The following is a 72089-nucleotide window of genomic DNA, read 5'->3' on the forward strand; positions in this document are numbered from 1 at the left end:
ACCATGCTTCAAAATAATAACTATTTCTCTTCTTCTTTTGTTTGTTACATAAGATACATATTGAAATGAGTACAATAACAATTATGAAGAACAAAACTAGTTACATTTCCAACAAGCTTTTCCAGGTATATCTAAAATAATAATGGTAAAATCGTACAACAACAAAAACCACCTAGTGATTCTACCATTAGTTATAATCTAGTTCATCTTATGGAAAAATGGTTCATATGAATGAAAATTATCATACCGAATGATTCAATGGCTAAATTAATTGATTGCATGCACGATTGCAAAGAATTATTTTTTTGTGACTATATAGTTCATTTTAGTAGGTATAAAATTTTTTCCAATGAAATAAATGGCATAAGGCAACTGATTTTCTTTTTATCCTAAAACTGCTCCAAGTGTTGATCAGGTGATCAAATTTTAGCTAAAAAATGAAAGTGCCCAAAAAGTCTTGAAACCAGTGTCAAGTCTAAGTGCTCATCATTCTTAATTCAACGATGTTCGTTTCAGCTCAATCTGACACCATATGCTCAAGTTATTGCGTTCTGATCATTTGGTCCAACAACTAAAAAATGAGCAGGTCTACTGACTAGGCTATCGTACTGCTAACATCATCAGGCCATTATGTAGGTGCGTACCAATGAGGTTCTGCCAAGTGGTAGCCTCTTATTGGTCGATTTGGGTCAGTTTTTTATTGGGTCGTGTTTTTTGTGGTAGACCAATTAGAGTGTGCCACGTGGCCCAACGAGAGGCTATATATATAAGCAATTTTGACCTAAGAGATATACCCTTTCCATAGTGGTCTAAGAGATATTGTGATCAATGGGGTGAAAACATAAAGTCCCTTCATGATAGGCTATGATCTTAGAAATTCATTAAAAAAGGCATTCAACAACCCTAAAGAGTTGCAACGTGTTATCTCTACCCTTAAGTGGTTAATCTCGCTTCTGTAGTTGAAATCAATTGTAAATAATTACGAAAAAAAATAGAGCATTAATGTATCCCACAAAATTAGATTGGAAACCTAATCATAAATTAAATAGTGAGCTCACATTATGATCATACAAATTTATTTGTTGATCCAATCTAGTCACACTAGAGAGAATTCAAAACATAGGCGCTAAAGGAAAATCATGTAGCCTACTCATAAAAAGCAAGGCGCTCTAGTTACAAAGATCAACATTCAATCTGGTCATGGTATATACATCAAAAGAATTAACCACATAACTTGGTCATAAAACAAATTGTGTAATATTCTAGTTACAATGATCATTGTGTAATCGAATCACACAACAAGGATTGATATATTGATATACAAATCTAGATGTTAAAGAATGATCACACATCTTGTTCATGAAAAGGAGTTGATACACAAACTAATTGCAATGATTTATCATTCAGTCTAGTCACACTATAAATTATTAATGCATGATTTGTTTGTGAAAGAATAATCATTCAACCTACTCATGAAAAAGGACAAACACATAATCTAGTTATGTTCTAGAGAATTAACCACATGTGCCCTTTGTGAATGATAACATAAATAACTATGCTACAAACTAATGAAGGCAGACGAAAGTGTGGTTGAGTTGGTGGGCCCTTCCCAACTAGCTCACGTTGTCTAAAAGGAAAACTAAATTACATGTATAATTGAATCATAATCAAAACATAAAGAAAACCAACAAATAAGTTTGTATTACTATTAGACATCTAATTTGCTAAGGGTTGGTGTGGACGAATATGAAATGTCACATAAGTCTAAGAGACCTCTTGGAATATAAAACCAAGGGTCAAGGAAATTGTATTAATATGTACATTTTGTGAATAATATGAGTATCTAATGAGTTATCATATCCTCACTATTATTTTGTGAGAGTTTAACATGGTATTAAAGCAGGCGTATACTTGCCCTATTTAATAATTTGAGCCACTAGTTTTGTGGCCTTTCTTTGTGTGTTAGTTATGCCATAAAACTTGCAAATTGGAATCTATTCTAAGCTAAATTTGAGTTGAATTCTTAGCCTATCTGCTAGTTTTTTTTTTTTTTTTTTTTTTTTTTAGCTTAGTGGTAACTCCCGTTTGCCATTCAGACTTTGCTCAGTCATTTCTCTGTGTTTGGCTAAACCAATAACTCAGTCGTGCTCAAGTCGCATGGACAACCTACATGTGATTGTTGTTTTTTAAGTTTGTGATATTTTCTGACACCTTTTTCAAATTTTCAACCCCACTAACCCTATATTTTGACCTTCTTATACTCTACACAAGCACCAAGAACCATAACCATTCTATTTGCACCCACAATGGTCCTAGAATAATGTGAACGTTTTCTATTTAGATGTCTTCCCTTGGCTATCTATTATTCCTCGTCTCTGGTATCAAAATTTCATTGGATCTTCTATTGGTCAAAATTCTCAAGTGGGAAACTCAAAGCCATAGTTCGCTCTCACTCCCGCTCCCGCTCTCAGTCTCCCTCTCGCTCTCAGTCTAGTCACGTTCACCTTTGAATAAGGCTAGGACACAAAGTCATAGTGAATGTCCAATATTCGAAGTGTTAGCTTGAGATCATAATATGATATATCTCTCAAGCAAAATTCTTCTTTATCCAATTGATCATTGAATATCACTAGTTTTGAAATGATATTTGCATCCACGAACATGAATTTGTTTAGATGACACCTAGGTTAATGGTTGAAGAGACTAGTTTCAGTTGGTTTCATTTCTAGATGTTTGGACAGATGAATAAATTTTTAGCCGAAAGTTGTGCGATCTATTATATGTTTTTTTAATTTATTTTTTGCCAGCAAACACCTTCATATGTTTGTTGTACTTTCTTAATATATCTATATATTTATAAAAGTTCCTAACGATTTGTAGTTTTTTAATGACATATGTGATTGATTATTGTGGAGAGAAAAAAAATCAGAGGGTTTTGTCTATATAACACTCGTTATGATTTGTTCGAAGTGTATCACAATTCCTTATTTATTGTGGTTGGTCTAGTACATATGGATATGCACTTTGAGTATTTAGTATGATGAATAGAAGGGAGACGTTGCACCTAGTTCTATTTCATGGAACAATTGGACAGAAAGTAAGTAACTCATATATGTATAGTTAGTACCGTGTCAACAATTTCAAGGTGATCTATTCAATTTTTAACCTCAATTCTTGCCTATGTGTGTTAAAATGGCTTTTTCTCTTGTGTTGCTCTTTGATGTGTTGATTGGAAAAATCTTAATAAAACGATTTTTCAGATAAATCACATTAATGTTTCTCATATCGATGTGTTTCGAACCACAAAATTTGGTTCATCATCAAGATCAAGATGGAAAAACTAATCGTAGAATGAAAATATATAACGCAGAGATGCAACAATTAAAGTCAAATGGATAAATTAATAAAATAATAAAAATTAAAGTCAATAATAATCAAATAAATGCCTAAGCTATTAAAAGGATAAAAGAAGGGTAAAATTAATAAAAATGAAAATGAAATAAAATAAAATAACCAAAACAAAGGAAAATAAAACAAAGGAAAACAAATAGTTAATAAATAAACTAGTGAATGAAAAGTTATCTTATTTATAATAAAGAAAAAAGATCAAAATAATAAAACAAAAATAATTAATTATTAGAATCAGAGAAAAATCTTGTTAGATATATTGTCTCCCACCTTAATATGTCAAACATTTAGCTTATCGAAAAGAATACCTGGCATGAAATAAAGGAAATGGGTCAAGGCATATCCTTTATGTGAGCCATAGTTAAGGCAACATTGATTTATAAGCATATCGACTACATTTTGTGCTTCATGATGAAATTTTTTGTGTCAAGAAAGTTTTGAAACTCACCTTCATGAATGCATTATCTAAAGAAAAAATGACTAGCATATTATTGTCATCATTTTCTTGAATACCGACCTCCAACATGGTTTTTAACTTGTTGGGTATGGGTGTACTGCATGTATTAGAAACTTAGAAGATTTTGATGAATCTATGAGCTCTAATATTGCTGAAAATGCTTTAGTTCTATCAATTGTGTTGCATGGCAACATGAATTTTCAAGGTCATGTTCATCCTTTGACTTAGGAAAACTACCTTGCTTTTCCTCCACTTGTAGTTACATATGCTCTTACTAGCCACATATTGTGAAAATGCTTGAAAAATTGACACCCTTCATTTCTTAAGATTGATCTATTTAGAAAATGGTTATAATTAATACAACATTAGAGTTATTGAATACTTTGATACTCTCCACTATTGATGGTATGGTAAAATTCAACAAAGTCTCTCTCTGACATTCAAACCTATTTGAAAAATGCATAAGACAAGATTTATATTTTGCAGCTCGAACCTTAGCTATATCAATATGAGTTACAATAGAGGAGTCATCATTCTGAATTGGTTCTTGTTCAGAACAACTCCCTCTTTGAGTATGAAGTTGATTCTTATTAGCAATCAGAAAATTTTCAGATCAACGAGCCCATCTTAGGAGTTGACTTGCATGAAGGTGTATAGGTTCAATCACTTCCAAGCCCATCATTAGACCTTGAGAAGAACTTATCAATAACCAAAACAAAATCGGTCTTGGGCATACCAAGGATGTATCCGCCTAAATTCCAGACTATTCCATGCCAATCTAGTTTCAAATTGTTGGGTTTTTTTTTTAGGATGGTACATATCACCTATTTTACATCCTGCTCCTCTTCCACAATTACATCAAAGTGTCAAATGCCAACATTGTGATCGGGTTGGCCATGTGAAAGATCAATGTTTATTCAAGGCATCAAAATGTTTGATGCCCAAATCTGCTAATTCCTTAAAGGATCTTGTTTCTCTAATTTATTGAACATGAAACTCCCAAATCATGTTTTCAGTAGTTCTATGATTATAAAAGTTGTGAAAATACTTGGTATTTTGATCCCCATATGCAATCTAATGGACCCAACTCTTTATTCACCAATTTTGTTCCTCTTCTAAGAGAAGTATTGACTTTTTTTTTTAAATCCTTTAGTTACAACATACTATCATAATATAATAAACATATTTCCTGACCTTGAAGAATCCTTCCAATATTGTCATCCGACTCTCTTAGCCTAGCCCCCCTTGACCTATGCTTGGATTGCGGCTAGTCCACCATCCATTCCTATATTTTAAGGAAGAAACAAACTAAGAGCAGGTTACAAGAGTCAAACAAGGGTCATATTACTTCCAACTTGAGATGACACTATATTTAAACTCTTTCTCTAGAATCTATGTTGGGTTAAACTTAAAAGGTGCACATGGCTTATCTCATGGCTTACCCAATTCTAAAAAAATCAGGGAGTGGTTTGAAAATCAAACCTAGCCAACTCAAGATCTAAACCTACTTATATACCTGCATCAATTCTCATGACATATAAATATATCTAGTCTTTTAAAGATCATTTTTTCACCTATAAAATTATTGATCCATGTTGGTCGAATTTCTACTAGGCTATGTCTACCAAACTCACTATTTTTAGGGAATCTAAAGAGCACAAATTTAAAGGATTAGTAGGAGTACCAGGTCCCTAAATTTCATCATGGTGCATGGTAAAATTTAAGTCCCCACATATGATTAGGTTGAACACCAAAATATTAGGTCGATTGTAAAATTTCTCCCAGTATGTGACCTTGTCCTTGTAAGGAGCATACATATTAACAATGTTGGGAACTTCCTCAAGGATGAGTACTCCCACTTCAATAAAAATACCTAAGGGCACAAAGATACCATTCATAAGATGAATCTGATTAGACCATCTAATGAGGACTCCACCATAGTTTCCCACTGAATACATTGTCACAAAATTCTACCACTTAAAAATTTCTTTAAGAGCTTCACAAACTATACCCCCCTTCCCCATCATTCTTGCACCAAAAAAATTGTTGGGAGAGTATTGATAAAATAGGTTATTTTAGGGGCACTCTTTTGGCTAGACTCCCTAGCCTTCTTGCATTCTCTGATAGTATCTTCAGTTTGGGAAAGATGAAGGTATTTTTCATGCTTTAAGTACCTCGATGATCAAAGATTGTTGATCCTATTATTCGTCCATTAATACTCATTCTTGATCATGTATAAGCTTTTATTTTATCCCCAATCCAATGTGGTATGATTCCCTCAAAGGCACTCTTCTAAACCTAAAGAGAAAGAGGATAACTTTCATTTTTTAGGTTTATGCACTCTAAAATCATAGTAATTTCTACCTCAAGTCTCTCAGATTGAGGATTTGAACTCACCCAAATTATTGGATGAGGAAAATATCTTTAATTAAATGTTGATTGAATCCCCCATTGATTTTTTTTAAACTTGAGGATGAGGACCAAGAGGGTAAGCAACACGACACATGGTCGAGGGCTCAAAATTAGCATGATTAGAGGATAACCTAGGACCTTCGATAATTTGTTCACAAATCCCATCTAAACATTTAAGACATAAAGATTCAATGCGATATGAGTTAAGAGGACTTAAAATACCTTTAATATCCATGAGTAGTTTGGGAACTTCTTCATGTGCATCTTGAAACTAGTGATGACACGACAATTACACCTCATTTTTTACATTATATACAATATTTAAACCAATGCATAAAGATTCATTTGCAAATTCCCTTGAGTAGTGAACAACGTGGAATATTTCCCCATACTCAATAGAGATTTCATATCCTCTATCATGGGCAATTTTGAAGTGAAAGTTCCTCTAAGAAACAAGATTATAGTCTCCTTCAGAACACATTTCTTCTTTAGGGTTGGTAAGCTACAATATTCGAAAATCTGACCAATTTGATGGCACTTTAACTCCTAAATGGGACATACACATATTCAAGTACCTAAATGTGCTTTTAACCTCCCACAACCAACTTAATTGATTCATATAAACCACCTCGTGTATCTAAGTTGATCAGAATCTTCATGACTATTGGGTATGTGTTATATTATTTGCATAACTAGCACCACATGTGGTACAGATGCACTGGGCATGGTAGGGGGGTCATGAGGGGGTGATAGGCCCTACTGTCGGGGTTTTGCAGGGGGTAGTAGACCCCCTACATGGGGTTCGGGGCAGTGACTTGATTTTTTTTTTGGTTGGTTTTTTCATTCACGACTTCTTGGTGCATGGTGGGTTTTCCCATGGTTTTGTAGATCTAGTCAAAGGAAATACAACTATATTCTAATCCAAGGTTAATGGATTGGGGGTTTATGAATGATATGACATGTATATAGTGTATTGTAACATTGTACAAGAGAATAATGAGAAATCAATCTGGTTTTCCAGTTTTAGGTTCTAGGAGAAAAATCGATGTATATTTTTTGTGATTGCCATTGTATATTTTTTGTTATTTTTAAAGAATCTAGTTACAAGTATTATTTTTACATGGTTAAAACCTACAATTTTAGTTCTATGAGGTTGTGATAGAAATTTTTCATCAACTGTAATGGTTTCCCTTATCTGATTCGAATTGCTTTCAAGCTGAGGAGCATCCCCCATTCAAGGGCATGACCTACAAGCGCAGAGTCTCGTGGGTTAAAAACATGACACAAAGGTTTTAAATATAAGTAAAATAAACCTAGAGCCAATCTCTTTTCATAACAAACTCCACATCATTCTTCTCGGTGAAAGAGAACCCCAACCACCCATACACTAGGACATTGAAAACTGGGGTGTACCCTAGAAGCAACACCCAATTTGAGTTGAGTTTGATTGTAGGGTTTCCACTAATATCCTCCTTCCCATAAATATTCCTACAAACACTCTCACTTCCAGATCTAAGATATCTCCCATACCTATATCTCTTCCTACAACAAAATTAGTCCACCACCTCAAGAAGTTAGAGTCTTTCACTTTTTTTTTTTTTTGCGGGGGGGGGGGGGGGGGGGGGAAGGGTCCTCTCGTGGACTATTTTCGTTTACCAACTCCTAAACCGTCTCCTCATTCTCACATAGATACAATTTGACTTGATAAATGATTGTGATCCTCTACCTGAGAAATAGGTTTCCTTATAGCGCCACCAATAGCTCTATTTAAACGTTCACTAATTCTCCCATTCCCTTTTGAGATACCACCCCCTGAAGCATTTTGTTGAGGGTGAAGTTATAATGCTTTAAGTAAAACACCTTTAATCTTGTAAGGCTAAGCAAGATAGGCATGATTGTTACCTTATGTTTTAAGCCCAAGTCATTCTTATCGATATTTCAAGATGTTTAAGTCTTGAAATATAACAAATCTATTTCAGATATATGATTTTTATTTAAATTTTATTAAAATCTCAAAATAATTAGAAAGGCAAAAGTATTTTTTACAACAAAATTATAAACAATGTATACAAATAATTAAGAAATAATAATGAAATCTAAATTTGAAATACCATAAAATCAACCAAGAAAGAAATCAACAATGGTTTCTATTGAAAGACCAATCTAAATATTCAACCATCTTTATAGATCCCTACAAGGGCTTGGACCAAGAACGTCCCTAGAAGCCTTAGATGTAAAAATGAACCATATAAAGGCAACTAAGTTCCATAAAAAAAGATAGGACTTTAAGTAATGTAGAACACATAGTCAAATTTCTTCAAGAGATGCACTATTTAGCATTTAAAAAAAAGTAAAACTTATTATAAGTGAAAACTAATGAAAGAAAATAATTAATCTCAAAGGAGATCACAAATTAATGCCACTTTATCCTTTCATGCCACTTTTGAAGATGTCCCTACTATCAACAAAATAGTTTATCCCAAAGAATAGTTAGAATGGAAAATTAATAGTCATAGTCATAAAAAATTAATTCTTAAAGCTTTGGCATACCTTTCCTTAATCCCTCTCTCTTTCCATCGTAACCCCTTCCTTTCTTTATACTCAAATCAAACAACTATATAGTTCAATTGTTTCCCTTGACAATTGTTATTACTATTTGGTTCTCAGAAAATTAATGGTGATATAATTAAACATAAAAGGTCGCAAAAATATTTATACAACAATAACTAAAAGTAATTGGGGTCCCAATGGAATCAACTCATTATATTTATATCATAAATAAACTCCTTGTGACTCTGAAATGGGAAACATGCTTAATATATAATGGCATCAACATATATGATTAAACATAACATTACAATCAAGATAACACTTGTATTTACCTTATAAAAATATTGAAATATGATGTATAAAGTGTTTCCAAAACTAAATACTATCTCTTCACTATCAATCAAAACTTTAATGCCTTGAAATGTTTCAAACTACAATTATTGTCATGGAGTTTAAAATAAATAAATAAATCTTATGAAAACAACTCTACAGGCATATCTTTAATCAAAATCTTCCTTCTTCCACCATCCACTATTTTATGATTATATGATATAGAATGAAACTAAGCAGGTTGGGATGATTTAGTACTTGGGATTGTGTCAATAATATTTTCCCTTTAACTTTGTCTTGTAAGGGGGTTTCAAGCAGAGGCTTTTTATTAACATTAGGAAGTGACTTCGAAAATGTAGTAACTGAAATAACAATAGGTGCAATAGTAGGTAGCATAAGCAAATTTCTTGAGCTTACTAGCCAATTAATAAATCTAGATGCAAATCTTTTCTTCCAATCGATCGTGCATAGTTTAGGGTTGTTGTTCAAGGTGTTGGAAACACTGAGAAGGGGGTGAATTAATATTTCCCTTTATTTTACACAATTGGTTAGATTTAATTAACCATTCAGCGAAATAAAAATAAAAAAATATGCATCACATAATACACCAATATATGTCTTCCAAAACAAGTGTTGTGTTATGTATGATGTACATACAACATTTACCATGTAAACTTGGAAGGAAGTACAAGATTACCCAAGTCTAAAGATATGTAGACTAAATCCGTAGGGGTCTTCAGTCTCCTTTACAATCAATCAATTCACACACTACTATTGTTGTCTATTGCAACCACCACTGCTTCCATTGTTTCCTTCATTGTCTGTTGCACCCACTGCTTCCACTACTACCTCTGTTGTACTTACTATCTCTTGCACTATGGTGACTAGTTGATGATAATGATGTACCATATGTTAGGAGTACCGACTGGGATTATGGTGTACCATAGGTCAGAGGTACCGACCGAAATTGTGGTAACTAGTTGATGGACTTGATTTACCATGAGCCAGAATTGTTGACTGGGTAATTAAATTATGTTGATGATGATGATGAATTGTTATAATATTTTATTAGATAAATTTATTAACAAGAGAACATCTAGAGAGTCATTATGAATACCTACCTAGCAAATTGGGGTTGGTGAATTTTGTAGCTATGGTCGATCTTCAAATTTAATTTTTGGCTCCAAAAGTTGTGAAGTCAGTCCTCGTCCTAGTCAAGTCGGCCCCAGTCAAAGAGGCACCCATTCAACCAACCAAACTTCTATATATAATTCATTCAACCTCCTCCTCTAAGCATAATTCAAGTCACACACAATCAAGTATTTTTTTGTTCATCAAGCAAATAAGAGGAATAATATGAAGGCCAAAGTCCTCCAATAGTTGGCCAAGTTTCTCTCTCTTTTTTGACCTCGCACATGTGGCATCCTTTTGCAGTTTCACATGTGGCAAGTATGAATCTTTCTGGGTGCAAGATAAGGTCGAAATTCAATCCTAGCAAATCAGATCAAGCATAGTTTGTTGGGTAACCTTATGACTTGACAAGAGGGAAGTTTGACCAAGGTTGTATTGTTGTTCAGTTTGAATTTTTATTTGACTTAGACATATCACTTATTGAACTGAAGAATTTCTCTAATTAAAAAGGTTGTTGGTGTTTTCTCCCAAGTGGGTTTTTCGAGGGTAAAATGTTTTGTGTTTCTTGTTTGGATGTCTCTTTATGATCCTACTATCATTCTAGTTCTACTATTGAAGATCCTTTGTGTAATTTCTTAATAATGAATGTAAATATAAGAGGACTTAAAGTAAAAATCACTAGAAGTAATTATAGCCTAGAAGATCTATGAAAAATCAACATTACTCAAAGGGGAATTAATAAATTTTACAAGGGTGTCTAAAGAGGTGATGCCTCTTGTATTTTCTATGTCTATTATTCCCCAACAACAACTTTGAAACACCTCTTTGACTTACAAGTTTTTTGTAAATTTGGAGCATATCTTGTCACGTGAAAGTTGTCATTTGTAGTGTTCATTTTTAGCTGAAATATAATATGTAGAGAAAAGTAGACTAAAATGTGGTCATGGAAAGAAAATAAATAACACCAAAATTGGAAAAATAATAACAATAAGAAAATAAAAAACACCAAGATTGAAAGGATTTTTGCAATTCAAAAATTGTGACCCTCTAAATCCAAAAAAGCCATTCAATCCTTCATGGGTAAGATACCTTTTATGAAAATATTGAAAACTTACACTAGTTCTCTCTTATCATGCAAACTCTAGCTTCCTACTACATTTTTCACCACCCTCTTCTACTAGTTTGTCCCTCCCTATCATGGATCTCGAAGAGGTAATTCTCCCTTCTTTCTAGGAAGTCATTGTTTTTCAAGCTCTTGTGGCGTCATTGAAAATACCTCCTGTGAGGAATGTGTCATCCATGTTCATCGAGAAGTTGGATCAAATAAATGTTGTCAAGCTTCCTCTAGTGGCATCTCACTCAAAGCATTGGCCTTAGCTAACGTGGTTTCATCAAACAATTAGTAAGGTTATGACCATCTACTAGGGCCATGGATTTATGGATGCAAAAGAAATGTATGGTTATTGATTCAAGCTACTTTCTCTTATTACCTTTGTGGAAGTTGGTATTCTTTCTTTCTATTTAAAAACAAGAAACTTTAAGATCACATATTTCAAAACGAGCCATATTTCATGCAGCTAAAAGGGATGTATTGAATGAATGCACACTAAAATTTGCTCTTGAAGTAGATTTTCCCTCAATATTTCATGTTCGGGTTCACTTTCTCTGCCCATTCATTGTTGGAGCCAGGATACCCTAGCCATTTGCAAATATACTTTGGCTAAATATATCAATAAATCAAAGGCATATGGAAAGATGTTTGCATGCTCTGGAATCTATGTAGAAATAAACATCAAAAAAGGGTTATCATGAATGATTAATCTATCCCTAGACAAGTAGACTCATTTGCAAAAGTTGATTACGCACAATTACCCTTCAAATGTAAGTCTTATCATGAGTATGGTCATTTTGCAAAGGATTGCAAACTCATAGCTCCAATTTAGGCTCCTTTAAGGAAACATTATCAATGAGCACAACCTAACAGAGAGTCAAGAAGTAAGAAAGTCATCCTTCCATCCTCTTAAGGTCCTTCAATGAACAAATTTGCAATGCTATCCCAAATATATCAATATCCAATAGTCTCTTTGTAAGTAATGTTTTAGCTATTTGTGAGTCCCCCTCTTTTTCAGCTGATGGTCACTCCCCTTCTTATTCTCGCAAAATGTATTCAACCAATATTTTATGAATCCCAAAATGATCCTCAAAGCTACGCAAAATCTTTGGAAAATAAAAAGATGGAGGAAAATCAAGAAGGGATTCAAGATCTTGTTTCAGATAAACCTTCCACTCAATCTAAAGGAGTTTTCACATGGAAAAGGAAATTCAACAACAAAGAGATGAAGGTGAAATTCCAAAAGAGGAAAGATTACTAAAATGACTAGGGAGAAGAACCCTTAAAGGAAAGAGATAAAATTTTCTAACAAGGGAAACATCATTAGGGCTTTAGACCTCTAATGGAAACTACTTTGGCGGTGCAATCAAAATCATCTTGGTTAAAAGTTATGTAAATTTCATATGGAATCATTTTATGTTTCAATTTGAATCCCTCATCCATGAAATAATGAAAGTGGTCTCTTGGAAAAATAAGAGAATATGAAGCAAGTACAAAGAAGAAGTGTTAAGAGATTCAATTTGATTTGAAAATCTAGTTGTAATTCTCATATACGAGACTAAACTTGAAAAATATAAGATTCCATAAATAGAAAAGAAATAATGTTATGAAGCCAAGAATTAGTGGAAAGGGCAAGAGGAATCTCAAGAGATATTTGCACACATTGAGATGAATACATTGTTGAGTTAGTTAATTCCTGCATAACTCAACATTGGGTCTTAACAAGTCTCAATATTTGTGCCCCATCAAAAAGAGTTCAAGTATTTCATTTTTATGTGCTTATTCAATAAAGAGAAAATTATAATGTTGGCAATCTCTATGTGAAATCGAAGAATCAAAGTATGTTGAGAATGTCATAGTAGTAAGGGGATTTATTATGGTATTATCAAATAAGAAAGGGTGGGTGCCCATATTAAGAGATTCTTTTATGGAAAGCATAGAGGGCCTAATGTCTAATTGGTACCTTGTGGCCATAATTCCAAAAAAAGGGGAAATAAACCTAGCCTAAGAAAAAGGTTGTTTGTGGGGGGGTGGGGGTTGGTACGACACATTGTGAGTAGGTTGGATCATTTTCTAATTCATAAATTTTTCATGCTTGACGATCAGATTATCTATTCCCATAACATTCCACATGGAATTTTAGACCATCATATCGTCCCACTTTTTTCTTTAGATTCAAGACCCTCGGCCCATACCTTTTATAATTAATTTGCTTTGGTTGTTGAATCCAGAAGATATGGAGATAATATTATGATCTTGAGGCAATTGAATTCATGGTTTCCCTTCATATGTTGAGGATTCAAATTTGTATCCACTTAAAGAAGATATAAAATATTGGCCCATGAGTCAATATCTTCCTCCAACATAGAAAAGAATTGGTAATCAAACTTTGTTTAATAGCTTGTATGAAAGTATGCCAATTAGAGAAATTTTGAGGTCTAAAATGGACCTCCTAAGGAATATTATAAAATAAGAGTGGAAATAATAAAATAATATTAATTACATCATCAAATTTTAGAGGGAAAAAATAAAAAAAATATTTTTTCAATTCATATTTTCAACTTATATCCCTACGATTTTACTCAAATTTCGAGCAGGAGCACTCGTTGGATGTAGAATTTAATTCCTCATCCAAGGAGTACCCATGTCACATACTTTTGGTCAACCCTGCTACATGAAAAATGAGAAATACATGAAAAACATGATTGCAATCACATCTTTCATGTATTTCTCATTTTTCGTTTAACAGGGTACATCAAAAGTATTCAACGTGGGAACTCCTTGGATGAAAAATTCAATCATGCATCCAATGAGTGATCCAGATTGAAACTTGAGTAAAATCGTAGGGAGATAAGTTGAAAATACGAGTCGAAAAAGTAGTTGTTTTTTTTTTTTTTTTTTTTTTAATCCTTTTACTCTTTTACTCCAAAAATGGTGAATCATACCCCATGGTTGACATCATCATATTGAATCCTATTGGTTCTTGTAAAGTTGATTTTGGTTGTACATTTTTGTTTTGAGGCCCATTTTAGACCTCAAAATTTCTCTAATTTGGGAAACATAGGAGGTGACCAAACAAAACTTAATGGAAGAAAAATATTTATGTGGAGGTTATACAAGGCGAATAAGAGAGAGGAGAAGCAGTGGTGATAAAAATATCAAATCTTATGGTTAAATTTTGGGATGATAACACTTCATTCTTTCATAAATAAGAAAAATCTAAATCGTAAAAAAATAGTGTAAGAGATAAACGTGGAGAATGGAGAAAGTTCATTCAAATTCAAAGCCATTAAGGAAGAGGCTTATAATCACTTCAAAAAATTGTATATAGAGGACGATGAGGTTGACCCAAATGCTACCATGTTATTTCTTTAAGGCAACCTAATCCTATTTTTTATAAAATAAAACATAGAACTAACCAAAGAAATAGAGGGATAGGATTAATATGTGTGATGTGGGTCTTGGGCTATACGAAGCTCTATGACCATATCAGTTTTAATTCCTTTTCATTCAAGTTGGTTTGAAAATTATCAAATAAGGTTTATGGTATATGCTTAACTAATCTAGAAGAAGTCCTAAGCTTGGAGGAAGCACAAACTCTTCATTCATTGCCTTAATCCCAAGAGAAATTTTTCTTTCATTCCACTCAATATTCCATCTTATCTCAATCTATAAATTTTCTAACAAAGTTTTAACAAAAAACTTAACAAATCATCTAAAAATGATCCTTCCTAACCTTATCTCACATAATCAAAGTGACTTCTCAAAAAGAGATAAAACATTGGCAATATTTCATTGGTTCAAGAGGCAATCCACTCAAGCAGGAAAAATGAAGAAAAATGGATAAGTATAGACATTTTTGTTTGAAGTTTTACATAATATTTGTTTTAGATATTACTTTATTTAGTGGGTGACTTCATTCCAAATTTCTATATATTTTCTGCGTGTTTAAAATTTGGAGTCATTGAAATAATTGTCAATGCCAATTTATGTAAGTGCTCTACCATCAATGGATTGGAAAAACATAGTTCATGAAATCATAAATAAATGAAATAATAGGGATTACAATGGTTAAATCCCAAAGGTAGAGTGGTATTAATAAAATTGGTGTTATTGGCTCTTTTAATTTATCAAGGTTCGACATTGTTGACCTAGTTTAAATAATGCAACAAATTAGGAAAGAGATATGATTTTTTTTTGGAAAGAAGGGAATACTAACATTGCTAAATTCCATATCACTAATTGGAATACATGCAAAGATTTAAAGGAAAATGGCCATATAGAGAATAAAAAATCCAATCTAAGGAAATTAGCATTAGGAGTAAAAATTATGTGGAAGTTCATATCGAGAAAAGTCGAATGGTGAAAATTACATAAAGTTGTAGTATCTATCATTCAATCCTCGACTACTTGATTCCTTGGGAATGGGAAATTAATCAAGATATGGGAGGATGGAACAATGGGAAAAGTTCCACTTAGTCATTCACAAGATCTAGAAGAAATAAGGGAACGATTAGGGACTGAAGATATACATAAGGTGTACGAGATCTCTTTTTGGGAGGAGTTAAATACTGGCTAGTGGAAGGGGTAGAAAGATTTATCTCCTCTTAGAAATTAAGAGACCAATTTTCTTTCCTTCTCTCTATTTTTTTTTTTTGTAAGTCAATAGATTCTATTAATTCACCTGGATGCGGGTGCTTCCTCCAGTTAGCAATGTTAAGCCTCACCGCTCCGACAACTGGCTTTATGGCTGGCATAATGGCGTACTTCCTAGTACAGGATGCAGGTAGGATTTACAGGCTCAAGGAGAACGCATTTACGCTGAGGCAACCTCGAGACTGGTTTGAATTTATTTCACGCATGGCAACCATGACTGCGCTTTGGTTCTGGGGATTGAAACCGGGTTATGGCATTAATGAATCAGAGTTCTATAAGGCCAAGCCGCTTCTGTTTGGGAGCAGTATTATGTGGGTTTGGCGCGGGAGATATCCTGAGAAATACAGAGCTCACGCTGTTCTGGGTCATCTGCCTTCCATTTTTCTTCAGCGGCTCTCTGCGCTCGCAAACAAAATGCGCAGACGTGGTATCCCTCGGAGGGGCAACAATTTTGGTAATAGGGGTGGTCGAGCTCGTCCTGCACCTCCAATTGTTAATCCTGTTTCTTCTATTCTGCCTTCCTCTCCATCGCTGGAGCCTGAGAGGGCTCGTCCGAACAGTTCGTTTCAGACATCAAGTTTCTCTTTCCAGAGTGAGGTCAATAGGCCTATTATTACAATCAATTTCACTGTTTCGGTTTCGGAAGAGGAAGGGAATTCCTCTAGTTCGGTTCCTTTGGAGAATGAACCCTCTCAAGATGATCGCATCTGGCTCGGGGATTTGTCCGGGCGTGTTTATCGTGCGGACCGTCAGCAAGAAGAGCCTTCGGCTCCTGAACAAACTCAGCCTCCGAATCCAGCTCAGGAAAGTGCCCTGGTTCAGGAGCAGATTCAGAATTCAACTCCAGCTCAGGAAGATGCTATACCTTGTGGTCCCTCTCACAGATATTCCGGAATCCTGCACCTGGTTACTCATCCCAATGGCGAGCCTGCTCTGGATGAAGATGGCTATGTTACCTGGCTAGCATCGCCCAGTCCGGAAAAGGAGGAAATGCCACCGTCGCCTAATCATGCCGGTTCAGCACAGTAACTTCTGGCCGGGAGGCCCTCTTGCTCTTATATTTTGTTTTTTTGCTCTTAAGGTCTTGGGTTGGAAGTTAAAGGTCAATGACTGGTATACTCTGTCATCCGATTATATCTATATCGGAGGTTTTTTTGTACTAGTTGTCAATGTAGGTCAATAAATTTCTAAGTATGCTACATCTAGTATGCAGGAACTCATTGTAATTTTGATTGAAGAACTATATTGTAAAACCCATGTTTATCTGGCTGAGGACTGGCTGAGGCCTCCTCTAGAAATGTAACATCTCTGTACATATTTTTACTTTCTTAATAGAATTAGTTTTTACCGAGAAAAAAAAAATAGATTCTATTAATTCATGAAAAGTTTACATCATGGTGAGCATTTTATCAAAACACACCTGGACTCATTTCTACCAGACTTATTGGCTAGATGGTACCGATAAAAATACACTGACAACAATATAACAAAGTTAAGCGACCATACACAGATTACCCGCAGAGACCAAAACTGACCAAGGATAAAAATACTACTCACTATCATAACTAACCAATAGGGTTACCCGGAATAAGGTCATCCATACCATTGTCACATGTTGATGGAAGGCTTCATGGATATGAGCCTCCATATGTGACATCCTTCCTTCAAAATTGTATAACCTTGCCTCGAGAGAATTTTTCCCTCGTTGGAGAGAAATCAACATGTCCATCATGTGCCATTGGTTGTGTTGGAGATCATTCATGAAAGTGATGATCTCGTTAAAATTGTTGTGTCTATCATGAGCCAATTGCTCCATAATTGTTGTCAATTGTCGAATATGAGCTTTAAGAACATTAAAAGGTGGTGGAAGGTGAAAGTGTCCCAGCGCGTTTCCCTATTGTTTCTCAATCTCCTCTCTATTGTCCACTTGCTTGACTCGGGGACCATCCCTTTGACCTCACAGACCAACACCATGATGGGCCCTCCCTTTTTATCATATCATAATGCCCTCGCTGACCACCTGGCAATGCCTATGAAAACCATCTGGAGCAGGTCCCCTTCTTTCAAGATGATGAGTCCACTTGGAATCCCAACACACCTACACCCTTCGCATAACTGGCTTGTCAACACTCCACACCACTAGTCAGTTGTCTCCTTCGTCTTTTGTACCCATTCCACCACCTATCAGCTTCAAAGCAACTCCAAACCAACATCCCCTCACTGTATGGCCAACCCCTGTACAAATATGCCACCCTGTTGATCTTCTCGAAGCTTGATTTCTCCATAGGGAACTTCTGAATACCTCCCTTGATGAAAGAAACCCCTAATATTATAGCCCCACTGCACCCTAAACCTTGAAAACATGAGTGCAATGAAATGGGGAAACAAAGACACCCAAAGATTCTTCGGGCCTAGTACATTCTTACTAGCTCCAACCCAACAGGTCACAAAATCTACCATGGAATCCTCATAGAGAAAAATCTAGTTTAAAGGGGAAATCTAACCAAAACTAGGTACTTGCACTTCTAGGTGAATTGATTCACTGCACATTGTGTGGATACCGAACGTCACAAAGGGGTTACGGCCACCCATGCCACAGATCGCCCCAAACACCCAACTCTCCCCTTTTTCCATGTAGAACATTGTACCATGCTCCACTGAACCCTCCAACCAAGGCCTCAAGGTTGTCACCTAGTAAGAGAAGCACACAGGAGCTACAAGTCACACACAGTGTAAGAGAATTCCACCTAAAACTACTAAATTTTGTGCCTCTGGGTCCCAAATGTCTAACCCTTTCTCTAGCCAAGGAGCCCCAAAGACACCAATAATCTCACTAGCGAAACATAATAACACAATCCAACAGCTAAAAGCGCGGAGTGTCCTGGACCAAAAGCCACCCAACTCATTTGTAGAATTGCTTTGCCCAACACTCATAGCCCTCATCTCCTAAGACCCACAAACCTTCTATGTTCCCACGCCTATGGTATTAAATTGTTTGAGATACTCCAAAAGCTTCACTAGTAGAGCACCAAGTGAGGTGTCATCTATACACTCAAATAACATTATTGTTGTGTGGGAAGGGAGATGTTGGTCATCTCCCAAGTTGCCAAAGCATTTTCCGTCACCCCCATTAGGGATTTCCTTCTATTTGTTCTTAATGGAGCAACCATTGTGGTAACTCCATCCAAGAATTAGGGGTTAAGGTCATCATGGTGATGAGTTCATAATTAAGTGAGGGTGTTGCTTAAAACTAAAAATTTTTCCACAACCCTCGTGTTTAATGATTTGGAATTACATATGGAGAGAAGTAGGACTGATGAAGGTGAGTATTTTATGCTAGATAATGGCATATGGGATGTTGTTAATGAAACACAATATAAAGAGAAGAGGGGCCTATGGAACATCAAGATGTACAATATGTGGTGAGGCCGAGGATACTCATAGGTATATCTTCTTTGAATGTAATTATTTAGTTTAGGTATCTTTGTTTACCTTGAGGACATAGTTTTTTTGCTTCTATCTTTAAAAGAGATGTTAACTACATAGCATAAAAGTTATTCATAACCATTTTTGAATAAGAACCTTTGTAAAAGAGCATGGTTGGTAATTCCCAGGTTTCTTTGTTGGAAAATATGTTGTCAAGAAAAAGAGTAGTTTTTTTGCCAAGAAATCTCATCTCTGAGATCAGTAGAAGATAAATCCATTGGGATTTTTATAGAGGTGATTTAGGTGAAAGCGCATAGTATTTATTTATTGGATGAAAATGAAAGAAATTAGCTTAAGTATCCCTTGATGGGAGAAAACACATTAGAGGGGGATGATTTATAACACTAGAAATTGGGGCAAGAGAAGTATAATATCTTCTTTCATGGGGCTTTGAAAGAGAATCCAAGGGTGGTAGGCATGGGGGGCATCACATTCAATTCTAAATGAAATTGTGAAACATGTTTTATGTGGGGATTAGGGGAACCTACCAATAGTCAAAGTAACTATTTTCCACCATTTCAAGGTCTTTAGGTTCTAATATTAAGAGGGATCATCAATATTTTAGTAAAAGGGGATTGTGAACATTATTAGGCATTTGTGTTAAATCCATTCAACCCCATGATTTTAGTTTTTCCAGTTTGGTGAGTGAAGTTATTATAGATTATTTAACCTAAGCTAAAGGGCTAGTTGGAATTTTTAATGAGTTTGTACGGATTATATGCACAAAAGCACTAAAAAGGGAAGCATTGAGGGAACTATTGGATTAGTGAAAGGCACATTTTGTGTTGTACATGCCCATTGTGGTGGCACTATGAATGGGTTTGTTTGAATTATGCAAAAAATCTCTAAAAAAGGAAACATCGAGGGAACTATTGGCTTAGTGAAGGGATCCCTTTGTGTTGTGCAAGCCCATTGTGGCCATAGTATGAATGAGAATAGGCCCTAGATTAATAGGTTAAAATACCTCATATTTATTTTTGTGTGTATGAAGAAGAATGGTCTTCATCCTTACACCATTTATATCCTAAGAGAGAAACCACACAAAGCATTTTGGAAGGCTCTAGGATTAGTGGGAGTTTAATAAAGTTGATGAGTTTGACTCGATGAAGGAGAATGGCCTTCGTGACTCCACCCTGTAATGTTGAGGGAAAGCTTCCCTCATGGCTTCTTAGTCCTACTTGTGGGTGGCCAAATACTGGAAATATTGCAATGTAGCCTATGGTGGGGTGGAACACGGATCACCCTTCATCAGTTGTAGGAAATATTTGACCTTTAACAAATAATTACCCTTGTGGACTTAAAATCTATAATGTGAATCATGGTTAATCAAATAGAGATGCTGTTAAGTTGTGTACATATATGTGCTTGTCTGTTGAATGGAAATTAGGGTCTATGTGTTTCCTATTTATGATATGAAGTGGTAAATGTGACTTTGATGGATATGTAATGTTTGCATACCTTCCTCCTGATATTCATTGCTTTTATGATGTGATTTCAAGAGAATAGGACAAATGTATATTAGTCTTGGTTATTATTAATGTCTAGAGTAGTGCAGACCTTTATTAAGTGAGATGTTTGTTGGGATTTCCATGCACCACCTGTCTGGTCTGTGACTTAGCTAAGCACATAAACATACTAGCAGTTCCCAACAAAAAACAACATTGTGCAATAGAATATAACAACAAACTAATAAGCAATAGTACACATATTTTTGGCCCAAACCACATTCCTTATTTTTCCGTCAATAAGAAAACAATAGGGCTCTCGTACAGGGATCATTTCCATTTAAAAACCCTGATAAAAAGATAATAGTACATTATATGTCTTTTGAATGAAGCCCTAGGGCTGAGGCCTAGTCCATAAGGTCCTCATAAGCCCAAGAAATAAAGACAAAATAACTTAACTTACTTGTTGTTTGTTGTACTTAGCAAGCAACACTTTATATCCTCTTTATCCTTGATGTACCTTGTATCCCATATCCTTTGGATGCTACATAATTCTTTTCCACATGGTTAGCTCCTTTTGACCATTATCTCCCTTGCTGCCCACCTAGAAAACTCCTTGCCTTTTTGTCCAACCCTTGGCCACCACACATACCTTTTGTCCACCCTTACTTGGGCCTCGATAACCTCCTCAACAGGTCATGGGTTTTGTTGCAACCCAGTTATGAAATCAAATATCTAGCTGTAGGATTTGGTATACTCGCAACCATCTTTATCTACCCTAACCAAGGATACTGGACGACTATACACCCTTCTCCAAGCCATGCCACCTATGATTTCTCTAGTGGATGACTAGACGCCTTGTTGGCTACTAAAACAACCTGAATCCTCCTTGAACTTACCCTTCTCAGCCACAACTACCTCATAATTCCCTGCTGCTAGCCTGTCCTTAGGTCTTAGACCAATGTCCAAACCTTAGTCAACCCCTGTTCTTGAGACTAAATGCCCTATGTTTGTCCTCAGATACCCTAATATCTCATGGTCCTTTGTCATGTAACTTTACTAGCCTTGGTCTACTTGTCCATAGCTTCATGCGGTCCTAACTAGGCTACCCTAATCCCATGTCCAACTACAAACCTAGCCTCAACCTTCCTAAATCAACCAGAATAGAGATAACCAAACTCGACCCTCCAAGGCATAGCTCAACTAGAAATATTGCTTAACTCGACATGTTGAACAAAAATAGGCCTTCTTGAGCATAACTCAACCTCTTTCTTGGATAAACTTATTCAATAGACACAAACTTTTCCTTCTCTTCTAGGTTGCGACTTCTCTAGGGTAGATCTCCATGGTAAGATGTAGTCCTTCACTCTTGTGACTAGGCCTCTCCTTTGGCCTCAATTTATATCTCTTGCTTAAGTGTCTTGGGGGTCTTTTTTGTCCTTAAAGAAACCCCTATTTACCATTGAATAACAAATTAGAATAAAACATTAGTTTCATTGTGTTCCAAGCCCATAAATTTGGGTCCAAAACCCCAAACCATGGGTATCTTGCCCACAAGTTCAATTTTTTTTGGGTTTTCTACACTATGAAATGCCTTCCAAGCTACCCAAATTTCAACACTCCTTAGTGAGGAATGTATTTCCATGTCCTTCTCATATAAATATCCATCTCCATGATGTTCCTTGCATGCCCATGACTTCCTTGCATGAGCCATGACTTTCCCTTGCATGGCCATAATTGTCCTTGCATATCCCACATCTTCTTTGTGCTTGATTAACAATTATATTGCACGATGCATGAATTTACTCACATGTACCATGAATTTTCCTTGTGTGATCCATGATTTTGCTCGCATATTCTACGAGGTTCCTTGCATGGGATGCAAATATCCACTCTCTTACTTGAACCTTGAAGGTTAGAATTCCACTAGGTGGTTGATTTTCCTTCGTAGTATCCCTCTGAAGCCAAACTTTTTGTAAGCCTACACACCCTCCTCTTGGTTACTCTACTTTCCTTGCTAGATGGGGATCCTTGCTAGACGGGGATATCATGTAGGTTACTACGTAATTAAACTTGTCTCCTTTTCAAGGTCATTCCTGAGTTGTGGTTAAACATTGGGCCTAGTACACTCTACACCACCACAACTCAACTTTGCAAGTTTCCTCATCCTCTTGGATCAAATACCTCATATGAACATGGCTCCATTACTAGATGTGTAACTCGACAACCCAATGAAGATACTATCTCGTAATCAACTTTCCATCCACACAGAGCTACCTCATCCATATCAAAGCATTCCTTTCCAAGGCACCTGAACTTTCTTAACATACTTTGACAAGTCAATGAAATTCCATCAATAATGTTAAAAACCTGCCACATAACATATTGATGTGCACCAACTTCTCCACTAATCCACCGGAACTCCCATACTGCCTAATCACCAAACCAATCAAAGAACACATATCCATGTTTTATGTTGAACATTTTTATCCATGTCTAGGAAACATTGTTTCTTCCTGTAACAATCTCATAGCTCCCTCCTAAAGCTGACATTTATGCAAACTTTGATATAGTTGCCCTTCAAAGTAGATCTGATACCATGTTTGGATTTCCATGCACCCTAGGTCTAGTGTATGACTTAGATAAGCACATAAACGCACTAGCAGTGCCCAATAAAAAATAACTTCGCACAAAAAAATATAACAACAAACAAATCAACAACAACACACATATTTTTTTTCCCAAATCACATTCCTTATTTGTCCATCAATAAGAAAACCATAGGGATCTTGTACTATGGATCATGGCCCTTTACAAACCTTGATATAAAGCTAATAGTGCACAGTCTGACCTTTGAATAAAACCATAGGGCTGAGGCCTAGTCCATCACGTCCTCATCAGCCCAAGAAGCAAAGACAAAATAACTTAACCTACTTGTTGTCTGTTTTCCATGGAAAACAACCTTTTCTATCCTCGTTATCCTTCATGTAACTTGTATCTGCTATCCTTTGGATACTACAAACTTGTTTTCCACACGGTCAACTCATTTTTACCACTCTCTCCCTTGTTTCCAACATGGCAAACTCCTTTCCTTATTGTCCAACCCTTGGCCACCACACATACCTTATGTCCAGCCTTCCCCAAGCCTCGATAGCATCCTCAATAGGTCTTGGGATTTTTCCAACCTTGTTATGAGCTCAATTTTTTAATTGTAGGCTTCGACTTACTCATAGCCTCCTTTATCTCCCCTAAATAAGGCTACTAGACCACTGTATATCCCTTCTCCAAGCCACGACCATCTCTGATTTCTCTTGTGGATGACCAAACACCTTGATGACTGCTACAATAGCCTGAATCATCCTTGGTATTTCCATTCTCACCCACAACTACTTTAGAACTGTTTGTTTCCAACCTTGACCACTTTTTTTTATGCCGATCATTAGGTCTTAGACCACTATCCAAACCTTAGTAAGCCCTTGTTCTTCAGCCCATATTCCCTTAGCCTATCCTCAAATACCCTAACATTCCTTGGTCCTCTATCGTGTAATTACACTAGCCTCTGTCTACCTATCTGTAGTTTCCTACAACCCTAACTAGGCTACCCTGAGCTCACAACCAACGAAAAACCCAGCCTTGAGCTACCTTAAATCAACCTGAATAGAAATCATGTGCATCCACCCTCCAGGGTAGAGTTCAACTTGAAATCTTACTTAACTCAATATGTTGAACAAAACTAGTCCTTCTTGAAAAAAAACTCAGCCTCTTTCTTGGACAAAATTCTTCAATAGATCCAAACTCGTCCTTCTATTCTAGGTTGTGGCTTCTTTAGGGCATATCTCCTCCACAAGATACAGTCCTTCACTCTTGTGACTAGGGATGTCCTTTGTCCTCAATTTGTAGCTCTTGCTTAAGTTTCTTAGGGGTCTTCGTTGTCCTTCAAGAAACCCCTATTTACCACTCAATAACAAATTAGAATAAAATATTAGTTTCCTTTGGTTCCAATCCCACAATTTTGGGTCCAAAACACCAAACCTTAGGTATATTTCCCACAAGTTCACTCTTTATTAGTTTTATCCACTTAGAAATACCTTCCAAGCTACCCAAATTTCAACAATGTTATGGCTTAAAATATAGGGGATGTTAACCCCTCAGTTGCTTGTATAGCCATGAAGGTGGGTTGGCTATGCAATACTCTTTAGTGAGTCTTAAGTAGGGAGATTGGTATGGTCTAGATAGGCCAAATGAACATTGAGTCTTCTACGGCAATCGAAAGGTATTTTGATGATATGGACCTATATACATGGAGTAAAATCCCTAAATGCAATGTGGAGACTCAAAGGAAGGAGTCCTCACAAAAAATCTGAGGCAAAGTGTTATAAAGTTCACTAAAGAATTCTTGAATGATGGAATTTAGTGAAAGAACTCTTAATTTGGTTGGCATGAAAATATATAAATGCCTCAGACGAGGGTAAATTGTGACCAACGGCCTCCTGGAATCATTGAATAAAGGTTTGGTAGGTGGCAATGAGAAGGAGGATCACAAATGCATTTGTGGTTAATGAGTACCTTGCAACTTCAAAAATATTTTTGGCTTAGTATTTTCCACATTGGATCTCAAATTCCAGCCCTTAGAAATTGGCTCTCAAATGGTTGTATATATAGAGAGACTGAGATAAAACTGTTGAAGAGCTAGGGAACAAATAAATTGTTATGTCCCTATAATATTAGTGTATCCCCCGTATTTTTATATTTGTACCCCATAAAACTAAATTATTGTTATTGTTGTGCCATTACATTATTATTTTTATATAGACCCTAATTATATTTTGACCCTTAGACACCTATATATGTTGAAAATGCAACAAGATGATGGAGCTTAGTGGAAAGGAGTCGCCTTCACTAAGTGGTCCCGCAGGCTATTTTTGGCGCAAAGTCTATTTTTAGACATATGGATCATGGTCTATGAGTTGCAGGATTCTATTTGTGGATGATTGGTCATGTTGGTAAAAATAGATGGACTTCTATTTTTAGACATATGGGTGGTTTCTATTTTTAGACTGCCAGGCTAAAAATAGAACAGTCGAATATTATTAGCTCATAATAATATCTGGACTATAAACATTATCTTATCCTCTTGGAGCACTTCAGTTTGAGCTACAGATGTGGCACATGCAACTGCCAGAAGGAAATACGCTTTTCTTATGAGTCAATTGAGCTATTGCATGGTGGACTTCAGTTAGAACTCATGTGGTTGAGTTTGGTGGAGTTGATGGAGTTGTGTTCAGTTTGACTTGGTTAAACTAGTTGTATTTAGTCTAATTGCAAATACACTAGTGATGAGTGATGTGAATTAATTGTTAATTAATTCACTAATTATTAACTCATAGAGAAACTAAAGAATACATCAGTTAACTCAGTTCATGTACAGTTCAGTGGAGACAGGTGTTAGAGGTTGAGATTGCTATCAGTTGTGACTATAGTTGTGCATGAGATTTTCACATGCATGGATGGAGATTTCCCATGAGGCTTGCATAGTATAACCAAGGGATTTCAAATTCACAGAGTGATTGATTCTCATGCAGGATTGCGTAGTGGAGGTAGGCAAAGTTGTGGAGAAGATTTGAACCTGTGATTGATTCAGATCTGAGCTAGTTTTGTGTGTAACAGGTGGAGATAGTACTAAGTACTTGTGAGGAGTATTGTACTATGTATTGTTACATGTTCTCTATCATTATAATATATAGATAGTGTGGGGTTTTCAGCTGTATGCTTTCCCCGGGTTACATACTGTGTGAATGTGTGCATGCGATTGATGTTTCATTGTTTCTAATGTTGCTAAATTGATGATCAACGTAGAGGAGGTTATGTATTATGCATGTATTCCGCAATAGTTTATAATCAGGTTAATCTCTGTGAATAAGTGTTATATTATTCAAAATTTCTACATGGTATCAGAGCAGAGTTGATCATCAGATCTATTATTCAGAAAGTGTTTACATTTTATTTCTTCAGGCAGAGTCTGTAATTGGGCCAGGTAGCCTCTGGATTCATCCTTCCTTTGGAAGGTGAGATATCCGGTAAAAGCCCATACAGTCAATATCTGTACGAGAAATACTTTGTTCTCACGAATTTTAGATCAGAAGCGGTTGAGTTTTGAGCTGGTGGAATTCGAATTTGCAGCAGTGTTTTCTTGGTGTCAAAGTTGAAATGTCTTTCAACGGATTGCGATTGGAGTATTCTCTTGAAGGCAGCTCGATTTATATTGCATGGAAAGACAGGATGGAGGCGATGTTAGATGACAATGGGCTGAAGGAGTTCATAGAGGCTGAGGTCCCAAAGCCTACTGATGCTGTTCACGTTGAGGTTTGGCAAAAGAAGACAGCAAAGTGTCGAAGGATTCTGTTGGAGGGCGTGAAGGATCACATTGTGTCTAGCCTGCATGGAACGGCTTCTCCATACTTGATGTGGAAAGCGTTGACAGATCTATTCCAAAGCAAGAGCGACCAGAGGAAGTTGGCACTTAAGGATAAAGTCAGAAACATTAAGTGTGAGAACGGAGACAGTATGCCCAGGTATCTCACGAAGTTCAACCAGTGCAGGGATGAGCTAGGAAGTCTGGGGGTGACTGTCGATGATGAGGACTTGGTGAGCTTGGCCCTTCTTGGTCTTCTGAAGAGTTGGAATTCCTATCAGGACTCTGTCAATGGTCGGGAGAAATTGCTAGGATGGGAGAGACTTTGGTCGAATCTTGTGCAAGAGGAGATCTGGCAGAATACCAGGGATGAATCTTCATCAAAGGCATCTGATGAAGAAAATTGCGCTTTGGCTGCCAAAGAAAAGAAGGGGAAGGAGAAGGGTTCTCTTTCCAAATCCAGTTCTTCCAATGATGGGAAGAAGGTTGACAAATCAAAAGTGCGATGCTTTTGTTGTCATGAGGTGGGCCATTATGCCACAAATTGTCCATGGAGGAAATCCAAGAAGGGATCCGGGGAAGGATCTGAAGGTGAGGCACTTGCTTCACAGTTTGAGTTGGATTTCACACTCTTCGCATGCATGGTTTCATCCATGGTGGGAAGTGGTTGGTTTCTTGACAGTGGAGCTTCTTTCCACATGACTGGTGACAAGAGTTTGTTCAGTACTTTGGAGGAGAAAGATCTCTAGATACTCATAGCGATGGGTAATGATGAGAAGTATAGTGTCTCAGGTGTAGGCACGGTTATTTTTTAGAGGGAGCATGGAGCTTGCCTTACCTTGACCGATGTCAAGTATGTACCAGGACTGAAGAGAAACTTGGTGTTGATCGCGATGCTGGAAGACAGAGGCTATGATGTAGTCTTCAGTAAGGGAAAGGTTTTCCTTAGACACATCATCACTAGACAGGTGAAGCAGATTGGTTCACGGGTCAAGAACCTGTATGCTCTTGAGGTTCAAGATGCATGCAAAGCCTTGAGCAGCGAGGCAACTGATGGAGACTTGGTGGTTGAGAGGGAGTGTATATTACCTCTCAACATGCAGAGCCAGAAGAAGTTTCAGACAATTGTGGAGGAGCCACGATTGGTGCAGCAGCTTCAGGAGGTTGTGGAGCAGCCACAACAAGGGAAGCTAAGAGGAGATTGAGTAGAGACATCTACTAATGTAGAGACCTCCAGTAGGGGGAAAATTTGAGCCAGGTGGGCTGAGGGATCACATGCATCCATACCTCCAGGTAGGAGGTGGGGTGATGTGGATTGATCGTCCCAAGGAGGAGGGGCAGGATCCATGAGGTACCCAACCTCTTGGATGAGACCTTGCTACGGGAGCCCCGATTTGGAGTAGTAGGAATTGACTGATTGGGTAGAGACAGATGCGGATGGAGCGGCAGAGAGAGCGATAGTGTAGGGAATCCCAGGACAGCGCATAGCTAGCAGGCTGCAGAAATGCGAGAGGCACAAGTGTTTTGCACAGTGCTAGGTGGCACAGAGAAGTGTGTAATGGTGCGAGATGCATGGAGATGTTGCAGTAGCGCAGATGTCAGAAAGGGAGAATTTGTCAGTAGCAGGTAGAGCTTCAGCATCAGAGTATTTTCCTAGCCCAACAGAGTGGTCAGTTGGGAGTGTTTTTGTTGTTGTTGGAGCAAGTTGATCGGGCAAATGTGTTGCATGCAGAATGTTAGTGTCAGTCTTTCCAGCCTTCCTCCAGTGATCAAATATGCTCTTACAAAGTGATTTTGAAGTGTTAAGGTCAAATTTTGTCATTTCAGTGAGTCTTCAAGCAAAATTTGGTCACTAGGCATTAGGTCTAGGGTTTGCTTTCACTCCTTCTAAAGTTGCCCAAATGTCAGTCTATGTCACTATTCAGCCGAGTCTATCATTATTCATTGGGTTGTCATTATCATGTCAGTGTCTAATGAGTCATTTTACACCTTGTTCATGCTTCAGTTGCACCTAGGCAAGGTCATTTCCCTCTCCTAGGGTTTTGAAAGCTAATTTCTTTTGAATGGTCAAATCATTAGCAAAACTTGTATCCTGATGTTCATACACCTTCCCCTATCCTTAAAGTACCTCACCACATGCTTCCCATCACTGAGATCCCCCAAATTCCTCATTTTTGCACAAACCCTAGTTTCTAGCTACAACCTGGCAATTTTCTAGGTTTGGCCTGTGTTTTGCCCTTTTGGACCCCTTCCCCTCTCTCAATCTCCACAATTCCACTTTCCCCTACTTCCTAACATCCCTCCCCACTCCCAAAAATTTCCCCAATAATTTAGAAGCCCCCTATCCTCTTCATTTCGCTCCATTTCGACAAAATTCCTTGTTTCACACATCGGGACAAATCGCACTCAAAAGCTGTTTCAGAGCAATAAAAGATGAATTTTGGAAAAATGAGAGAGGTTTTTGTCCATAACATGCCAAAGAAGAAAAACCTCCTTCACTTTTTGCACAGGTGTCATGGTTTTAGAGAAATGTCAAAATTGCAATCGCCAGATCCAAGGAGGTTGGCCAAGGCACTAAAACGACGGAAAAGGCCCAATCCACTCCAAATTTTGGCCAAAGCCTCTTTGACTGAGCATGGTACTTTATTGGGGACTCCCAGCCCAAACTTCAATAAATTTGGAGAAAATTTTGTCAATTGTGGATTTTTTGGGCAAAAAACAGGTTTTCTCCACCAATGGCGCGACCCTTTCGTTGGGCAACTCCATTTTGGGAAAACTCAGCATTTCTGGATTTTTCATGGAAATTTACACTTTCTCAGCCATTACCAAGAAATTTCACCAAGTTTTGGGCCTCCAGAAAGTCAAAAAACAAGCAAAAAATGACTTTCTGCCACATTTTTGACACATAGGAAGCAGTCTTGGGAGATTGCAATTTTGGAGGGGCAAATGACAACCAAATTCAGAAATGCCACTTGGGTTGGAAAGTAGACATCCAGACCTTTCCAAAAAGCCCACTTTTGCCTCATTTGGACACCTAGAAGTGCCTCAAAAGTGCTTCCAAAGGTGCGCGACCCATTCAGGAATTGCGCGCGACCCATCAGGCAGTTTGCACAGGAATTCAACCTACAGCTCAACAAAACGCATTTTTGACTGGATTTGACTTTTTGGAGTTGATTTTCATCCTCCTTGTTGTAAATGATGTAATTTTATGATATTTTGACACTTATTTATCTCTTCTAGAAGATTCATTCATAAGATAGGCAAAAATGTAATGAATGAATTGGTTTCCTAACTTATAGAGGCAAGTTGTTTTGATTGCCTAGTTTTCAGTGCTTAGTTTAGAATTGGTTGAAACAGCTCCTAGGATAGTGAGCTCGACCCCTAGAGGCAGGGAAAGATGTTAGATGGCCTATATTATGTACTTTCTTGCTCATTTTCATGGTTGGACTCTTGAGGGAGAAGCTCTTATTGTATTACTCACTGTATCTCTGCAATTTTTGGCAAAGGAAGACCAGGGTTTTGCAGTCCTTTTTGGGATTCTTGTGGTCACATGTATTGATGGTGTGTTTCTCTTTGTACTTGTAAGTGTGTTATGTGAATCATTTCCTTACTTTTCTTTCTGCAAATTAGGCAAATGAAGTGTTAAAGTAGAATTCATGACTGTCATGCTCTGCTTTTAAGTTTGCTTAATATCAATGTTTTCAACTGTTTAAGGGGAATTCAAGGTTATTGCTTGCTCTCCTTAACTCCTCACCGGTCATTCTCATCCATCCACCTCTATCAAAGGCATCAATACTGTCTCCTACCTCGCCCCAAAGAACCCCCTGCAAAAACTGTGTCCAATCCCCGCACCTGAAATTGTCATTCCCCAATTTTCCACCAAAACATTAAAAATCCCAAATCAAACCCTTTTTATCAGTTTACTAGCCTAAAATAAGTGTTCTTTATTGGTCATCTCATCACTGCCCTTTGAAAATCTTTGCCGAGATAGACCGGAGAGAGCCCTCTCCTGCCCTGTAGGGCTAGCTACGAGGCTAAGTGGTTTGATGTTGCCTTGGAGTTTACCTTTTTCAGCCTGAGGTGAAATTTCAAGCGCTAACACAGAACATTCCAGAGTTGTAGGATAGGGGTTGCAGATAATCCATATCTTGTTGAGAGGGAGTGTTGAAAATGCAACAAGATGATGGAGCTTAGTGGAAAGGAGTTGCCTTCACTAAGTGGGCCCGCAGGCTATTTTTGGCACAAAGTCTATTTTTAGACTATGTCTATTTTTAGACATATGGATCATGGTCTATGAGTTGCAGGATGCTATTTGTGGATGATTGGTCATGTTAGTAAAAATAGATGGACTTCTATTTTTAGACATATGGGCGGTTTCTATTTTTAGACTGCCAGGCTAAAAATAGAACATTCGAATATTATTAGCTCATAATAATATTTGGACTGAACATTATCTTATCCTCTTGGAGCACTTCAGTTTAAGCTACAGATGTGGCACATGCAACTACCAGAAAGAAATACGCTTTTCGTATGAGTCAGTTGAGCTATTGCATGGTGGACTTCAGTTAGAACTCATGTGGTTGAGTTTGGTGGAGTTGATTGAGGAGTTGATGGAGTTGTGTTCAGTTTGACTTGGTTAAACTAGTTGTATTTAGTCTAACTGCAAATACACTAGTGATGAGTGATGTGAATTAATTGTTAATTAATTCACTAATTATTAACTCATAGAGAAACTAAAGAATAAATCAGTTAACTTAGTGCATGTACAATTCAGTGGAGACAGGTGTTAGAGGTTGAGATTGCTATCAGTTGTGACTATAGTTGTGCATGAGATTTGCACATGCATGGATGGAGATTACCCATGAGGCTTGCTTAGTATAACCAAGGGAATTCGAATTCACAGAGTGATTGATTCTCATGCAGGATTGCGCAGTGGAGGCAAGCAAAGCAGTGGAGAAGATTTGAACCTGTGATTGATTCAGATCTGAGCTAGTTTTGTGTGTAACAGTTGGAGATAGTACTGAGTACTTGTGAGGAGTACTGTACTATGTATTGTTACATGTTCTCTATCACTATAATATATAGATAATGTGGGGTTTTCAGTTGTATGCTTTCCCCGGGTTACATACTTTGTTAATGTGTGCATGCGATTGATGTTTCATTGTTTTTAATGCTGCTAAATTGATGATCAACGTAGAGGAGGTTATGTATTGTGCATGTATTCCGCAATAATGTATAATCAGGATAATCTCTATGAATAAGTGTTATATTATTCAAAATTTCTACAATATATACAAAGGAGGTCTTGACATTTGAATAATCCAAGGATTTTTCATTTATGTGATGTAAAGGGAGGTTTCCCCTCGAAGTGACTTATTATATAGTCATTTATCTATGTTTTCTTATGTTTATGTGTTATTTTGATCTCGCTACATAACATTTAGTATCAGAGCTCTTGATCCTAGGGTTTTTGCTGCTTCAAAAGGGCCATTGTGGAATTTTCGGTATAATTTTTTCCATGAAGCTTTAGACTATGAAATTGATATAACATGAAGGATAAACATTGATGAAAATTTGGTTAAAATTTCAGACCTTGGTTCTCTATATTTTCGGAGATATCGTCGAAGGAACTTATGGTTTCTGCATGCTCCAAAATTGAATCTCAAACTAGTGTTCCAAGAATCATCATAACTTTCTCTTCGAGCATAAGAATTGAATTTCGTAAAAAGTGTTTGAAATTGCACAGACTATAGCTTAATGGGTATTAGTTTTAGGGTCGAAGGTTTAAACAGTGACATGTGACATCCCATTCAAGTTCAATCTACTAGACTAGTCCATAATCAGGTCCCTGTGGGAGAATAGACATAAATTTATCTTGAAGAATCCAATCTCAATCTAACTAGTGAGGTTGGAAATATGATATATAAGGATACCACAAAATGAAATTTCAGACCTTGGGAGGCTAATATCACAAAGATACAACAATTTCAAGTTTAGCCTTATCAACAAGCTAAAAATCAAGCTCTAAAAGGTGTGTATTTTTAATTTTTCATAACTTTAGTTTGAAAAATAGGTTTGAAGTGATTAAAATGGCATAATGAAGCTTAAATATCATTAATTGGTTCCAAAATTCCTCCCAAACAAAAAAATGCTACACCTATTAATCCTTCAGAAAGATCTACTATGATGCATGAAGAAGAATAAATGCAACATGATATATCAAAATTGCGGGAACAAGCGCAACAAATTTTTCTCTTACAAAGAGAAACCAAAAATGAATTGTGAGTGATTAATGTTAAGATGGATGGTTTAGAATAAACAATAAAAGGGAACATGGACAATTTAAAAACATACATAAAAGTAAAAAGAAAAGGGGACTTGGTTGGTTTAAAAGCAGACATGGAAGGTTTGAAAAAGTTGCTACAAGAAAGGCTTCCTAATAGTGATAGGGTATTTAGTGAAAATTATGATGAAAAAAAAAGAATGTGAATCATGATTTTAGAGACTCCAACTTTGGGTGTAGCAACCTCCTCCCATATCTACCCAAGTAACCAGCCAACCGGGGTAAACATGTGACGAGAGGCTACTATGATCTGATTCAACCTCATAGGTTACCTTAAGTAAGTGGAACTGATGGAAACACACCATATAGACCTTCCACATCAGCAACAGGATTCCCAGGAATCATCCCTACCTCTTAGGTAACCAGTACCTGGGCCCCACTGAGTTTTTAGACCAACTAACCCTCGGATGCTCCCATGATATGGCATGCATGCATCCAGAAGGCTCTAGACGCTCCCAAAGCATGGTATGCCAACATCTAGGGATTGTTTTGCTCAGTGTTGTGCCAACATCCCCGAGATTTGAGCCACTTTTTCCAGGTCCAGAGCCCTGGTCACTTCCCAAAACTAAATGACATCTTCATAATAAAAAGATAACAAGGGAATGATGATACAAATCCAATTACTTGAAAAAGGGATTGATTGGACGCCCACTAGCCATGATAGGAATTTCATCAAACATATCACAAATATGTAATCTACATGTGTAAACAACATATTAAGCATAGGGGTCTCATACTTATACGAGAATCACTAGGACGAATTGTTCCCTTATATCATTAGATGCATTATCATCTATTGGGTCATAGATACATTGTTCATTCATTTAAAAATCAAAACATGAGGAGAGCCATACATCATCACTATCATAATACATGCTTATAAATGGCATAATAGCAATAGAAATATAAATGATACATCAGCCATAAAATCCACATATAAACCAATAAATTTGCACATAAGATACCAAGGAAAGAACCTCTTATTAATGAATGCAAAATCCAACCCAGTATGGGACTACCATGTTTGACCTGACCATAGAATGGCTGAGCCAATTCTCTCTTCAGCCATTCGCCCCCATGCCATATCCCAAGCATGAATGTGGGACTCAAACCAAAAGAATCAACCAGGGCACATCGAGGCTAAAACACCTCATCCTCATCAATAGAAACCAGGCTTTACCACAATCCACACTGGATCACTAGGCCAAAAAAATAAACATGTAATAACATGATTTACCATGATCTCCACTAGATCACTGGGCCAAAACAAGCATGGATGCCACAGGATTTCTCCACCTACACCATGAGGAATTTTCCTATCTCCTATTCTCTCAGGATTTACCACAATCCACACCGAATCATTAGGCCCTAAACCGAGACCCAATGTCTAGGCTTTACCGCATATCCCATCCTAAGATTACTAGGCCTGATGGAGAGCACCCACCTCTAGGATTTACTGTATATCCCGCCATTCACCTATCGAGATTCCTAGGCCCACTAATGCACACAATACCTAGCTTTACCACAACCGACAGTCTAATTCAGGGGTCACTAGTCCAGTGGCTTTACTGCAATCCACAGTTTGATCTAGGGATCACTATGCCATGTGTTCTTTCTTTCAGAGATCCACCTCACTCAACATCAAATCCATCTAGAAATCGAACTCAACCAAAACATGAGAACCCCATCACACCATGGCTATCCGGAAATGGCAAGGTTAGGCTGAAAACACTATCACACCTGCAAAAAACCATGCCATGACAACAAAGAACCACATGCAATATCATGCATGCCAAATCTATCAAGGAAAAACACATGAAAATTGATACCTGTAAAGAATCTTGTCGTAGCTGCTTGATCCTACTCTTCCTTGCTTGCTCCTTCCTTCCTCTTGCCTTGTTTGCCTTTCTTGATCCAATACCAAAAGTGCTCCAAGAAACCTTTATGTCCAAGAGTGAGAGAGAGAGAGAGAGAATAGAAGTGAGCTCCAAAACGGAAGTAACAAAAGTCCCTAAACTGATCCTCATAAGCCTTTTTATTAATGAGGCCTCTATTTTCTTCATTTTCCATTATTTTCCTTCAATATCCTCCTCACATGCAACTTGTGACCTTTCACCTTCCTTTTCTCCAAATTTCCATTATTTTCATAAATGAAATGTCAATTAATGCCTCATGCCTTTCTAAATGCCTTAGCCATTGCCTTTACCAATTTCCTTATCCATAATAAATCAAATGAACACCTGCTAGGATTTTTTTCCCACCATTCAGCTTGGAATACATGTCCCATGACCGTGGTCTTATATTTTTATCTTTACATGGATTTTTAACCAAGGTTGTTACAGAACCGTCCCTCTTGGGGGAACACCGTCCTTGGTGTTCAATGACACCTATAACCAGCAAGACCACTGAAAACAAAACATATTGCCCATGGAGCTTTGTAACACAGCTCATTGCAGTATTTACAATGACCACCGCTAAAACACGACAAACATATTGTTTATTGGAGTTTTATAACATAACTCATTATCGTATTTACAATAACCACATATACACATATGCACATTTTCTAAACCAACAAATAAAAGGATATGATGCCCGTATCAATCAACAAGGGAATCCAGAGGCTCACACCTCCACCCTCAAAGTAAAAATCGGGATTCACCTCCTTCCCAGGAAGTCTAGAATCCATTGCAAGGTCAAATTTGCACCCAATGTCTAGCACTACAATCCTGCACCACTTGTTCTCTCAGTGAATAGTTATCGACTTATTGTTCCATGGCAAACTCCCAATGTGCATATGATTCCATTTAGCAATGATGATGACCAAAACAAATCCATCCCCAACCTTCCCTTCTCTGCAACACAGTCCCTCAGGAAATCCATGATGAAAAGTGTAACTAGGTTTGATCTTTATAATGACATGTAATTATGATTTTTGTAAATGATGAAAAGAAAAAAAATAAAATTATTATTGTAATGCTTGCTTCATGGGTTTCATAAGCAAGAGATTTATTTTTAGATGGCTCCCATTGAGATCATTTAGGATTTGTCATAAGATTCAAAAGAATAAATGTCATGTATGAAGAGCCCTTCTTGGGCATGTTACAAATGTATAAAAGTCTATAGGATTGTCAAATAGCCCTCGAAGAAAATCACTTGTTACTCCTCTTCAAGTCAGCCTCAAGACAAAGAGAAGAATTAATGTCGGATCAACTAAATGGAGACACACCTCTTTAGATTCACAGGCCAGCTCATTTGTATGGGACAACAACTATATATATGTGTGTAGGATCTTCGCACTTCCACTGTCAAGCCATTCATATTACCTATGAAATTTAGGTGTCAAATTAGAAGGAACTCAGATAAGTAAGGAAGGGACATCGAGGATTTGTTTAGGGATAATCACAGTGAAGAAGTTCATATCACACTCTAAAATTTGGATGGATAGTTACAGTAAATAGTTCAGATATCATTTCAGGAAGAGGCTCGGATAAGGGTATAAAGAATCTCAGTGTAATTGCAGAGATCATAGTGCATATTGGAGCAGAAAACTTAAGAAAAGTTTCAGTGATACCACAGTGACATCCCCTCACTGTCTCGGTACTATATCACAGTAAGGATCTCGGTGTAATGTTTGTCTCATAGAAAAGAGAATTCAGTGCCACCACAGTTCATTGATATCACATTTTGGTGACTATGTCTCGGTGCTGAGAAGGTTGAAGCGGAAGAGGAGTCAAGAAGAAGAAAGAACAGAATACAGTCAAGCAAACTAGTGTTTTGGTCTTGGAGTGGCTAATAGGTTAAGGGTCTTGGTCTTGATATTTGTCAATTGGAATCTCTATAAGAAGAATTTGTGCAGGTTTTCCTCTTAAAGAGTGAGAGGTTTTGGCCCTAGCTCATAACCTACATTTTGTGTCTCTTATCTATTTATGTTCATCTATTGATAGTTGTTTGATGAAGAAGAGCACTAATAACTTAATCAACAGAAAATCCTAATATAATAGTTCAAAAGGAACTCACAAGTAGTTACTAATTAAGAGAAATCACCTAACTCATGATGCCCTAGGTTTCTCAACAATCTGTTCACCCCCTTCCGTGCAGTCACTCACCTTCCAAGTTCCCCAGCATCCCCTATCCCAGGTGATCCATCCCTTGGCAAGGCTTCCTCGCATCAAAAGGTTAGCAACCAAGGGATATACCTGCCTCAAAACCATCATACCAGTCACAACATGCTCATGGAAATCAATGGACACTATTGGGTACTATTGACACACAATGGCCCTATTTATGAATGCTTTAACAACATATTGCTGCATATTCTAATTTATTTTGATGTTGTTTCTAATGCCTGTAGTCAATTTCGACCACCCAACCAGGCATTTTCGTGCTTCTTGTACCAAGCATATAACTTCCATTAGATTTAAAATAAATTGAAATAAATTCACATCATACCTCATTGGTAGCTCGTCAATAAGGTACACTTGTAATCATGTTTACTTCCTATCACAACAAGTCATACTAGCAACTTTGACCAAATCATCATGTATAAACATATCACATCAGGTTAGCTCAAAACACAACATCATAGATCAAAATCATAAATCATATGTACCCATCATAAACCAGAATCATAGATCACATGTAATCATCATAGACTGGAATCATAAATCACATGCATAACAAAACTGAAATAAAATACTAATACTTATCCTTTAATCAATCCTTAGCTTCTACCTTTATCCTTATTCCGTATGCACACCAGATTAGTTGCCACACTTGATCAACACCCAATGCCTTCTCCTAAACCATGTGCACATACACATAGTGTGCATTACACACATACAACTACACACAACATACAACACCATGCAATACATGCACCTAAACCTGACATACCACACATACACCTACACCCAGTGTACAACACAATGCAATACATACTCCTACGTTTGGTGTACACCACAACACAATAAATACATATGTCACGATATCACAACTACACAATGCCCATACATAGTACTGCATGCCTGAAACACAACATATACGACATGCACACAATATCACATGTACACCAGATCCATATGTACAACATGTACAAAGTACCACCTATACATAGCACCACCTGCACAACATGTGCACAACATCACATGTACACGACACCACCTACATAACGAGTACACAACACCACATCTACACCGTACCACCTGTACAACTTGTACACAATACCACATGTACACAGTACCACATGCATGACATGTACACAACACCACATGTACACATCATCACATGCACGACATGTACACAACACCCCTTGCACACAACACCACATGTACAACATATACACAACACCACATGCACACAACACCATATGTACATAGTACCACTTGCACAACATGCACACAACACCATATGTATATAGCACTGCATGTACAACATATACATAGCATCATATGTACACAACACTGCATATCCAACATGTGCACAACACCATATGCACACAATGTTGCATATCCGTCATGCGCATAGTACGATATGTACACAACACCACATATCCAACATGTACATAGCACCATCTATATCCAACACTGCATATGCAATGTACACATGACACCATACATACAACATGCACACAAAATCATATGTACACGATACTACATATATTACATGTACACATCACCATAGGTACAATCATTGAATATACAACATGCACAACATATACACAACAGTAGTACTACACATCCAAAACCACATTGTCTCTACTAGGAGACCTTACTTCTAAGTCTCTCCACCATCCGTGTTTATCTTAGCATGTCACGGATCTCAGTGCTTTCATTCAGTTGATGTATCCATTAGAGTTACCTATCATGACATAAACATAGGCATAATACAAGCATACAATATCAATTCATATCCACGTGATACTGACATCGTATATTTGTCATGACTACTATCCCCACTTGATTCCCCATAAGACCAGGAACGTCGTCATGCCACTCACCTGCATAAGAAATTATTCCTCCACATGAATGATCCCTAACAACCCTGTTAGACAGTGACATAGATACATGGATACATACATACATATACATAAACATTAGCATAAAACAATCATGATCTTTTCAGACAAAAAAATACATACATGTATACATATATAAACATCAGCATAATCATGATCATAACATAATTACCAGATAGCATAAGTTCAAGGTTAAGAGAACTCCCTTTATTTGTGCACACCATGCACAACATTGAGAACAATCGTTCCCAACATATCCAAGGCATCTGACGCCTCAGATCCATTTACTTCACCTTTCCTGTTACCTTTATCATGATTGTCCTGCTATTGCCCATTTACCCTAATGGACCCAACCAATCCAACTAACTATCATACTCTTGCCTTCAGTTTCCCTTATACATGCACCGACTTCATTTGAGTCTTACATTAACTACTGGATTTCATCTAGCTCTCCCCGAGCTCCTCTAACTTTCCTCTTTCCCAAACCAATTCCCAAGACTCAAAATATAAAAGGCAAGACAAGAAAAAAACGAAGAAAACCCTGAAAACCAATAACAACACGACTCTGCAAGAAAAGTGGTATTTCCATACACTAGAAATAAACAAAGTTTCAAATCAAGCACAAATAAAGCACAAAGAATCAAAATCACAAAACTCTCGATAGACACCATGACTCAATCCCCATGGTTCCTAGTGATTCCAAAGGAAAGATCAACCCGATCCTTCTTCAGAATTTCATTGCAGTCTCTTTGCCATGCAATCCCCTACCTCATACTACTATAAACACATAATTGTCAGTACATACTTAAATAAACATAACAACATACTAGTTACCTTACCTTGTTATGCCAAGCACATTTCCTTGTAACTGAACAAGTTCATGCCATCTCTCAAGGGACTTCAATTCCCCTGACGAATTCATCCATAACTGGAAACTAGCTGATATACTTGTCAAATACATAGTCATGACTATAGCACATATCCACATAATGTCAAACAAAATCAAGGTTAATAAGACTTCCTATATGCAAAGCACTCATGCATTTGGAATTATGGTTTCCAAACACAACCAAAGGAATTCTTTCCCAATTCATTTCTTTTACCTTTTACCTTGTTGCAATTGATTCTTACTATGTACTTTGACATCACCAACCTGTTAGTTATGTAAACATATCAATTGTTACCTTGCCACGCTAATACCAAGCATGTTTTCCTGCAACTATTTACACATATCAGTCACATGTTCCACAATCAATACATCATGTATATTAATTTGAAATCAACCTTTACCAAGTCTAACAACCATTCATACTCAACAATCAACTCACATTCATCAGTCATAATTCATAATGCTACAACTGTCACCTACTTACAATCAAGTACATTTCAGTTATCTCAACACATATGTGTTAGTACGACCATCAAAAAACAAGACCATTTCTTGAAGCAATCTTATAGACCCATATTCATATCATGTGATTAATCAAACATTCACCAACAGATAGACGACATAATAGACACCAACATTCAAACACCAAATAGATGACATAAGCAAACTCATACCTTACTGTATCTCAGGGGACGATTTCTTATTTGCACAATCAATCTAGTTAGCATGATATAACTTCACAACACATCAAATCAACCATAAATAGGGTCATGATATCCATAATAGTAACTAGCTAACATGTTCACATCATAAACTCATACACAATTATCATTCATACATAATAATCACATCTGCACAGCCAGTCTAGATTAGTATGACATAATATCACAACACATTAACTCATACCTAAATTCTATAAGCCTAGCCATTTGCACAGAACAACCGAAATTAGTATGATACATATAACATCAATATCTTAATGTAATAACCCTAATCATCAAGTTACTAGCATATAACAACCACAGGTTACCATCATTCATGATTATCTGACACATGTGCATATGACTGCACTAATCGACTAGCATTTATCATGTATGTAACCATAACATCAATATAATGAAAGGCATACACATAACCATAATGCATATAAAAATCCTTAACCTACATACCTACATGCCCAACATACAAACATGTATGATGACATGCTCTTGACTCAAGGTCCAATGTTGCTACTTTAATTTGAAGATCTGCATCTCTTGCTTTATCTCATCCAACACATTAGCATCACACCATACCAATATTATCACAATGACCTAATTGCATACAATGACCTCACAATGCATGTCCAACCTACCATACATGCATAACCATAACCATGAAAATGCATGTATAACAACATATAGACACTGACATGCATAACAAATAAATATACAAGCATACACTCATGACAACACATCTCACAACAACACCATCAACCTTCACATGGTGACATCACGACAACCATGACCAACACCATGCAAATGCAACAAGCACATGGACTACAAGCATAAGGAACACATATGCAACCAACATGAATGCCTGATCAACACACTGCCCATCCAGTCTCAGGGGTGAACCATGCTTTGATACCACTTTGTGATATCATATATGACCCAAAGAGAGTGAAAACCGCTCTGATACCACTCTATAACACCCTCCTCCCATATCTACCCAAGTAACCAGCCAACTGGGATAAACATGTGACGAGAGGCTACTATGATCTAATTCAACCTCCTAGGTCACCTTGAGGAAGTGGAACTGATGGAAACACGCCATACAGACCTTCCACATTAGCAACAAGATTCCTAGGAACCATCCCCACCTCTCAGGTAACCAGTCCCTGGGTCCCAATGAGTTTTTAGACTAGTTAACCCTCGGACGCTCCGATGATATGGCATGCATGCATCCAGAAGGCTCTGGATGCTCCCACAACATGGTATGCCAGCCTCCCCAGGATTTGAGCCACTTTTTCAGACCCAGAGCCTAGGTCACTGCCCATAATTAAATGACATATTCAGAATGAAAGATAACAAGGGAATGATGATATAAATGCAGCTACTTGAACAAGGGCTTGACTAGACCCCCACTAACCATGACAAGAATTTCGTCAAGCATATCAAAAATATGTAATCTACATGTGTAAACAACAAATTTAAGCATAAGGGTCTCATACTTATCTGAGAACCACTAACAAGCATTGTTCCCTTATATCATTAGCTACATTATCATTTATTAGGTCATACATACATTGTTCATTCATTTACAAATAGAAACATGAGGAGAGCCATGCATAATCACTGGCGTAATACATGCTTATAACTAGCATAATAACAACAGAAATATCAATGATACATTAGCCATAGAATCCACATATAAACCAGTACATTTCCACATAAGATACTAAGGAAAGAACCTCTTATTAATGAATGCAAAATCCAACCTGGTATGAGACTACCATGTTCCACCAGACCATAGAATGGTTAAGCCAATTCTCTCTTCATCCATTCACCCTTGTGCCATATTCCAAGCATGAATGTGGGACTCAACCAAAAGAACCAACTAGGCCATACCGAGGTAAACCACGTCACCCTCATTAATAGAAACCAGGCTTTACCACAATCCACACTAGATCACTCGGCCAAAACAATAAACATGTAATAAAAAGTTTTACCATGATCTCCACTAGATCACTAGAAAAAAAACAAGCCTGGATGCCACCAAATTTCTCCACCTACACCGTGAGGAATTTTCCTATCTCCTAGTCTCTCAGGCTTTACCACAATCCACACTGGATCACTAGGCCCTAAACCGAGACCCACTCTCCAGGGTTTACCGCATATCCCATCCCAGGATTACTAGGCATAATGGAGAGAACCGTATATCCCTCCATTCACCGTTCGAGGATTCCTAGGCCCACCGAGGCACACAAACAGCCTAGTTTAGGGTTCACTAGGCCAGTGGCTTTACCGCAATCCATAGTCCAATCCAGGGATCACTAGGCCATGTGTTCTTTCTTTTGGAGATCCACCTCACTCAGGTTCTAATCCATCCGACAATCCAGCTCAACCAACACATGAGAACCCTATCACACCATGGTTATCCGGAAATGGCAAGGCTAGGCTAAAAACACTGTTACACTTGGAAAAACATGCCATGACAACAAAGAACCACATGCAATACCATGCATGCCATATCTAGGAAGGAAAACACACATGCAAAGCGATACCTGCTAAGAATCATGTTGTATTTGCTTGATCCTACTCTTCCTTCCTCTTACCTTCTTTGTCTTTCTTGATCCAATGCCAAAAGTGCTCCAAGAAAACTCTAAGTGTCCAAGAGTGAGAGAGAGAGAATAGAAGTGAGCTCCAAAATTGAACTGACAATAGTCCTTTAAATTTTCCTCAGAAGCCTTTTTATTAATGAGGCCTCTATTTTCTTCATTTTCCTTCAATTTCCTCCTCACATGCAACTTGTTACCTTTCACCTTCCTTTTCTCCAAATTTCCATTATTTTCATAAGCTAAATCCCAATTAATGCTTCATGCCTTAGCCATTGCCTTTGCCAATTTCCTTAGCAATAATAAACCAAATGAACACCCACTAGGATGTTTTTCCCACCATTCAGCTTAGAATACGTGTCCCATGACCATGGCCTTATATCTTTATATTTACATGGATTATTAACTAGGGCTGTTACATTGGAATGAAGATCAACCATATTTCAAAGATCGATATGAGGATATTTGATGGCAAGCATCCAATAACACGGATACTACAAATGGAGCAGTTCTTTGATCTACATGATGTGCAACACACACAAAAAGTATGCATTGCATCTTTATATTTATAACCCAATCGATTTGTTTGGTATCATTATCTTTGTTCTCATAAATCACTTGTCACTTAGACAATTTTTAAGGAGGAATTGATAGCACATTATGAGGAAGAGAAATACCTTCTTTATCCAATTGTTAAATCTCAAACAAAGGGGTTCAATTGGGGACCACATTAAGGACTTCCAAAGATTTAATATCAAGGTAGTTAGTATTCCAAAGGAGCATTTGATTGATGTATTTATAGGGACCTTAAAGGACATCCAACACGAGGTTCGCCTTTGGGGACATAAGTTATTATAGAATGCATTCAGGGTGGAAAGAAAAGTTGAAAGCAAAATTATGGAAACAAAGAGGTCTACCACTCACAACTATAAATATGGAAGTGTTGCCACTCCTAGCCTAAGCCTACAAGGTTGACACCACAACAACTGGAGGAAAAAAGAGCAAAAGGACTTTGTTACAATTGTGATAACAAATACACTAAAGGTCATAAGCATGCTGAGAAGAAATTCTTTTACATAGATTGTGAAGAGGAGGAAGAAAAGGAATAAGAAACATCAAAAGAAGAAGATATACACCAGGAACCAACCCCAGAGTTGAAAAAGAAGAAATGAATCTGACCATATCTTGTAATGCATTGGTGGGAATTACCACTCCCCAAACTCTCATGATAGAAGAATATATCAAGCAGAAAAAGGTAATAGTGTTGATTTATTTAGGAAGTACTATTCATTGTAAGATAGCAAGGATTTGAATTGCTTTCTATATCCAACACCAACATGTCAAGTGATGGTTGCAAATGGAGGAACTATAAATTGCTCAAGAAAGTGCCATAATATCAATCTAACCATGGGGGAATGTGTATTGAATAGTCCAATGCTTTCCATTCCAATGGGTGGTGTGGATGTTGTATTAGGAGTCCAATGGTTACATTCTTTGGGGATGATAGCTTTTAGTTTTCAATATTTTTTCTTGAATTTTTTCTCGGAAGACAAGGAAATTGAATTAAGGGGTATCACAAGGAAACCTAGGAAGATAATAAGCTCTAATGGCATGATAAAGCTTTTGAAGAAGGAATAACAAAGGGGTAATTGCAAAATTATGTTCACTAGATGTTCAAACATCTAAGTCATCCATTTCTCCATATCTCTTAAGAGTCCTTGATGATCATTCCAAGGTATTTGAGACTCCCAAAAGTCTCCCACGTATTCACGATCATTATCATGCTATTCTCTTGATTTTAGGAAGTGTTACTCCAAATATCGGACCTTACACGTATCCCTATGCCAAAAAGAGTGAAATTGAATGTATGGTTGCAGAAATACTAGAGCTAGGTATAATTCAACCTAGCCAAAGTTCTTTCTCTTCTCTAGTAGTATTGGTGCACAAGAAGGATGGATCATGGCGTATGTGCCCATATTATAGAGAGCTCTAAAGGCTCACTATTAAAGATAAATTTCCTATCCCTATTATTGATGAATTGTTGGATGAACTACATGGAGCAGTTTACTTCACCAAATTGGATCTTTGTTCATATATCTTAAAATTAGAATGAAGATAGAAGACATCCTGAAAACAAAATTTAGAACTCATGAAGGTTGTTATGAATTTTTGGTCATGCCTTTTAGACTTACTAATGCACCTTCCACATTTCAAGGTTTGATCAATTCAACTTTTAAACCTTTCCTTCGAAAATTGTGTTAGTGTTTTTTGATGATATACTAATCTACAACAAGTCTTGGAAAGATCATGTTCAACATGTTGATAGGGTGCTCAAACTATTGGAGGAGAAACAATTGTATGCAAAACCCTCTAAATGTTTCTTTGGGGTACATGAAGTTGAATATTTGGGTCATATTATATCTCATGAGGGTGTTAAGGTAGACCCTAAAAAATTAAATCCATCAAGGAATGGAAAATCCCCATAACCTTAAGGCATCTTCAAGGATTTCTTGAGTTGACAAGGTATTATCGCAAGTTTCATGAGAATTATAGGAAAATAGCAGCACCTATAACAACATTAATTAAGAAAGATGCATTCTTTTGGAATCCAGAAGCAACTAAGGCCTTTGAACATCTTAAAGAGGCAATGTGTCAACATCATATCTTAATTGCACAATACTTCATAAAAACCTTTATTGTGGAATGCAATGCCTCAAGAAATGGCATCGGTGTTGTTTTAATGCAAGAAGGAAAACATATTGCTTTTGAAATTCATCCAATCAAAGGAAAGTATTTACATAAACCTATTTATAGGAAGGAAATGTTGGCAATAATACATGCACTGAAGAAATGGCACCCTTACCTAATGGGAAGACACTTCAAGGTAAAAATAGATCAGGATAGTCTTAAATACTTCTTGGAACAAATATTATCTTTAGAAGAGCATAAAAAATGGGTCACAAAGATGTTGGGTTATGACTTTGAAATCATCTATAAAAAAGGGAAGCAAAATGTTGTTGCAGATGCACTCTCAAGAAGGGATGATGATGTGGAGACATTTCTCTGTTCCATTTCTATTATCCAACTTGATTGGATAAATGAAACAAGGGATGAATGGAAGAATGATGGAGAGGTATGGACACTCATTGAAAATTTGCAACAATATTCTAGTGCATCTGATACATTTATTTGGAAAAATGATTCACCGTGGTACAAAGAGGGCTTATATCTATGTAAGAACTTCCAACTCAAACAAAAGGTTCTTTTGGAATTACACACCTATCCTATAGGAGGGCACTCAGGATTTTTAAAAGCTTACCACAAGGTCAAGAAGTTCTTTTTTTATGAGCTTAAATATGATATTTAGAAGTTTGTGGCAGAATTTTTGGTTTGCCAACAAAATAAAGTTGAGACAATTAATACTATAGGTCTATTATAACCATTAGTCATTCCAAGTCAGTTTTGTGAGGAAGTATCAATGTATTTTTTCACATTTTTACCCATGTCTGAAGGAAAGTGTCTCGTCATGGTGGTAGTTGGTAGACTTACCAAGTATGCACACTTTTGTGCACTATCTCATCCTTTCAAAGACAGCACATTCGTTACTAAATTTGTGGAAACAATTTAAAAGCTACATGGAAACCCAAATATTATTGTAAGTAATAGAGATCCCATTTTCACTAGAAATTTTTGGGCATAATTATTTTCTTGTCTTGGTACTCAGTTAGCTCATATCTAATCTTATGATCCTCAATCTAATGGGTAAATTGAGATAGTGAAAAAATGTTTTGAAGTATATCTTCATTGATTTGTCTCAGATAAACCAACTCAATGGATCAAGTGGTTACCTCTAGTAGAATGGTGGTATAACACTTCCTTCCATATTGCAATTAAAAGTACCCCATTTATGGCACTTTATGGATACCATCCACTATCCATCACATCATATTTAGAAGACAATTATAAGGTTCAAGCAATGGAAGATCACATCAAGCATCAACAACAAGTTCTCAAACTCTTAAAGGATAACCTAACTCTCGCATAGAATTGAATGAAGCAATAGAAAGATCAACATTGCAGTGAAAGAAGTTTGACGTGGGCTATTGGGTATTTTTACAGCTACAAACATACAAACAAATATCCCTCAAACAAGCTTAAAAGGATAGTAAATTATCACCAAAATACTATGGCCCTTACAAGGTGTTGTAAAAGATTGGTATTATGGCATACAAATTTGAGTTGCATGCATCATCACAAGTACACCCAGTTTTCCATGTTTCATGCTTAAAGAAGGTTATAGGTGAAAAGCTCTCAGTTCAAACTATATTCCCCAAACTTAACAAGGAAGGAAAAATCATATTGGAGCCCAAAGCAATCACATAAACAAGAATCTGACATTTATGGAATAGATCAATTTCAGAGTATCTCATTAAGTGGAAGAACTTACCTACTAAAGACTCCACATGGGAGGATGAGTATTTTATTCAGAAGCATCCAAAACTATTGAAGTTTTGAGGAAAACACTTTCTTTAAGGAGAGGGGCATGTTAGGTCTCTATAATATTAGTGTATCCCCCATATTTTTATTTTTGTGCCCCATAAAAACCCACTATTATTATTGTTGTGCCCTTACATTATTATTGTTATGTAGGACCTAATTATATTTTGACCCTTTAGACACTTATATATAAAGGAGGCCTTGCCATTTGAATCATCCAAGAATTGTTCATTTATGTGATGTGAAGGTAGGTTTCCCCCTCGAAGTGGCTTATTATCTAGTCGTTGATCTATCTTTTCTATAATCAAGATGCTAACTAGACTTCCCCTGAATAAATCATTAAGATTATATTTTCTTAAGAATATGACCAAGTAATGCAACCATAATTATGATGGGGAATATCTCAACTTATCTCTTGCTCCTTTAAATGTGTTCTTCAAGTTTTTAAAAGGTTGTTATAGGATCATAAATAAAGAGCTTAGGAAATGATATAATTGAAAGAGAGTGATTAGCCAAAAATGCATATGCACTCATAGGCATTAGTTCAATGATATGCTAGGTGCCCATGAACATGTTGGATGCATACAATAATGGATGAATACATATCACACACATGAAGACTCATAGTAGCATGTTGTCTTAGCTAACCATGGTTAATAATTAAAATGTAACCAAGAACAGGTTGACCACATGGATAGAGAGGGTCTTTGTGGAGATAAGGCTACATACAATAAGGTGTTGATCAAGAGGTTGGTAAAGAGGAGTGCAAGGACTCTCCTAGAGATACCAACTAATTAGATAACATATGATATAATGAAAACATCCATGTAGGTATAGTTTTGGTATGCTTGAAATATTGATATTGAATTAGGTAAGATTTTCCTTCATGAAAGTTCAATGTTAGCAATGATATTATTGCATGACTAGCTTGTAAATTGAGAGTTGGTATTGGTTATGCTCTGGGTGATGTTAATGGTCACCTAATAATTCCATGTTACTTAGAATAAATTATTTCTTGTTGTTTGCTACAATATGAAAGAGGGCAACATGTTACGCTTATGCGCATGGACATGTCATTTGAATGACCGCAATCCCTCATAAGGAAGGGTGTTATTACATTTCATAGATGTACATGAATGATGACAAAGAGTGTAGGAAATGCAAAAGCCTGTTAGTATACATGATTGAGGCATTTTTTGGATGCATGGTTGAATGCATAAGGTGAATGCATATTTTATGAATATGCACATAAAACGGATAGGTAAGTAATTGAAATGATAATATTGGTACTAGGTCTTGAAATTGATGTCATCTTAGGGGTTGTTGGATGTTAAAACTAGGGAAATTTTCATGTTGATATAGTCACCTATAAATGGAATACAAGAAAGCTTTGACTAGGAAAGTAAAGTTCGAGAATGATGAAGACAACAACTAAGTGTTTTCAACTAATCTTGTGAAGTGTGTGTTATGTAGAATGATGGGTTGAATCTAGGTGGAAATGGAAAACCCAATTGATAATAAATGCTCAAGGAAATGGAGAAAAAGTGTTGTCAATTATAGGCCATGCAAATTAATTAGAAGAGGAAAACCCTTGCCTCCCTTCCATGTTGAGTTTTTGTTAAGGAAAAAATAGTTGGAATGTGAAAATTATATAAGCTTGAGAATACTTGATTGATTGATAAAACGTATTGAAAATGAATGAATGAGTGAAATGAATTGATTTTTTAATTAGAAAATGGTGGGGAATACATTTCAATTGATTTGATCAACAATTGATGTGTGAATGAAATTGTGAATTAGGAAAAGTTCCAAGTTGTCCTCAAAATTTTGATATTGAAGACTACTTAATTGAAGTGGGATATAAGGTACGAAAGTTACTTCGATCATACCAAGAACATTGAGAACAATGAAAAAAGAATGCAAGGAGAAAGGAGGAGCTAAGTGAAATCCTTGAGAAATCATCAACTAAGTATGCATGGTGATGGTAGCCATGCAAGTATGGAAATCAACCATACTACAATAGTTGGTAAGTTGAAGGAATTGGTTAAGGATTCCTTTAGGTCGAGTTTGTACTTTTTTAATATGATTTCAATTGAATGCATGTATAGCATGAATACCCCAGATGGACATGGTTAAGGTAGGAAGTTATCGGCACATAAAATTTGATAAAAATCTTAGAAATATGTGTGAGTTGTCCCGATGGACAACAATTGGATAAGTGAGTAATGCACTCATATGTCAAAGATAATTTAAGGTGTATAATTCATTAAAGAATGCATGGATGTGATTTTTTTTGGAATGGTTGAGATTATATTGAATGGATATGTAGTGCAATGACGTTCTCATTTTGATTGGTATAGTATGCAACTGAACATGATCAACGATTGATTATGCGATAATCTTGAAAACCAAGTTAGTGCATGTTGTAGATGATACATTGAAATGATTTTATGCATGAGAAACTAATATTGTTTGGTTGAGTGAAATATAGATTTTAGGAAGAATGACTTGGATATGACATGGAATATAAGTTCTTGTTGAAGACTAAGAATATTACCACCTGCAATGAGCTAAAAGTTATGAGAAAATGCTCATGCTTTTGAGACCTAGCTTTTGTATGAATAAAGTTTGGAAAAAAAAAATCTAATTGAAAATTTTAGAATATATCTTATGGAAAATTGTATGCATGTGATATATGTGAGATCCAGGAAGGACGTGTAAAGGTTATGAATCAAAGAGCCTCATAACAAGGCCATTGTAGCGACATTGGAACCCTATGACAAGTAAAACGTGTCAGATCAATATAGATGGATGTTTTGACTATAATATTAAATGAATATGACATGTAAATGATGTTAGAGAAAGCTGGTGGGACGCCTTGTCTATAAGACTCTAACCATTTCTTCAATATTCCTATGCAGGAAAACCTCGATAAGGTAGATCGATTGCCAGAAGAGGATTGCTTGAAATGAGGAGAAATTAATGAATTAGCTATGAAAAGCTTATGTCACGTGCTCGCTAGGATCATGAGTGTGAATGGGTGTGTCTAATGCAAAAAATGAGTTGAACTTGATATTTATGGAAGCTTGATGGAGCAAAGGACAACCATACAAATAAATATCGAGTTGATAAAATCATTTTTTGAAATGCATGTTGCTTTATGGAAATTAAGATCCTCTGTGGAAGAGTTAATAGTCGTATATGAAAATGGTCATAACACATATATGTTTTTGGTTTTCTGGTGTAGATGCAAGATTAAATATTATGATTCTGGAATTGGCTAGATTATGAATACAATTACCAATGTTGAAGCAGTGGGAAATGAAAAGAACATGAAAATGATGTTGATATGCAACAACAGTGATACTGGTGCAACTGAAAAGGAGCAGTATACATACTAACAATGAACAAAAGGCACCTGAAATGGTGTGTTGTTGAAAAAGTCATTGGAAATGGTGTAATGTTGCTAAGGATGACACTTGAAATGGTGTGAACACAGAGGATAATGTTCCTTTAAGGGGGAGGGGATTGTAACACCCTAACCTTTAATCCCCCATTTATATTGTAATTGTGATCAATTATGTTTATGATTCCATGTAGGAAAGTAAATGTAAATAGGCTAAAATACCCCCAAAAAAATGTAATTATATCTTAATAACAATTGAAGAAGAGGTGGAGCCTTGATATCGACCTGAGAAGCCATGAGAGGGAAGAAATATAATAAGAGGGATTTGGGGAAGTTTCCTATATGACCCTAAATTAATTTTTCTAATTTCTAACCTAGTGGTTGAGCTACCTAACTACCAGTGTTTATGAAAAGAATGGAGAGAGTGGTACCAAAAAAATCTAGAGGTATGTGCAAAGTGCCCCTCAAATACTAAGGGACTCTAATTAGAAGCTTCTAATTTAACCACTATGGGCAGGTTTTACATGAAACCCATTAAGGAAGAAATTCATGAAGGAAGGTAAGGAAGACAGGGAAGCACGTGCAGGGAAATGAGGGAAGCACCAATGGAGAAGAAAAAATAAGCGAAAAGTACAGAGACAAGCACTCAAGGTTGTGTGAGAGGAATAAACAAGCATAGAAGCACTCATGGAGTGTGAGAGAAGAGTAGAGAGACAAGCACTCAAGGGTGTGTGAGAGGAATAAACAAGCATAGAAGCAATCATGAAGTGTGAGAGAAGAGTAGAGAGACAAAGAGGATTCTCTCATGTGGAAAGAAAATCATGTGCATGATTTTAATTCATTTGGTTTGGTGAGTGAATCTAGTGTAGATTATTTAACCTAAACTAGAGGGCCAACTATATTTTTTGATGAGTTTTTCTAAATTATGCATAAAAACACTAAAAAGGGAAGCAATTAGATAACTATTAGCTAAGTGAAGGCCCCCCTTTGCATTGTGCAGGTCCATTGTGGCCACATTATGAATGAATTTTTTTGAATTGTGCACAAAAGCACTAAAATGGGAAACATCGAGAGAACTAATAACTTAGTGAAGAGCTCTTTTTGTGTTGTGCGGGTGTATATATCAATGGGTTAAAATACCTCATACTGATTTATATGTGGATGAAGGAGACTAGCCTTCATCCTTACACCAGTTATAGCTTGAGAGAGAAACCACCCAAAACATTTGGGCAAGCTCTAGGCTTAGTGGGAATTTAAGAAAGCTTATGATTTTAACTTAATGAAGGATAATGACCTTTGTGACTCCACCCTATGATGTTGAGTGAAAACTTCCCTCATTGCTTCTTGGTCTATCTCTGTAGTGGCCAACTGCAATAAATGCTACAATATCACTAAGCCTATGGTGGGTTGGGATATCATTCACCCTTCATTAATTGCTAGCAACATTTTATCTTAAAAATATAAGTACAAATTTGGACTTAAAATATATAATGTAATCCTTGTTCAATGAAATAGAAATGATGTTGTTAAGTTGTGTATATTTGTGTGCTTATCTAATGAATGGACATTATGGTTTATGTGTGTCTATTTATGATATGAAGTAGTAAATGTGACTATGATGGTTGTGAAATGTTTACATACATGCATGTTGATATTAATGTGCTTTTATGATGTGCATTCAAGAGAATATGGATGATATATTTTACTCTCGATTGTTATTAATGTCTAGAGTGGTGCAAGAATTTATCAAGTGAGAAGTTATGGCAAAGAAGATAGAGGAAATTAACCCATAAATATCTTGGACAACCAAGAAAGTTAGTTGGCTGTGAAAGACTCTTAGTGAGTATTAACCAAGGAGCTTGGCCTACTCTAGATAGGCTAGAGGGGCATTGATTATGTTGTGGTGATCAAAATGTATTTTGATGATATAGATTGTTAATCTAATCTATGAACATAAATTAGGAAATGAAATTTATATGACTTTGGGTAATCATACAATTAGAAGTGCATTATAGTATGTAGGGAATTTAGACTAGATGGATTGTCACTTGAAATATGAAATGATAAATTATGACTAAGAGTTAAAACTAAACACTCATTAATTGCTTAAGATTTAAAATGCTAGTTTTGAAAAGCATGAAACAAAACTCTAAAACTCAAACTAATTCAAGCACACTTATTTGGAAATGAAACACACATATGCTCAGAACCAGTTGCATAACTAGACATACAGTGATGTCCCAAATGTTGCAACCTAAGTTTTTTGGGAAATTTAAATGTCTTAATAAAACAAATCGTTTGCTCAAACATAAATTATCAACTAGGGTAAGTCTATTTATTTCAAGGTTATCACATATAATATATGCAGACAACAATTGACAGCTAACATTGACCAATCCCTAATTATTGCTAAGTTTTCTTCTTCAAGAACTTGGCACTCAGTCAAACCAAAATCCATTGTAACTCTCCACTATTGTAGAATTAGAAAACAATTCAACAAAAGTATTGTTTTCAAACCCTCACTTGCATAAAAATAACACTCTGCATAGAATATTGGAAATGAAATCACACTTGTAGAAAAAAATGACACTTATTTATCCTAATATCATTGTTGCAATAAAGAGAAATAATACTCCTTGAAATCAATTCCTCATTTGAACAAAATCATTCAGTCACGACCACACACAACCATCAATCCAATCAGAATAAACCCACTCATTAAATGCATGACACATTGTATCAAATGTAACAACCACTAACTAATATTTTCTATCAGTAGCGAACTATAAATCTTTAGAAACAATTGAACAATAGCATAACATAATTAGTAATGATTGATCAAAGAATATCGATGTTGTCACACAAAAAACAAGATAACATGTCCTAAAAGTAAATTAAAATAAAGCAACTACGCTACCTCTGCAATGCAATGATCCCTTCTAAAGAGGAGGGTCCTTTCTTCTTAGCAGGGAGCTAGTAAATCATAGCTCATAGGCTATCACAATAAGGAATGAACCACAAACCCATAAAAATTTGCATTAGATTTGAGAAATGAAATACAAGATGGTGTCACCCCTCGCACAAGGTAAAGGGTCTTTGTATTGTAGGTTTTCCTCTTATATAATCTTGATATGAAAATCAACAATGAGAATATTTCAATTTTGAGATTGTTCAAACTAAGAATATTTTCTTAACAAATTACAACAAATTCGTGGAAATAAAAGTAATTCCATAACGATTCCTCATTTAAGCAAGTAACTAAAATGGAGGGTTATAGTTGTTATAATCGAGTTTGCTTATTTGTCAAGAAAGGTTAAATCCTGACCAGGAGCTCAAAATTTGCCAAAAATAAAGTTTTCAAAATGGTGTGGAACCTAAACGTCCGCGTAGTGCCCATCATCCTAAATCCAGTGCAACTCGTTTCGCGCAAAACGTACACTATATGCTCCCAGAAACGCAATTTGTTCACTTTGTCAAACAAGTAAAAAATTTGCAGGTGGCTGACTGGGATGCTGATTGGGCATCCATACCACCTAGGTGGAAAAAGGAATATTCTCGAAATATTATGTTGAGTTGGTGTTGTCTGATTGGTCCATGTGTTTGGGTTCAGGCCAATAAGGAGGTGACACATGGCTAAGCCAAAGGCCGCCACGTGTACTCCTAATGACCAATCAAACTTTTGTTGGCAAGACAAGTCAGAGGCCAGGCTCGACCCCATGACCTCCCACAAAACAACGCAACAAGTTTCTAATCTCCCTATGCCTTATGATTTAACATATTATGGTTGCGGGTTTGTTTTATTGTTTACTAACCGCAAGGTTAGGGGGCGAGCAGACTTAACCGTCCCCCATGTGACCACCTATCCGCCTACCCAAAACAACTATTGTAACCACCATGGTAACCATCACCACCATCCTAACTGCTGGACCAAGCAGCATTATGTGAACACTTCCACCAAGCTGCAGATGGTTAACGAAACCACAACTGCCACCGTTGACCACCAGAACCTAACCGCATCATGTGATTGGTAGGGCTGACATTTTTTATAACCGTCATCGAGGTTATGAGAAGAATTAACCATCCTACAATTGCACCCGGCGATGGGTGAAATTTTCTCCCAGTGAGATCTTTCTGGGGCAAAATTGTAGGATCGGTGCCGATTTTTGAGCAATTTGTGGAGTGAATGGTGGCCTAACTAGGAGAGGTCATAACTTCTCCAGTTTTCGACCAAATTGGGTAAAAAAAGAGGCTAGATGGCCATTTACGAATATTATGGAATCATTGGTGCAGGTCTTAGGATCAAAGGAGCACTTCTAGATAGGGTTTTTGTAAATTGAAGCCTATGGGTGCCATGGTTGTTACACAGTAATTGGTCACCATTGGTCACCGTCCCTGTTACCCCTTTCCCGTACTTTGGAGGACTCATTCCGGGACCTGTGAGCAGTGACATAACTTGAAAACACTTGCATTATGTTCCCCTAAGTATGGACTTCATGTGCCCTGAAGACACCTCCTGCAAAATATCCCTGAAAAGTGCCCTTTTTCCATTAGCGCGGGTCCACAATGTACTACCCGCGCCAATGAATGAGATCCTCAAAAGAAGGTGCGACCATTGGCGCTCTGTCTTAGAGTAACACCCGCGCCAACCAAGTTTGGAAAATATTTTTAACAAACGCGCGCCCAGATGTTTTTTCCCTTCAAGTCATGAAGTCTTTTGAGGATAAAGCTCATCTTCTAGAAGTCGAGAGTCATCATCTATCCTTTACATCTATCCACATCAGCTTTTTGGAGATAATTCCAATCCATAATGGGTGTCTTGATGCATTGTATCTTCCTCCCCTTCTCCATCTATAAAAGTCTGTCCTCGTGCATTTGACAAGCTAGTTTTTTGAGTAGGAGTGATAATGCTTGTCTTGAGTGATAGTAAGAGTCTTGGAGTATAGGGAGGTTATGCTGCTGGAAGTCTGAGAGAGAAAGGTCTATTGCAAGACATATATAGCTGCTCACCCAGCCAGAGGAGAGATTCAACGTCAGAACTTTGGTTGTATCTTTCTCTGTTGATTATTCATTAATGAACGACTATCATTATGGTTCCGATCTTATTGTTCACTATGATAATGTTTGATCTATATCCTTTCTTACTGATATATAGTTGTATTTAGTGGATTTTATGCTTGTATTCGCTTCGTTCTTTGCATGTGCAGGTATCCATTCGCGGAGATCGTGAGGATCGTGACCTGCCGGAGCAAGGGAACGGGAGTATCAACTCTTCTACGACACTAGCGTCGGACTCCAGGTTGGTTCTCATAATCCACTTTCAATTTGCAACTAGGAACTTGCTTGGTAGCGTGAATTGATTGTTGCTAGACCCATTTTGGGCTAGTGGGATCGCCTCTGTCCGCAGAGGGGATTTACCTCTCCAACAATGGTCAACCAGAGTGTTGATTCAGTTTATGGAGGAGTTTGAAGATGAAGATGAACTTGCAGGGGTCTTCTAGCCTCCATGTGCTTTCTCCAACAACCACTACATCAATTTTGTATATTTTATTCCTCTTTTCTCCATATGTGTTTTGGAGAAGAGACTTGTTTATGTACTTAAGTGGATTGTGCTACTGTTTATGCTCTTTGAAGTTGGAGTATGGGGTCTTCATGTAAGATGCCTATGTTTGTTGAATGCTTACATATTTGACTGTAGGTTAACATATGTATGGAGTGAGAAATCTTGCAAAAGTTGTTTCTTTGAAGGAGAAACTATCCGTTCCATTTCAGCAGTTTATGTACTCTTCTTTTCTAGACATTGAGCATAATGAGAAGGGGTCATGACATTTGAGATGATCCAAGGAGATGTAGCCCATGATGGGTGAACTACTTTAACAATGGTTGGTGTATTACTGATTGATGCATGCTTCCATTCAGTGTTTTGATTTCATGTTTAAATTTTTTCATGAAACTAACTTAAGAAAAAACACATAAAAACTCATGTTTTTACTTGCTATTTTGGAGTACAAACCTCAAGCACATTTTTATATTCTGATGAGGATCTTAGCATAGAAATCTAATATTCCAAATTCAGATCAAGTTGCTATCAGAGCACTAGTTTTCTTTTTGCAAGGAGGAATTGATTGTTGTTGCAAGTGAATGTGATTTGAAGCTCAAGTGAGGAGAATATTTTGGAAAGGAGAGCAAGATTGTTACAATCTCTAGCACCAGTTCTACCTCAAGTTGCAATAGAAGATTCAAGCAAAGCATGTCCCAATGAGGAGAGCCTGCAAGAATGTCAGAGGATGTGAAGGCTTTTAGAAAGGCTTTCTTAGACATGGCAGAAATGGTGAAAGTCCTCTATTAAGAGAGGAATACCAAATTGCAAGGTTAAAGCTCTAGACCTCCAAAAGGAGAATGTTCTCCAAGGGAAGAGGCTAACAAGAATGGTGATAAACCACCATCTTGTCCAAAATATTCATGTTTTTCTACAACTCTTATGCAATATGCTAGTGTACAAATCCCCTCATAGAAGTACAATGGACAAGTTTGTACCTTTTGTCCACATGATGTGGAGGATTAGGTTCTATCAGCACCCAAATTCAAGGAGTTGAAAGAAGAGAGCCAAAAAGTCCAAGAGGACACATCCAGAATAAAAAGAGAGTTTGAAAACATCTTTGTATGTCAACCAAAATATGAGATAAATGGTAAGCATTTACATGCTTCTTCTTTACATGAAAGTTTTGATGTAAATTCATTTGCAACCTTTGAAAAACATAGTAAAGGCATTGGATCCAATCTCTTGACCAAGATGGGTTACAAGGGAGGAGGCCTTGGAGTAAACCCTCAAGGCATTAAGAATACAATTGAGGCAAAGAATAGGCCTAAATATGAATGCTTAGGCTATGTCCAAAAAAAATAATGGCCTTCGAGCGACAACTCTTGGGTATCATGTTCCTTTTGCCATAAGAGAGGACATGAGGAGGCAAGATGTTGGGATTTTCACCCAGAATTGGTACCCACTTGGTTCCTCAAGAATAAGGAGGACTTGAAGTGAAAAACATCTCCAAAGAGAGATGAACAAGTTGAAGAAGAAACAAAGTTAAGTTATTCTTTCCATGAAAGTTCCTCACGAAAGAAGCGTAAGCCAAAGGAAAACAAAAAGGGGTATAATTGTCTTGTTAATTCAAATGATTTTCATCATGGAAAACAACATGCTGATTTGAATAACATGTTGAGGAATGTGTTTCCATGCAACTTCTGCCTTTCATTTAACCATTGTATAGATAAGTTCAATAAAAGGAAAGAAATCATCAAGAAGATGTTCATGTCTAATGGAATTGAGACCGAAAAGAGAAAACTTCATCCAAGGTTTAAGACATGTGAGCCAAGAGAAGCTCAAAATAACTTTTTCACTCTCTGCAATATCAGTGGGCATTGGGTCGAGAAGTGTTGGGAATTGTTTCCACAACTTCATCCTGGTAAAGGCAAGTAAATTATGCAAGCACCAGAAGAGGAAGCAGGAAAAGAAAAGTGGCGCAAGATGCGACCATCCCTAAAGCAGCTTCAAAAGAAGAAAAAGTTCAAATAGAGGGTTCATTTACCTGGTTGGGTAAGAAATGGGTGAACTATTTGTCCAGCTGAAGTTTGTAAATATTTTTTTTGCACTAGTTGCATATCCCCATAACTGGGTAATTTGTAAAAGTGATAAATGACTTATATGCAACAATGTTTTCTTTGGGCATTATTATTCTAGCTTGGCTTGTTAATAGTCAATTTGAATGGAAAATTTGGCAGTCAAGTTATTCCATCTTGTAAAATGCATTTCTATTTTTAGTTCAAGAAAGCATTTTAAAGTTGTTGCATGAATAGTTGCAACACATTCAATATGTTATAAATGTGTTAAGAACTCAAGTTATACAAGTATTCATTATATGAAGCTTGTTTTGGTTCATTTGTCAAAATATTTTGGGATCTTATCCTCAATAAGGATTTTGCAGAAGAGCGCCTTAGAATTATTCTTGGGAAGGATGTTGTTGTGGATGGCCATAGCGACATGGACAAACCAAGAAGAACATTGAACCCGAATTCTTTGGTCAAGTTATATTTCAATTTCAGCTTGAGAAAGAGCCAAGACAAGTACAAGTAAAGGCACTACAAACATCGATTGGATCGAGTTTGGAAAAATAAAGGAATTGTACCTTCAAATGTTGAACAAATGGAAGTGAACTTTTGGAGAACAAAAGTTTTTCAGTGGGGAAGAGTGATCAGGAGCTCAAAATTTGCCCAAAAATCAAAGTTGTCATAATGGTGTGGAATCTGAACGACCATGTAGTGCTCGTCATCCTGAATTCGGCACAACTCGTTTCACGCAAAACACACACTACATGCTCCCAGAAACACGATTTGTTCACTTTATCAAACATGTAAAAAAATTGCAGGTGGCTGACTGGGATGCTAATTGGGCATCTGTATTGCTTAGGTTGAAAAAGGAATATTCTTGAAACATTCCTAGAATATTCTCATAATATTCCTAGAATATTCTTGAAATATTCCCAGAATATTCTCAAAATATTTTGTTGAGTTGGCGATGTCTGATTGGTCCATGTGTTTGGGTTTGTGCCAATAAGGATGTGACACGTGGCTAAGCCGGAGGCCGCCACGTGTCCTCCTAATGATTGATCAAAATTTTGTTGGCAAGACAAGTCGGAGGTCAGGCTTGACCCCGTGACCTCCCACAGCACAGTGCAACAAGTTTCCAATCCACCTACGCCTTATGAATTAACATATTATGGTTATGGGTTTGTTTTATTGTTTACTAACCGCAAGGTTAGGGGCAAGTGGACTTAACTGCCCCCCATGTGACCACCTATCCACCTACCCATAACAACTATCATAACCACCATAGTAACCATCACTGCCAGCCTAACTACTGGACCAAGCAGCGTTATGTGAACACTTCCGCCAAGCTGCAGATAGTTAATGAAACCGTAACCGCCACCGTTAATTGCTAGACCCTAACCGTGTCATGTGACCTGTAGGGCTGACATTTTTAATAACTTCCAGTGGGGTTATGCGCAGAATTAGCCATACTACAATTGCGCTTGACAATCTGCAAAATTTTCACCCAGTTAGCACTTTTTAGGCCAAAATTATAGGATCGATGACAATTTTTGAGCAATTTGTGGAGCGAATAGTGGCCTAACTAGGAGAGGTCATAACTTCTCCAGTTTTCGACCAAATTGGGTGAAAAAACAGGGTAGATGGCCATTTTTGGATATTCTGGACTCATTGGAGTAGGTTTCAGGTCCAAAGGAGCACTTTTGGATAGGTTTTTTGCAAATTTAAGCCTATGGGTGCCATAGTCAACCAGAGTGTTGATTCAGTTTATGGAGGAGTTTGAAGATGGAGATGACCTTGCAGGGGCCTTCCAGCCTCCATGTGCTTTATGCAAAAACGATTACATCAGAGTTGTAGCTTTTATTCCTCTTTTTTTTATATGTGTTTTGGAGAAGAGACTTGTTTATGCACTTCAATTCGATTATGGTACTGTTTATGCTCTTTGAAGTTGGAGTATGGGGTCTTGGTGTAAGATGCCTATGTTTTTTGAAGGTTTACATGTTTGACTATAGGTTAAAATGTGTGTGGAGTGAGAACTCTTGCAGAAGTTGTTTCTTTGAAGGAGAAACTAGCCATTCCATTTCAACAGTTTATGTACTCTTCTTTTCCAGACATTGAGCATAATGAGAAGGGGTCATGCCATTTGATTTGATCCAAGGAGATGTAGCCCGGAATGGGTGAACTCCTTTAACAATGGCTGGTGTATTATTGTTTGATGCATGCTACCATTTAGTGTTTTGATTTCATGTTTAAAGTTTTTCATGAAACTAACTTAAGAAAAAACATATAAAAACTCATGTTTTTACTTGTTATTTTGGAGTAAAAACCTCAAGCACATTTTTATATTCTGATGAGAATCTTAGCATAGAAATCTAATATTCCAAATTCAAATAAAATCCTTGTTGTAACAATGATCTTGGTTAACTTGGCTAAGTAGCATCGTCCATATCAACTCCCAAAAATGGAGCCAAGAAAACATAGTGTACATTACCACAAAACATAGTAGCAACATCAAAATAACAACAAAGCTTGCCCTAGTGGAACATCATTGCACAATCCTGGAAGAGAAGCATCACATCATATGGGAAAATGGGAGTATAAGCATCCTAACAAGATGAGTCATTTGAATCAGAGACCGAAGAATCCACAGTATGAACATTTTTACACCAACGTTTCAAATCCCAAGTGGGATCCATCATCAGGGTTGAAGAATGATAATAAAAGAAGAGCAGATAAGGGAAATAAATACTAATGAGGAAGGATATTTCAAGGAGGAGCACACTGTCGGCTAGAATATTTTTAATTTTATTTATATAATTTTATTTAATCTAAACACCTTGCCATTAGAGCCCTTCGAATTTCCGACTCAGATCATCTGAATGAAGAAAAGAGGCATCTGGTTTCAACTTTTAAGAATATAGGCTACAAAGAGCATGAGGTTAAAAAAGCCATAGAGAAAGCTGAAAGAAGGTTGTCATCCCATGAGCATAAGGCGCAAGACCAACCTCAAGGTAGTAAGATTTTTCTACCTTATATCCATGGTGTTACAGATAAAATCGCTAAAATCCTAAGAAAGAAAAACATTATCACTCATTTCTCAGCTCCTGGTACTATCAGACAAGGTTTGAAGTATGTTAAAGATGATATTGACAATCTTCAGCTTAAAGGAGTCTATAAAATAGTCTGTTCTTGTGGAAAAAGCTACATAGGTGAAACAGGTCGCTCCCTCCAGACAAGGCTCAAAGAACATGGCGCTGATATTAGGAATGGAAGATCTCGTACCTCAGCATTGGCAGAACACTCCTTGAAAACTAAGCACCATATCTGCCTGGAAGACGCATCGATTATCGCAAGAGAAGAGCAGCATCAAAGACGAAAGATCAGAGAAGCACTTGAAATTATCAAGCATCCTCAGAATCTGAACAGAGACAGTGGTATGGAAATTAGCGGAAGCTGGCTTCCCTTGATCAAGAAGATTAAAAGTCGCCATCCCATCCCCAGGTAATGCCCCCTCAGGTAAGTTATCTCCCCTCTCCTTTCCATTTTTTGGTCCAAAATTTTTATATCATTAATATACTATAATATATTAATATTTATTTATAGCTATTATTTAATATATTAATTTCTATAAATATTAATTATTTATGATTATTAATATTAACATAAGTTATATATATATTAATTTAATTCATATAATAATTATTATATTAATTATTATATAAATTCTATAAAAAATTTAATTATTAATATTAATATGTTTTATATATATTAATTTATAAAATAATCATTATATTAATTATTATATTAATTAATTATTATTATTATAATTAATTATTATTATAATAATTAATTATTATTATAATAACAGTTAATTAATTATTTTATAATGATTAATTTTATATTAATTAATTTTGTATAATGGAAAAAAAATTTATATAATGATTAATTTTTTTTTATATAATTAATTAATTAATTTCATATTAAATAAAAATTTTATAATGGAAAAATTTTATTATGATTAATTTTAGATTAATTAATTTTATATTAATTAATTAAATTTTTTTTATATATATTAATTTTAATTTATATAATAATCATTATATTAATTAATATATTAATTATTATATTAATTAATTATTATAATAATTAATTATTATTTTAATAATAGTTAATTTATTATTTTATAATGACTAATTTTATTAATTAATTTATGAATTATTATTTTAATTAATTATAAAAATTAATTATTTATAATTATTAATATGATTTAAATATATTAAATTAGTTTAATTTATTTATTTATTTCTTATGGTCCCTAGTTTTATTATTAGGTTTTGAACTAAGTTTCTTTCTCTTAAATAAAAATTAATTATATTAAAGAAAATAAAAGCAGTTTATTAGATTAAATAAAATTATATAAATAAAATTAAAAAGATTCTAGCCGACATTGTGCTCCTCCTTGAAATATCCTTCTCATTAGTATTTATTTCCCTTATCTGCTCTTCTTTTATTATCATTCTTCAACCCTGATGATGGATCCCACTTGGGATTTGAAACGTTGGTGTAAAAATGTTCATACTGTGGATTCTCCGGTCTCTGATTCAAAAGATACAAACCACAGATCTCTTAAATCCAAAATCTTGGCCCTATACGGAGGGGATACTTGGAGTGAAATCCTTTTACTCGAAAGATGTAGAGTGAGGATAACAAGAAGAGCAGCAGATCTACATTTCCTTAAAAACTGTCGGGACAGCAATGTCATTCCTCCATTTGCACAGGTTAAACATAGATTGCAGAACAGATATAATAGTAAGGCGTTTATCCAGCTAAGCTTCTCTCTGATTCGGTCTGAAATCAAAAGGGTTAGGGCCTCTCTGGAAAATCTTGGGCGTTTAGCCCTCTCATCCCACCTTAAGCTAGCCAACAGCATCGATAAAGATCTCTGGGCCATTATCGATGCCAGGACTGCCCTAAAAGCAGATAACGAGGGACAGATTGCTCTGGCAAGGCAGCGCAAGAAATTATCCAAGCTATTAGATAGATCTCAGGTGATGGTCAAAAATCTGTTCCCCGCCAGTGAACCTGCTCAAAATGTCAGCAAAAATGTTAATATCAGTAAAAACTACGCAGTGGACAGTGAGCATAACATGCTGAACAACGTTATTATGAATGATGAGTTAATCATAGCAGATTCTGATTCAAACCTCGCAGTGGCCAGTAAGCAGAACGAGTTGATCAACGTAGTTATGAAAAGCGGCTGTAGAATAAGCAGAAACAGCTATGAGAATAAACCTAAGGTGATCAACGATAAGATAACAGGTTCAAATTCGTTGCAAAACGGTGATGATGAGGGGCCCATAATTGATTCAGATATTATGGTGGAGAACCGTTCGACCAATGCCCAGAACATTGACAGGATAAGCAACGATAAAGGCAGTGACAATATAAGCAACTGCGCAGGTATGGTGAGAAGCTACACAGAAGATAAGAACTACGCAGATAATTCTAAAGCTTTAATCATTAAAAGTTGTGTTTCAAATAATACAAACAATAAAAACTGCACTGTCAATAGCTTTGAAGATAATACGTTGCGAAACGGTGATGATGAGGGGCCCATAGCTGATTCAGATATTATGGTGGAGAACCGTTCGACCAGTGCCCAGAATGTTGACATGATAAGCAGCGAAAAAGGCAATGACAATATAAACAACTGCGCAGGTATGGTTAGAAGCTATGCTGAGGATAAGAACTACGCAGATAATTCTAAAGCTTTAATAATTAAAAGCTGTGTTAATACAAACAATAATAACTGCGCAGTCAAGTTAAATAACATTGATGAGCACATTCAGAATTCAGGTAATGACACGGGAATCAATAAAGATCAAGGCTTAGACATGAGTATTCAGAGGGGAAAAAGTATGTCTTCAGCAAACACTTGTGAGTCAAGATCAAAAAGGAAAGTGGTCAACCTGTCTTCCCAAGAATTAGATCCTGTAGTAATCAATGTTCTCAGCAAAGGTATGGGGTTTGCAGTGGCTCCTAGAAGCCTTCCTGTTGAAAGCATGATTTGTAGCATAGAAGATGGAATTAGTAACCTCCCTTTGGAAGACAAAGAAGCATTGAGGCAAGAATTTTCTCTCATCATGAGAAAAACCAAAGCTCCCAAAAGCAACTTGAGTAAGGAAGAACAAAAAGCTTTCAAATCCTTGCGGAGCAATGACAAGGTGGTGGTTCTTAAAGCAGATAAAGGAGGAGCAGCAGTCATCTTAGATAAAGAAGACTATGTGCATAAAATGAATGATCACCTAAATTGTGGCAGTTATAAGAAGTTGAACAGTAATCCCATTCCCAAAATCATGAAGGATGTAAAAAAGATCATCTCAGATTCTAACCTTGACGAGAAATTAAAAAATAAATTAATCCCCTCTTGTGAAACCATCCCTAGAATCTATGGATTACCCAAGATCCATAAGGAAGGGGTCCCCCTTAGACCAATAGTTAATACTGTTGGTTCCCCAACCTATGAGCTTGCTAAATATGTTGCTAAAATCCTTAAACCCCTCATCGGAAATACTAATTCCTTCATCAAAGACTCCGAGGACTTTGTGAATATGATTAAAAATGAAAGGATGGAACGTGATGACATCCTTGTTAGCTTTGACGTAGTATCCTTATTCACGAAGATTCCTCTTGATGAAGCCATTCAGGTTATAAAAGATGTCACTGATCCGGGGACTGCAAAGCTAGCTGAGATCTGCTTAAGGTCAACTGTGTTCACCTTCCAAGGAATATTTTATGAGCAGACATCAGGTGTGGCAATGGGATCACCCCTATCACCAATCGTGGCCAACCTATACATGGAACACTTTGAAAAGAAGGCCCTGGAATCATATCCTTTAAAACCGGCATGGTGGAAGCGTTTTGTCGATGATACCAACATAAAATGGACGCATGGTAAAGCAGAACTTGAAAAGTTTTTCATTCACTTAAATTCCATCTCCCCAGAAATAAAATTTACGATGGAACTCGAAGAAAACATGAGCATCCCATTTTTGGACGTTCTAATCATCAGAAAAGAGGATGGCTCTCTAGGCCACAAGGTTTTCAGAAAGTCAACCCACACAGAAAGTTACCTCCATGCGGACTCCCACCATCACCCGGCCCAGAAGTTTGGGGTTCTAAACACCCTTGCCATTAGAGCCCTTCGAATTTCCGACTCAGATCATCTGAATGAAGAAAAGAGGCATCTGGTTTCAACTTTTAAGAATATAGGCTACAAAGAGCATGAGGTTAAAAAAGCCATAGAGAAAGCTGAAAGAAGGTTGTCATCCCATGAGCATAAGGCGCAAGACCAACCTCAAGGTAGTAAGATTTTTCTACCTTATATCCATGGTGTTACAGATAAAATCGCTAAAATCCTAAGAAAGAAAAACATTATCACTCATTTCTCAGCTCCTGGTACTATCAGACAAGGTTTGAAGTCTGTTAAAGATGATATTGACAATCTTCAGCTTAAAGGAGTCTATAAAATAGACTGTTCTTGTGGAAAAAGCTACATAGGTGAAACAGGTCGCTCCCTCCAGACAAGGCTCAAAGAACATGGCGCTGATATTAGGAATGGAAGATCTCGTACCTCAGCATTGGCAGAACACTCCTTGAAAACTAAGCACCATATCTGCCTGGAAGACGCATCGATTATCGCAAGAGAAGAGCAGCATCAAAGATGAAAGATCAGAGAAGCACTTGAAATTATCAAGCATCCTCAGAATCTGAACAGAGACAGTGGTATGGAAATTAGCGGAAGCTGGCTTCCCTTGATCAAGAAGATTAAAAGTCGCCATCCCATCCCCAGGTAATGCCCCCTCAGGTAAGTTATCTCCCCTCTCCTTTCCATTTTTTGGTCCAAAAATTTTATATCATTAATATACTATAATATATTAATATTTATTTATAGCTATTATTTAATATATTAATTATTATATTAATTTCTATAAATATTAATTATTTATGATTATTAATATTAACATAAGTTATATATATATATATATATATTAATTTAATTCATATAATAATTATTATATTAATTATTATATAAATTCTATAAAAAATTTAATTATTAATATTAATATGTTTTATATATATTAATTTATAAAATAATCATTATATTAATTAACATATTAATTATTATATTAATTAATTATTATTATTATTATTATTAATTATTATTATAATAACAGTTAATTAATTATTTTATAATGATTAATTTTTTTTATATAATTAATTAATTAATTTTATAATTAATTTCATATTAAATAAAAAATTTATAATGAAAATTTTTTATTATGATTAATTTTATATTAATTAATTAAAATTTTTTATATATATTAATTTTAATTTATATAATAATCATTATATTAATTAATATATTAATTATTATATTAATTAATTATTATAATAATTAATTATTATTTTAATAATAGTTGATTTATTATTTTATAATGACTAATTTTATTAATTAATTTATGAATTATTATTTTAATTAATTATTTATAATTATTAATATGATTTAAATATATTAAATTAGTTTAATTTATTTATTTATTTCTTATGGTCCCTAGTTTTATTATTAGGTTTTGAACTAAGTTTCCTTCTCTTAAATAAAAATTAATTATATTAAAGAAAATAAAAGCAGTTTATTAGATTAAATAAAATTATATAAATAAAATTAAAAAGATTCTAGCCGACAGTGTGCTCCTCCTTGAAATATCCTTCCTCATTAGTATTTATTTCCCTTATCTGCTCTTCTTTTATTATCATTCTTCAACCCTGATGATGGATCCCACTTGGGATTTGAAACGTTGGTGTAAAAATGTTCATACTGTGGATTCTCCGGTCTCTGATTCAAAAGATACAAACCACAGATCTCTTAAATCCAAGATGAGTCATCCTGTAAGAATCCTTCTTGACATTTTGCTAGTAAATTCACCCAAAAATAGTTATCCCTCTCTTTAAATGTAAGAAAAATTACATAAGTTAGGGTGACATAAAAGAATAACATACTTTAGTAAAAAAGATAATCAATGGAATAAAAAGATTTAGTTGTAAGGGTGAAAGTGGTTGAAAAAATAAGGAAATGATGGTGAAAAAGATGTCAATTCCTAGACCCAACAAAGGCCACAATGGGTGACTCCTGATATTGTACATTGACATGATGTATTGTTGATATTAATAATCTCACATTGAAATGAAATACTTTGAATAGGAATTTGACAAGAAATGAAATCAATGATAGAACAAGTCCAGTTTGAGGGACTTGCATGCACTAAGGCCTTTCCAAATTGGGCGGTCACTCTTACTCATTTACAACATCCACATAGTAGGTTCGTATTTCCATTCACTATCTAGTATATGAAAGTGTAATTTTATCTACAAAAGCATGAAAATATAAGATGACTCGAGACAGTGCTAATTTGATGAATCAATTATGCACTAGGGCTTTTTCTCTTTAGAAAGAAGAAGAGAGGGTCACTCCCAATCTTTTACTGAGTTGAAAAATAAGATGATCACATGAAAATCACTTATCCGATGATATCTTTTCTCATGAACATATATAGACAACAAATAAAACAAGCACACACAATAATCCAAATAAGTATGGCCAACAAACTACACTAATATAAAGCTTAAAAAGCTAGTTATGGGCAATTTTAAAGATGTAAAGAGAAGAGTATGAGTATGTACAATATGATATGAGAAAGTACATGAAAAGAAATATATTCCAGAAACATAATACTAAAATATACCATAGCACACTTAATGTACAACAAAAGAACTAAGTGCGCAAGTTGACTGTGGGGACCCTCCATCTTCGAGGAAGCACATCTATTGAAAACTGTGAGCTAAAACAACTCAAAAGGCTTCATTTATTTATTAAAAAACACATAACAAAAGGTACAACATTGATATTGGAAGTCTGATACAAAAGCTCTCAAAACTTAGTTATGAAAGATACAAAAATTGTCCCAAGTCTTCACACACTTACCACATTTATACAAATTCTTAAAACTAAAAATGTTGTGATTTCTCATGCCATTAAGTAAAATAATGTTTTTATGAACTAATTGGGTTGAATCTTAACCTTGTAGGCCATTAAAAACTGATCTAACCCACAAAAATTTAAAACAAATTTGATTTTTTTGCTTAAAACAAGGGATTTTCCATAAAACTAAGAGTGTTGACCAAGCTTTGACAAAACCCATATGAGTTATTTTCGAGGATAAAATAGGTGTTTTCATTTGGGCCTCAAGGAACAAAACCCATATCTTGGATTTTTCCTAGTTGTCCTACATATATTCAAACCAATGAGCATTTGTAAAAGGATTGATTTTCTAGGAAATTTTCATGGCTAAATTTTCCAATTAATGAACAAATTTGATTAAAAATTCAAATTCTATAAGAATATGAATTAGGTACAAATTTTAATGAATTTTGGAGCCAAAATCAATATAAAATGGACAAAATGAAATATGAGTTGGATATGTCAAGCCAAATTCAAGGTTTATGCTAAGTAAAAATAACCATAAAAATTGCACACAATTTGGACCTAGATGCATGGGGTAGAATCCTTGATTACAAAGTGGAGACTCAAAGGAAGGAGTCTTCATAGAACACTTAAGACTAAGTGTTACATATTTCACTAAAGAATCTTGAATGGTGGAATTTTGTGGAACAAATCTTAAGTTGGTTGGGATGAAAAGTTTTGAAGGCCTTAGATGGGGGTAAATTGTGATCAATGGCCTCTTGGAATATTTGAAGAAAGGCCAGGTATGTGGAAAGAAGGAGGAGGTTCATGGATCCCTTTATGGTTAGTGAGGACCTTGTAGTTTCAAAATTATTTTGTACCTATTATTTTCCTTGTTGGATATCGAATTTGAACCCTCATAAATTGGCTTGATTTGCCTATCAGAAGCTTGACTATTGGAATTTTGGGATAGGAGTAATTAGCTCTAGCCCCCCCTGATCATGTGTTTTGATGGTATTATGTGACCCAAAGCTTAAATAAATTGGGATTAAGCCCAAGAGGATTAGATATCGATTGTCACATATCGAGCTTTTGGTATCGAGGAACAAAACAAATGACATTCATTGTGAACTTTGGATACTAACAAACCTTGACAACATCCATCAGCTAAGAGAGAAATTCCCATCATAAACCTATGATGTACCCGCCCTTTGGATATTTGGATGTTAGTTATCATCTTTTGAGCAATTAGGGATTGAAAGTTGAAATGTCAAATATTAACAACGTAAACTTTAAAACGAGAACTGATATTGTTACCTGTTTCGTAGAGATAGCAAAAATTGACCCGATTTTGAAAAGGGGCGATGCAGAACACACATATTTTTTTTAGAGCATAGTTTTTGGCACTTTAAATAATCGATACGGTTACCCATTTCGTAGGGGTAGTAAAAACGTGACCCGATTTTCAAAAGTGGTTAAGCATAATACACTTCTTTTTGTTGGGAGCATATTTTTGACAATTTAAATTTTCTTATGTATCAAATATAAATATTTGTTTTTAAATATTAGTGATTTTCATGCTGATTTTTAAATGTGTAGATGCAACGTGTTGATGCAGCATACCTTTTTTTTAGAAGACTTATTTTTCACACTTTAAAATTTATTATGTCCAATATTTTTTTTTAAATTATGATTACTTAATGAATTTTCAAGTTGTTTTATTTTTCCTTTTTTAAATTTTGATTAGTTAAAAAAAACAAATATAAAAATATATATATAAAAAGACAAACAAACAAAAAAAATGTTAAGAATTTGGAAAAAATAATATATATCTATATATATATATATATATATATATATATATATAAAGTTGAGTACTTAAAAAAAAAAAAAAAAAAAACTAGTAAAAAAAAATTTAAAATTTAAAAACAAACTAGATTAAACAAAAATAGAAAATTAACACACAAAAAAAACTAGTAAAATTAATATTAAAGACATTTAAAAAAAATAAAAAAGCAAAAATAAACTTAAATTATTAAAAAATAAATAATATATATATATATATATATATGAAAATTTTAAAAATATGTCTTTAAAAAAAAAACATTTTAAACTTATAAAAAATGTGTTTTTGATTTTTTTTTTTAAATATTATTAAACTTTCATTGTTTATTTTAAAACAAACAAATAAACAAATTTAAAATTTAATTTTTTTTAAACAAAATTTTGTTTATATATATATATATATATATATATTAAAAAAAAAAAAAAAAAAAAAAAAATTTGTTTTTATTAAAAAAAAAATTGTTAATGCCCATGGCCGCACCACCACCGGGAGGCGGCCAGGACGTTGGGCGATTCTGAGAATCGCCCAACGGCTTGCCCGCCGCCCGGTGGTGGCGCAACCATGGGCGGAGGGGCTAGAATCGCCCAAATGCCTGGCCGCCGCCCGGTGGTGGCACGGCCGTGGGCGGAGGGGCTAGATGAACAAATTAAAAATAAAATAAATAAATAAATAAATATTTTAATAATTTTTTTTAAATAAAAAAAAAAATTAAATTTTAAATTTGTTTATTGATCTATTTTTAAATAAATAATGAAAAT

This window comes from Pinus tabuliformis, chromosome 7, assembly GCF_031772625.1.
Source record: "Pinus tabuliformis cultivar Carrire ecotype Pingquan chromosome 7, CPIR1, whole genome shotgun sequence".
Lineage (NCBI taxonomy): Eukaryota > Viridiplantae > Streptophyta > Pinopsida > Pinales > Pinaceae > Pinus > Pinus tabuliformis.